This window comes from Trifolium pratense, linkage group LG4 (assembly GCF_020283565.1).
Source record: "Trifolium pratense cultivar HEN17-A07 linkage group LG4, ARS_RC_1.1, whole genome shotgun sequence".
Lineage (NCBI taxonomy): Eukaryota > Viridiplantae > Streptophyta > Magnoliopsida > Fabales > Fabaceae > Trifolium > Trifolium pratense.
In genome coordinates, this window is record NC_060062.1 from 48,358,666 (window position 1) to 48,430,754 (window position 72,089).

The 72,089-nt window shown below is 32.2% G+C and overlaps 5 protein-coding genes, 2 long non-coding RNA genes and 1 pseudogene across 18 annotated transcripts; 1 reads left to right on the forward strand and 7 right to left on the reverse strand.

Annotated features, from left to right (window-relative positions):
* Window positions 1-1,446: 1,446 nt before the first annotated feature.
* LOC123922798 (WD repeat-containing protein DDB_G0292056-like) lies at window positions 1,447-2,451 on the reverse strand. The gene has a single exon (XM_045975486.1). The coding sequence runs from the start codon at window positions 2,449-2,451 to the stop codon at window positions 1,447-1,449; it is 1,005 nt and encodes a 334-aa protein (XP_045831442.1).
* A 1,341-nt stretch (window positions 2,452-3,792) lies between these two features.
* LOC123920808 lies at window positions 3,793-4,259 on the reverse strand. The gene is made up of 3 exons (XR_006813763.1): window positions 4,186-4,259; window positions 4,008-4,098; window positions 3,793-3,888 (listed from the first exon to the last, which is right to left on the reverse strand). It is a non-coding gene; the product is annotated as an uncharacterized LOC123920808 (long non-coding RNA).
* Window positions 4,260-4,292: 33 nt separating this feature from the next.
* LOC123922799 lies at window positions 4,293-5,138 on the reverse strand. Its single transcript, XM_045975487.1, has 4 exons — window positions 5,001-5,138; window positions 4,598-4,871; window positions 4,438-4,496; window positions 4,293-4,307 (listed from the first exon to the last, which is right to left on the reverse strand). The coding sequence occupies exons 1-4, from the start codon at window positions 5,136-5,138 to the stop codon at window positions 4,293-4,295; spliced, it is 486 nt and encodes a 161-aa protein (XP_045831443.1).
* Window positions 5,139-7,090: 1,952 nt separating this feature from the next.
* Window positions 7,091-9,599, reverse strand: LOC123920809 (scarecrow-like protein 15). The gene has a single exon (XM_045973129.1). It carries the CDS (start codon window positions 9,131-9,133, stop codon window positions 7,466-7,468), a length of 1,668 nt encoding a protein of 555 aa, XP_045829085.1. The 5' UTR covers window positions 9,134-9,599; the 3' UTR covers window positions 7,091-7,465.
* Window positions 9,600-26,147: 16,548 nt separating this feature from the next.
* On the reverse strand, window positions 26,148-27,868 carry LOC123920810 (annotated as a pseudogene).
* Window positions 27,869-28,098: 230 nt separating this feature from the next.
* LOC123920811 lies at window positions 28,099-30,807 on the reverse strand. Of its 12 annotated transcripts, none has more exons than XR_006813774.1 (6): window positions 30,542-30,807; window positions 29,945-30,087; window positions 29,688-29,734; window positions 29,177-29,257; window positions 28,909-29,009; window positions 28,099-28,313 (listed from the first exon to the last, which is right to left on the reverse strand). It is a non-coding gene; the product is annotated as an uncharacterized LOC123920811 (long non-coding RNA). The 12 variants fall into 12 exon arrangements; XR_006813773.1 differs by having other exon boundaries at window positions 29,177-29,547; XR_006813767.1 differs by having other exon boundaries at window positions 29,688-29,739.
* Window positions 30,808-38,712: 7,905 nt separating this feature from the next.
* LOC123920812 (zinc finger protein GAI-ASSOCIATED FACTOR 1) lies at window positions 38,713-41,982 on the reverse strand. The gene is made up of 4 exons (XM_045973131.1): window positions 41,466-41,982; window positions 40,959-41,355; window positions 40,653-40,864; window positions 38,713-40,083 (listed from the first exon to the last, which is right to left on the reverse strand). Exons 1-4 carry the CDS (start codon window positions 41,587-41,589, stop codon window positions 39,251-39,253), a joined length of 1,566 nt encoding a protein of 521 aa, XP_045829087.1. The 5' UTR covers window positions 41,590-41,982; the 3' UTR covers window positions 38,713-39,250.
* Window positions 41,983-59,147: 17,165 nt separating this feature from the next.
* On the forward strand, window positions 59,148-62,043 carry LOC123920814 (probable polyol transporter 6). Its single transcript, XM_045973132.1, has 2 exons — window positions 59,148-59,256; window positions 60,595-62,043. The coding sequence occupies exons 1-2, from the start codon at window positions 59,148-59,150 to the stop codon at window positions 61,983-61,985; spliced, it is 1,500 nt and encodes a 499-aa protein (XP_045829088.1). The 3' UTR covers window positions 61,986-62,043.
* The last annotated feature ends 10,046 nt before the right edge of the window (window positions 62,044-72,089 follow it).

A 72,089-nucleotide genomic window follows, 5' to 3' on the forward strand; every position in this document is an offset into this window, starting at 1 on the left:
ATCTCTTGGTATTTCAATTTTTCCCTAAAGTTGACATGAATTATTGATTATAGAAATACATGAAAAAAAATCAAAAGTAAAGTATGTAAATTTATTGATATACCTCATCAGGGCAAATAATCGTTTCAAATCTGGTGTTTCTTTTGAATTCAAATCTGATACAAAAGTTCATCATCATCAGCAAACAAATTATGACCGTAACATATACAAAATGAATTATATCGCAGAAACAGATCTATCACATATTTCATTTTTTGTGAATATATTATAAAAGATAACATTCTCATATTTTTCAAACAAATTTAATTGATTAAAACATTGATGGGTTTGATAAACTGTAAAGCAATTTCCGACGAAAAAAATGGAAAAGGATGAAGTATGTGAAGCATGCATTTGTAGATTGATATGCGTAAAAAACTGAAATTAGTTGATAAAGTTAAGATTTTTACCTTTTTGAAGAAGATTCCATGGAAGATCTTAATGGCTGGGTCAGTTATTGAAGATGGTGTTCGAAGATCCAATGGTAGGAGATGAAGGAACAAAGCGATTTTGGCGTGTAGATAGTTAATGAGCTTTCTGAATCCTGTTTGTCCGTTTCTTCAAAAGGTAATATTTAGAGGAATATAATTGTTTCATATGGATAAAGACAAATTTATATGTTTGGTAAAATAAATGAAAACATTATTTAAGTGATGTTTTATATATTATTTTGGCAAATGCTGTATTGGGTCCACAGTTTGTTAAAAATATTTTAATATAAGGCCCCATTAAGATATCAGTTGGTTGACTAATATAATTTTTTTTGTATATTAAAGCAACTTGTGACCTACCAAATATATAAAAAATAAAAAACAATATAAATCAACAATGTTATTGAAAATAAATTATTAATCCTTACCTCCATGAAGAAGTTTTGGTGGTTGTTCAAGCAACGGCAGCTCAGCCTTACCTCCATGACAACATTGCTGGAATTCAGGTCTTAAAGTATTTTTACTCCTATTCTTTCTTTCTTGATACCACATGTGTGCACCACATTGTTGGCATTCCCAAACAGGATCACCTATATCAAAATATCATACAATAAATAATATATCTATGTAAGGTGACACAATGATTTGAATAATATAGGAAATAATTATTTGTTCAAATCTAAATGTTATGACCTTGATGTTCATCATCAGTTAAGTCTTCTTGGTCATCAGTTTCTTCATCTGCATCAGTAGAACTGTTGTTGTCTGCTTCAGATTCATCGGACGAAGTTTCCATGACATGATCCTCAAACAATGTTGAGTAATGAGATTTAGTTTTGTCACCAACAACATCAATTGCTACATCATTTGTCTGATTTGTAACGGTGGCAGTAAACTTGTTGTATAAGTTAACTCCACGGGTTTCATAACGGGACTTTTTCATAGGTGGTTCCACTATATTGCTAAAATCAGATGGTTATGTAGTTTGTGCATTTGGTGCAAAATCATTGGTTTGACATTGTTGAGAACTTGCAGAAGTTGAAATAGTACTGGAGTTCAAGTGTGAAATTTTGGCTTTTTTGGAGAACAAACTTAAGGTCTCTAATGAATTAGTAGGTAGGTTGTTGACAGCTACATTTTCATTCCCAAATTTTTGTTCTTGTGACTTTCTTTTGCAACCTAATTGAGAATGTAAACTATCTGAACCCTTTATGTTTTCTGTGTCATTAAAGTTTTTCATGAGATTAGTTCCAGTAGATTTAAAAACAAATTGTCTATGAGGTATGTCATTCCCAAAATTTGTAAAGGTTGGTTGGTTTGTATTATTATGTGGCCTCATGATATTTGTAGAGCAATTGCTGACCTTATTTTGTGATCTCTTTGTAATGTCAGCAAAAGGAACATTTGCAGTAGGAGTTGAGGATTTGGAATTTAAGACCTGTGTGTGGAGTGAAGTAGTTGCAATGTTTGAAGATTTTGTGGAGTGAAAGTTCACTGTGTTTGTTGGAGGAGTATAAATGACATCAGGATTTAGATTATCATCAACAGTGTTCCAATAATATGGCTGTCGTTTGCTACCTACTTGAGGAGTTGATTCATTAGCAGCAATTAGTCTAACTATATCATTAAAGTTTTTGTTTATGTTCTTTCCAGTTGATTGAAATATAAATTGCCTATTAGGAGCTGACTTAGGAATATTCAAATTAGGAGCTGACTTAGGAATATTCAAATGACATGCATTGGATGTATTACCAAGGTTATGAAAGTAATTGCGTGTGGTCTGATTGAGTTGGTTCAATTTTGTTGTGCTAATGTCAGAAAAATCAGCAACATCTTTCAATGTAGAATCCATACCAGAAATAGATGAACTGCTGGAAGGATTTGGAATCTTACTGCATTGTTTCTTGTTTGCTATAACTCCTCTTCGTCTTTGTCTTGCAGCTGATGAATTTTGTTGAGTTGAGTTCTTGTTTTTATCCATTACCAATTGGTACAGGTTAGCCTAATTCAAAATTGAGGGAAAAAGTGTTACAAAAAACATTAGTGTAAAATGTCACAACTGAATTGCAATACTCAGAAAATAAGTGTTGCTTACCTTTTTAATCACAGCTGAACATTAGTTTACTCAATTTTGAATGATTATGATGTTTTTGTTTATAAAGAGATTTAAAATGTATGTTATTAAATGAGTATCTTCGTTTTTGTTTGTGTTTGATAAGGAACTAAAAATATGTTTTAGTCTTTGTAAACTAACAGCATGATATAGGAACATATAATGAAATGTTATATCAGTTTGAATTTTGAAAACTTCAAATTTTGAAATGCAATTTTTTTCCATTATGGTGGGAACTTTGAAATTTAAGTTCCATTCAAATTTATTAAGTTGGAGGGAGAGTATGGTGATTGTCGATGGAAAAATTAAGTTAGACCTAACTATGGAAATGTAGGTAACTATTTTGCAGCTGGCAAAAGTTGAACTATGCATTTTTTGCTTGTTTACTTGTATGTTACACTAACAATGTTAGTTCATTAAATGCCCACCTAATTATTTATGCAAATTCAGCATGAATTGTGAAAGAAAAGGTCAAAGTCTATGTTATACAGTCCAGCTGTGATAATTGTGGTAGCATATAGGTGTTTGTCTTCAATCGATGTAAAGACATTGTGGTTAATAACCAATAATTCTTTGATGCAACTGTACTATATGGATATTATTTTAGTAGTATCAGATGTTGGGAAGAACATAAGCTAAAAGAAAAGTCACATTTCAAAGTGGTTGTTAACAACACCATTACTTCAATAGTACGAACAAAAAGTAAGAAAAGATGACATAATAGCTAAGATAAAATCCAATACAGCTGTAATGGTCATTAGCATTACAAAAGCAGAACTAACATTAGTTGATAGTTGGATTAATTAACAATTCTATCAATGTCAACATCAACTATATTACTCTTTGCAATATTCAAGAAGCTGAACTTGAGTACATCCCCAGCTTTGCAATAATTTTCAGAGCAGAATTTGTGCCATGCTTGATACTCAATTTTTTTGACTCCATTTGGACCTGGTGTTTGAATAATTTCAGCCAAATGAGGTTCAGCAACCGACCCTTCAAGCACCAAATAAGAATGAAAAGATGTGATATAGTCACCAAACCACTTGTTTAATATCTGCATAATATGGTTTTAAATAAAGGGAAATGTGTAAGTATTAATCCATAATAAGGAAAGGAAAATAAAAGTAAGCTTAATCACTGAAATGAAAAGACTCAAAGACTCATTTGAACAAATTGTGTATGGAACATTTGAACACTGGTGTGTATGGAACAAATTGTGTTGCTCCACTTGATTGAGATCTCATTTGAGATGGAGTCTCAGCAACAGCATTAATTGTTCCATTTTCAATACCAGCAGCTAAACTGAGAAAATAATTTTGGATACAGTTAGCAGACCTATGTAATGTGATTGCTATAAGACACATGTGATTGCCATAAGACACATAGAAAATAAAAGGTGTTAGAAACTTTTAATTATCTACCATTTTTTGAATTCAATGATCTCTGGAACATCATCATTGATGAAAAGCTTCGTAGTACTCCAGGTGTTTGAAATGTTCAAGGCATATTTGCCTGCAGAATATCTATGTTATTAATATATTTTCTATATATATGCATACATAATTGGATTCACAGTTATATGTATATATTTTATCAAACCTTGAGCTTTAATCTTGGCATATTTCATGAATACAATAATTGGACCATCATTTGCTTTGTTCTGTACATTGAAGAATTTCAACGCATAGTTTTCCCACAAAGTGCAATTAATCAGATTGTTGCTACAAATGTATCCAATATAAATCATGAGTGATTTGAACATCAAAATGTTATAATAGATCAAATATAATTTAAGACAGTTATCAATTGCATAATATACCTTAAGTCTCGAAGAAAAAAGTTTGATTGAACTTTCCTGTTTCCATGAATAGGTTGTTGAAAACCTAGTTCATCTACCATTCCAATGATATCTACAAATAGACAATGACAAATAATGTAAACTTTTAGCATGATACATCAAACAACAAACCAAAAATAATTCACTTTAAGCATAGAAAATGACAGTATTTACCATATAAGTAATCTTCACGAAAATTCCCATTAATAATATCCACAAAAGATTTGAACTTTGTAACAGGGTCAGCAATTTCATGAACATTGACATCATTAACTAATGTACCACCATTGAACCTCAACTTGAATTCATGATGTGATGGCTTGAATTGGTCATCATTCTTTGATACTTGAAAGTTCTGCATAGTGTAAGTGTTTTTGACAATGATAGGAATCTCATTTTCAAATTTCTGTTTCAACTCGTTTGGAACTAAGACAAAGATATCATCTCCCTGAAATTAAATAATATTAATCTCTGTATGTAATGTTTGTTTTTTTTCTTGACATATGAATGTTTTGTAACATTATTTCTGAACATCAACCTCAAACCTAAAAGTTTTAATAATTTATTTGATTTTTACCTTTGCATCTACCACAACCATTTCAAAGTACTCCTTTCCATCTTTGGTAGCACTCCATTTGTCTTTCACTTTGACAGCTACTTTCCATAGATCCTTACGGTCAGTGATGTCTTTGATAAACTCAAAAGCCCTAGCCATTTCCTGAAATATCCAAATATACTTGAAAAGGACAACACATTATTAGCAGTTTTAAAAGTAACATGACTTCAAAATCTGTAAGACACTTGTTCAACATTTCAACCACTCAAAGTGACTTAGAAACAAAACATATGACTTCAAAATATATACGACAACTTCTTCAACTTTTGAAGCATTAAAAGTGAGATACAAACAAAGATTTTGAAACAGAAAAACAAAAATATGAACACATCAAAATAGCAAAACTTTGAAGTATTACGACTTTAAACATTAAAATAAAACATCAATAAAACATAAATTAAAAATTTGAGATACTCAAATGACCAACCGTTAAAGCAAAATCAAAAGAACCAACATTTCAAGCGTTAAACCGAGATTTAAAAAAAACTTTGGAACCATTAAAATCCAACTATGAAAACATAAAAAGATCTAAACTTTGAAGTTAAAAAACAGAGTATTAAGTTGTTGAAGAAATTAATAACCAAAAACGATTTCATGAAAATATCAAAACTTATAACTTTAAACATGAAAATAAAGTGGTGAAAACACAAAAACACGAAATTTATAACTGTTAAACACAGCTCAACACCATGAATGCAAATTTTACTCATAACCTAAACTCAGACTTGTGATCTTACATTTTAAAGTTCGCATAAGAAGATGAAAACATCTTATGAATCGGATGAATGAAATGCAAGGAGATGAAATGAAAGAAGATGAAAACGTTACCTCAAAATCTTGCTTGCTGAGAACAGTTTCTGGGAGAGACAACCAAGACAGAGTTGGTGAGCTTTTGGTGTATAGAGAGAGGGAAAAATGTCAGTTTATTTGAGACAAATGATGTTTTGTTGCAAAAGAGGTTGATTTGACAGGTGTACTTTCATTTCAAATGTAACCGGCTCAATTTGTTTCCAACCATGGCTTATATTAAAAAGTGACTTTGTGTCTCAAATATGTACTTGCGGCTTGGTTATGTATATATGGCTTGGTTCAACACAATTTAGTTCAGTTAGCAGTTTTTTGGACATCAATTGCCCTTCAAATGGACACATGGCAGTTTATTAAGCAGGGGCATTTTAGAATTTACCAGTAATATTCTTATATTGTATTGGATATTCATTCCATTGCATACACCCCAATTTGGAGGGGAAAAAAATTAGAAGATTGGATGGTATGAGATGGAATAGGTTCCATTGTGTTCCATTCCACTCCATTCATTTTTTGCAAATCCAAACAATGTAACTTAGTTAGTTACCACTTCATTCCATCATTTACCACCAAGGTAACAAATTATAAACATCCTTCACTTTGAACCCTGTTTCCGGATAATTAATTCATTAATTAAGTGTTCGCAAGCTTTTGGTGATCACTAAATAATTATAGTTAATTCGTTAATTAAGAAAGGACTGCAAATGCCAACCCACATCATAATTTTGCTTCAAAGGGATTGGGAGAAATCACAACCAAAAAACAAATGGTGGAGAGATTCAACGATTCCACAACTAACTGTACACACTATTGAATCTACAAGAACCAAACTATGCCACACAAGATTTTGCTTCAATGGTAACTTATTATTTAATAACCACCACACAAAGAGTGACACCTTTAATAGCACCACGCCACCACCTTGTTTCAAATAACCTCCTCCTGCGTAAACATCATAGGAGGAACCACATGGGATAAGTACCCTTCAATGGCATATGCCTGAGTTAACACGAGATGGACCAAGGAATGTTCTTATTCAGAAATCAGAAATATACATCCTCATTTCATAATGTCACGTATAAGGTATAACTACCCTTTGCAGTTAGATTTGAGAGCATATTACATACAGGTATCAAAATGACAAACTTATGGATTGGGAAACAAACATGATTAGCCAAATATGGATTAAGAATTAATATTCCAATCTGAATATGACCATATAATAAATTATTTTACGCAAAATGTGAGCTTCATGATACACCATTCCATTCCACATTATTTATTTTCTCATAATAACAAGATTGAACTATGAGCATAAAGACTTACATAGCTCTTTTTCTAACAAATTAGATAGGCACACCCCTCCCCCTAATTTATCTTTATCATCATCTATAGTACAAAATACAAATCAAAATACACAGCAAAAATTAAGAGTCTTTGTTTTTCCCATTTCCCAGGTTTTTTTTTTTTCTTCTTTTAATATCTTTACTTTTACATAATTAAAAAAAAAAACTAAATTAAAGTTAAAATTACATTAATTCTTGCTAATGTGAGCTTCATGATAAAAGTTCACATCTTATAATTTTTTTTCTGTTTTCTTATTTTCTACTATGCTTCTTCTAACAACGCCAAGCTGACGTGGCAACCATGGCCCTCTCATGCCAAAAAAGCACCAACTCAGCCTGTCGTTTCGCCACGTGGAAGCCTCTGATTTGTACCTTCGCTAACAAACACTCTGCCTGAAAATCCGCAAACTGACTCAACTGCACCGGCCTCATTCCCGCGCCGTAAAACGCCTCTCTCCACGGCGTCGTTCTTCTTCCAGCAGCTTCCACCGCCGAAATAATCTTCGGTCGAAGCAGAAGCATCTCGATCCTCCTCGCCCACTCTCCTCCACCTCCGGCCGCCACCGAAGCATCTAACGACTCCAGCATCATCGAATAAAACTCCAAGCTATTCACAACTCCGCGGCGAAATGACGCTGCCGAAGCTGCCTCCGTCCATCCTTCGCCGTCGACAAAAACCACCACACCAGGAGTTATCCTCCGAACATCGGAAAGAAACGCGGCAGTACCGTCGGATCCTAGGCGACAGAAAATCGCCGGTGTTAACAGAATCGCAGTTTTCTCACCTTCAACAAACCTCACAGCTTTAAACGACACCGTTTCAAAAGTCCTTAACGGCACAAAATCAACCTGAACACGAATCCCAAGGTCATGCGCAAACTGATTCAGATTCTCACGAATAAGCCTACTTTCAACGGCGTACTCCTCCGGCACGACGGCGGTGATACGAAGCAACGGCGAACCGTTAACAGCTTTTTCAGCAATCTCTTTCATAAGAGAAGCGTATTGAATTCCAAGTCCAATTTCAAAATCAACAACGTGCATGAATAACGATCCATGAAGTGCTTCAAGTAAAGCTTGATTAGTTGTGAAAATTGAAAACATTGGAATTGGTGAAATTCCAGAAAAGGCCTTGAACGTTCTTATGGTTTGCACAATCTCCACCATGGATGAAAGACGAGGTGGATTAGTCCGGTTTGAACCGGAGAGAAGAGATTGAAGAGCGTCTTTGAAATGAAAAGCCGCTCGGTGTAGCGGCTTACCGGTAGGTGATCTTAACCGTTGATTGAGCCGCTCTAGTATCACTTGAGCAAATTGAAGATTATTGTTATCGAAACAATCCGCGGCACGAATAAGCTCTTCGATGAAATCCCAATTACTGTTGTTATTGTTGTTGTTTGGTTGGTTATTATGATTGAATTCATGAACTAAATGATCCAGATTAATGTTTGTGTTTGGGTAATTATAGGCCAGGTTTTGATTATTAGAGTAAATATCTGAGAGAGAAGTGAAATCTTGAGTTTGATCAAATTGGTCTTGAGAATGGTTAGGGTAAATTTCAGGGGTATTATTGGTATTTTTCAAAAGAGGTATTATGGGAGTTGAAGAGTCGTCTTGTAAACCCAAATCTTTCATGATGGAATCCCACCAATCCAAATTAGGCAAGGAAGCATGATCTTCTTCTTCTTCCACTTCGTTATTATTATTATTATGTTGATGTTGTTCTTGTTGGGTTGGTTTCTTTTCAGGGCTAGGACTACGACAAAGTTCGAGGACAGACCGTGGTTCGTAGCACAAGGTGGCAGTAGTGGTGGTGGTTGTTGTTGTTGTTGTCGGGTTATTGGAAGCCGGAACGAGGATGTTTTGAGTAGTGACTTTTGGTTGTTGCGGTGATGAAGATGTCGATGAAGATGAAGAAACAGCAGGAGGAGGAACTCTCATTGCTGGCTATGGGAGAAAGGTGATGTTATTGTTATGATGATGATTTTGTTGTTGTTGTTGTTGTATTGAATTGAGTTACTATTGTTCTTTGCTTTAGATTGTGAAAGTTGAGAGAGTGAGAGGGGCTTTTTGATAGCCATGATCGTTGCCTTTTTATCTTTGCGTGTGTGCATGAAAAGGCTGTCTTGTGGGTGGGTCGCTTTTAATATCAAAACTTATAGCATGACATGTATAGATAGATAAACATGCATGTGAATGGTGCCATGCATGTTCTATTTTACACCACATTAAATAGTGAAAGTGTTTTCCATTCTTTTTCTTCTTTTGGTTTTCTATTGGTCCCTCCACTAATGGCTATGAATCATGTTTCAAGCTTTGTGGAAAACTATACACATATGGACCCTCTTCCGATCAAGATTCCAAGTTTAGTTCATTCTCTATTAGACACATCTCTTCGTTATAGAAAAAGTTTTGAAGTAAAGTTTTATTGATTAAAAGATAAAATAAAATGGTTTGCATGCATGTTAAAATCTAATTTGGTTGGTTAAATGTGATTTCGATTGCGACTTTCATTTAATTTTTCTTAATTTATAATACCGTATGTATATTAAGCAAAAATTAACATGTTACAATATTTTTTTAATGACAAATAAATATATTAGTGATAATATAGTATAAGGGGTAATCTAATCCATTATAAAAGGTGGTCCAAAGTAATTAAAAAAGAAGAAGATAGTATATGACGAAATCAATAGCCAAACAACCGATACGACGAAAATAAAGGGAGGTTTCACTATCCATTCGTAAAAAATACATGGAAAACTTACACAAAATAATTATATTGCTCAGCTTTCACAACCTTATATGAAAAAAATATCATTACTTTGCACCTTCTAAATCAGCCACAGCAAAAAATGATGACACTTTTTACACCAATCATTTAACTTTTACACTTTAACGTATTGATTATTACTATAAATATGGCCTAAGTAAATTAGTCGACTTCTAGTAAGATTAAAAAAGTATTTTTCTTGTCTCTAATTAATTTATCTCTGTTGATAGGGATATCATATCTAATATATAGAAGTTGAAGTTTAAACCTCAAACACTCAATTTATTCACGTTAAATGTGAAATTCTAACCATTAAACTACCTAACAAAATAAAAAGTAATTTCTTTTTTACTCATTTACCATCTTTGCTGTACTAATTTGAAGCATGACTAAAATCCCATTGAAGAGAGAAGTTTTAATCAACCTTAGTAAAATGGTCTAAAAGTGTATTTGGACAAATATTCTTATGATTTTTTAAGAAATGATTACACAAATAAATATATATATATATATATATATATATATATATATATATATATATATATATATATATATATATATGAGGGTTTTTTTTTTTTAATGGCAGGGGAAAATTAGGATTGAAAACAAGGATTTTACTCCTTGTTAAAATAAATATATCACTCCCTCCATCCCATAAAAATAGTTGTTTTAGGCCATAATTTTTTTTTCACAAACATTGTCGTTTTCTGTTTTCAAGCAGAGTTTACATTTGTTTTGCCAATTTTGCCCTCATATAACTTTTAAATCCTTACTGACGTTGAACTGCATGCTTGTGGCTTAATAAATACTCCCTCTGTCTCGAAATTATAATTAAATTAATTTTATTTTTTAGATACATTTTAATATCAATGTATCTTCTAGACTTAATTAAAGCCAGATACATTGATTAAATACTTACTGACGTTGAACTGCATGCTTGAGGTCGGAGAGAATACTTGTTAGCCACAAGCATGCAGTTCAACGTCAGTAAGTATTTAAAAATTATATGAGGCCAAAATTGGCAAAACAAATTTAAACTCTCCTTGAAAATAGAAAACGACAATCTTTGTGAAAAAAATTTATGGCCTAATAACGACTATTTTTACGGGACGGAGAGAGTATTCTATCTTGAGCCACTTGTGGTAATAATAAACTTTAATTTCCACTTCTCCTTGTATACAAGTAATGGAGTAGCACTCCTTGCATAAGTTATTACTCCCACGTGAACTTTTTCCGATCACACCACAACAAAAGGGGAAATTAGAATGATAATCCTTTGAATAATGAGGAGAAACCAAAATCGAAATGGAAAGTGACCTGGGAAATCTGAGATTAAAGCGGCAGTGGAAAAAATTTGATACTGAAGCAGCCGTGGTGGTTTCGTTTGTGTTTAGGTCAGATATGGTGAAATTGTGCTTCGTCGTCGTCGGGAGAGAAAGGAAGAAGAAAGTACCTTTGGGGTTTGTTGTCGCATAAGAGAGGGAGAGTTTGTGAAAAGAGAAGTAAGTAAGGAACGTTTTTTTAATATATTTTCTTAATTTAATTTTTTTTTAAATCAGGTTAACTGATTTAATTATCATTCTCTTAAAAAATTTCCTTCTAGTGTCCTAGTTTGGGACCTTTTAAATCAAGTGGATGGGTTATGATTTAAAATCTCTGATTTAATAAGTGTTTTTTCCATTAGTGCTATTAGGGAGATACATCTAGTAGAAGTAAAAAACCTAAAATAAAAAAGGAGTTCTACAACAAGAAGTTATGTGGAAGGTTACTTATGTAACACGCGACAATTGACTCTATTATGTTGACCTTATATTCACGGTATATTTGCATGAATGAATGTTTTACGATCGTTAAACTAATAAGGTGGTCCCATAATTTTAATATCTAATTTTCAATAAATGAAAAAAGGAATATATTCGAGAGCATTAATATTTTTTTATAATTCATTTACATACACTCACAATGCAAAGACACTACATGTATCTTTATATCTACCACTTCAATTATTGTTAATAATGCTAGACTTTTTTTTTTCTTCTTTCTTTCGGCTAAATGGAATGGCAACTTTAACAAAAAGTTTGGCTGGCCACCTAAAAAAATAAAGTGTCTTTATGCCAATTTGCTATTCGAAACGTAACACGATCGATGTGTATATACTTTTTTATGCATGTAGCATATGGATCACACTTGTCATAACTACTTAATAATAATGCGTTTGATAATCAACTTTATGTTAATTTATTTATGCAGTCTTTTTTGGAATGTAATCACATATTTTAACGTTAAGGAAAAAGACGTATATGTATGTATGTATATATATATATATATATATATATATATATATATATATATATATATATATATATATATATATATATATATATATATATATATATATATGTATATATATATATATTACTCTAGCCAGAATCCTCGTATACACTCAAGTATTGGATCCAATGCTAGCCCTCGCATAAGATATTCAAGTATTAATGCTATCCAAATCTTATATACTACAAAAAAAACAACAATATCAAAATTTTCAATTACCATGGGATCATTTGAATTCATATATGAATCAAAAGATACTAATACCTAAGGTTTTGACACATGGTTCTCTACTTTAATTTGTAAAAATAAAAATTCAAAAATAAAAATTGTAAATGGATGGACTGGAATTTTTGTTGTTGTTGTTGATAGACGAAATGAGTATCCAACATTTTGTTCATTGTTCATTGTTCCGTGTATTCAACATTTTTTGGTTAAGAGTAGATTTTTTGTTTTTGACAACATGAGTACATCGATCCAACATTTTGTTCTCATGTGACTAGTATAGGACTATTAACTTGTACTAAAAAAAAAGTATAGGAGTATTTACTACCTGACCAAAGTCAACTCTCAAGTATTATAATATCGTTAGTTTTTCAGTGATGATCCCAAACCAAATTCAACTGTTGGTGAAAGTAAAAAAAAATAAAAAAATTTCATGTTCGTTTTTGTTAATCAATGTACCGACGAATGGATTTCTTGATACATGTGGTGAATGTCATCAACACTATCCATGTTTATAGAGGAGATCTCCTCTCTTTCTTCTTGGTTTGTAAGTTCTACTCATGAATATGAGTAACAAAACTCTCTCTTTGTATTGTCGTAAAACAATGTTTATAGAGAGAGGAGAATATGTTGTGACCCGACATGTACAACAAGCTTATTTCCGTCAACCATCTCTCTACGAACTTGTGTTAATTGCTTGTCAAATTCTTCGGTTTTTTCAATGAACTCGTATAATAATATGTAACTGCAACCACAATTGCAATTTAAAATTTTAATGTCAATTTAGCAAAAAAGGGGCATATGTGTCTCCATTCCTCGCCAAGAAAAAAAATACTTCATCCCTCTCAAAATAAATGTCGTAGTTTACCATTGTACACATATTAATATTTTTTGTTATATATATTTAAAAATTATAAAAAATTATTATTTTGAAAAATATTCATTTAGACAAATCGAATGACATCTTATTTGTTAATATTTGTCTTTATAGATTAATAAAAAATATAGATTATATTATATATGGTTAACTGTAACACTTATTTTAAGATAGGGGGAGTAAAATTAAATGGTTGGTGAGAAAAAAAATTAAATTAAATGGTTGGTCAAAGGCACGATTGCTAGTATGATCGATTAATTATTCCATGTCTGATTCTTGTTGGTTTTTAACCTCAAAAATCACATATGTGTTGTTGTGGGCCTGAAATGAGAAATCTATCTTTTACATATTCTTTCAATATTATCCCTGGCCCTAATTAAAGAAAATAATTTCTGTAGACTTTTGTGTCATTTATAAGAAAAAATTTATAATTTTTATGATGTATTTAATATTGTTTAAATATTTTATATATTAATTCTTTTAAAGTATTTGTCTTTTTTAATATTAGTATGTATATATATTTAGTGCCTCGCAATTTTTTATGAGATAAAAATAAAATAAAAACATTAGAAAAGTGACAACAATAAATAACTTCATTACTTTTGATTTTTTTTTTTTTTTGGCTTTCACCACCAGTTGAATCTGGTTCGGGTGTCAGTTTTGGCATCAAGTAGTTTCAGCCCCCCTCCCGATCGCAGTTGCGGGGATCGAACCACGATCTTCTCTACCAAGTTCAGCGTCAATTACCACTGAACCAACTAACGATTGGTATTTATTTATTTAAAAGAATAGTTTTAGGAACTAGAGGAAGTATTTCTCTCAGTTTGTAGGCAAGGTTTTTTTTTTTTAACCAAGTTTGTAGGCAAGGTTAATATAGGTTATTTATGAGATTAGGGTTTCTGCGGCCACAATCCATTTTCAGAATGAGATTTTACTTCTCATTGATGTTGTAGATTCCCAATCTCATTTTTCTACGAAAAAGAAAAGAAGGTTTTATGCATATGAAAAATTTATTTAAATCAACTGTCATTAAAATTAAATAATCTCTTGACCAATAAAAAATTAAATATATCTCTCTATATATATATATATATATATATATATATATATATATGAAATAAAATATATAATTTCCTTTGCGATTCCAGAATGAAGCTAATCATTGGAATGGCGAATTTTTAAAGGTATTGTAAAGGTGATGAATTTTTTCATATGAATAAAGAGGTGTAGGTCTGGAGGACGTATGAGAAAGAAAAAAAAAGTGAAGATAAAGAAAATAGACAAAAAATAATAAAATATGAAGAGTGGTGGGATTAAAAAGGATTATTTCTTTAAGGTAATAATGATGAGAAATGAAAAAGAAAATATAAAAAGAAACATGATTACTTAAGAGTGTAATATTAAATATCAAAATTTATCAATAATAATTTGGTTCAAGTGATTTAGTCAAAAAAGAAAAATTGGTTCAAGTGATAATATAGTCCAAGATTCATTATTAAATATGTTGTTAGATGTTCGATTTATAAGTCCCCGTGAGCATAGTTCAGTTGGCAGAGACTTTGCATGTTATTGCAGGGTAAGAGATCAGGGTTCAAACTCCGGTATTTTCACTTATTCACCTTAAAAAGTGAAACTCTAGCCACTATATATACTACTTGAAAAAAAAATCGATTTCTAACATCTCCTACATATGATTCGATTTGAAGGAGAGAACCAGTATTATTATGTATTCTATATATTCTCCGAAATAAGTTAATCATCGCTAACATATGGAAACTCCGTACAGTAGCAAAAAAAAAAATCAAGATTTATATTGGTATAGGCAAACAATATAGCAAGATTTTCTACTTTTTATTGGAAAAATACAGCAAAATTTACATTATTCTAATTTGTTAATCAAAATGAGTTGGAAAAAGCCACATGCACAAATTGAATTAAATAAATGTATCATATATATATGTCTTGTATAAGTCAATATCAATATACTTAACCATTAAGGATCCATGGAAGGACTGAAAATGACGCGTTAGAGAAAACCATAGGAAAGGGAAACTTGAAGAATACAAAAGATAAGAGATATTGGGAGTGTATGTAATAAGAGAGATTCCTGTTTCTATCATGGCTCAGATAAAGAGCTCTCCATTCACCCCACTCCTAAAGATAAAGGAAAAAAGTGTGTCTAGGAATTGAAGGATGTGATTTTTCATTTGTGGGAATACTAGTGGGGGAGGATCTTCTATCTTCTCTATGGTATAGTGTATAGTGTATAGTGTATAGTGGCACATATACATCCAAATAGAGCTGTTAAAATAGGTGATCGGTTATTCTAAAGAAAATATAGAGAATAAAATTGACGCAAAATTCTACTAAATATATTGATGAATGAATGATCATATGTTAATATATAGTAGGCATGGCAACGAGCGGGGACCGGTTGGACCACCTTCGTCTCCGCCTCCTTTTACCACCCTCGATATTAGATTTTGTCGAAAATAACAATTGACTACCTACCCTTATTTCTAGTGGGAAATGGATTCCCAACTCCACCCGTAGAAACTATCAAAAGAATCTTCTGAAAAAAAATCAATATCTAGATGAATTTCACTAATACGTATACTAATGAAACACATTAAACATAGATGACAATTAAATAATTAATAAAGACGGAATTGCAATAATATAATAATCAATTACATGAATCAAGTAGTTCTAGGGAAGTTCATCTACTCAACCTAACCTAAAGGGACTTAGCTAATTTCTGAATGAATAATTATAAAGGAGGAGAGCTCTATTTATAGCTTTTTGGACTTGAGCTTCAAGGCATATCGTGGTACGTTGGATGCATCGTGTGGCCATTGTGGCACGATGGAAAAGATTTGTTTCAAATAAATTACAGATTTTGTTCTTTTCTTGGGCGCTAAGTTTCCTCCCATCGTGGCCACGATGTAATCCATCGTAGCCACGATGACGTCCATAATTAGATTTTTGCTTCAACACGAAAGTTGTAGCTCTTTGTATTAGCTTTCCAACGCATGGTTACGGGCCTCGATCCGATACTCGTAGCTACAGTTATATTGTTTTTGGTACGATGTGGTATATTGAGAGTATTTCTTTCTTTTTTGCCCTTTTTTATGCATGTTACACTTTTCTTATTTCTTGGTCAAGTAACTTCATAACTTTAGGTATTTGCTTGCATTTATTCTTCAATCACTACTAAAAATTAATCTAAAACACTACTAAAAACATCTTATAACTGACCGTCATCATAGAAGCATATTAGAATATAATTTTTTTAAAAAAATATTTGGGAGAACCGTGGCCTTTATTAGTCCCCTTCTAACTTTATCTCTGCCCATATCCGTCCTCACATCCAAAGGCCAAAGTTATAAACAAAAGTGTTTAGTTTTTTTATATCTTTTCATTTTTTGCTTATGATTCCTTTACAATTTTATGAACGTAATCTCCTTTTTAGGTAATTTGAGGCTAGTTGACGTGAGATGTTATGAGACACAACTTTGTGATCTAAGGGAAAAGTGAGAGAAAGATATGTAGTACTAGTATTTTCTACCACTTCAATGAATGACGTTATCAACTCAAATGGTTCACTTCTAAAACGAATTTTTGTTGTCCAAATCACACTAATATAGATGATAGATTTGATTGGAGATAAGACAGGGTAGGGGGATGACAATAGGAAAGAGCATTTGTTCGAGTACTCGAAAAATTAAGGGTAGTCATCCAAGATATGTAAATGCCATTTTTGTGTTTTAAGAGTGGGCAAAAATATGAATTTGAATTCCATCGAAAGATGATCTTGCTATTTAGGAGTGAGATAAGTTAGGCTATGTTTTCTTTTCAAAAAAGTTAAATTTTGCTTTGTAATTTAGTTTCGTGTTTGTACGTGGCATCGTTTACCTATCATATAATGTGAGAAAATGTTATATAGACACATATCTTTGACAAATATACTTTTTCACTATTTTTAATATTATTTGTATATCTCGATATGCGTGCTTGTGAGGGGTGAAAAAATACATATCAACTTTATATCTTGAATTTATGTTGAAATAGCATGCCTCTACATGTGTGGGTGTACCGTGTATGGCTATGAATTTGGATTTGTTTTTATAATTTTTCTTCACCCATTTGGTTTCGCGTCTAAACGAAGTACGTGTTTAGAATAGTTTCTTGAGGCCCAATATCCTGCCCCTAGGTCTTTTGACGTGAAAATTGTGAAGCCACAAGTAGCTTCTACTTGGACGTGTGTGTACAAAGCTTCCATTGGCTTAATCTGCTTATGGCAGTGTTCTAGATACATCTGCATCTCACTTAAAAAAAAATAATCTGACAAGATTTAGAAAAATTGTTTAACGGTCTATTTACTATTATTTTACAAGCATCTTCATCACTTATAAAATAATAGTAAAGTAGGCCGATAAACAATAAAAAAACTATATTGAAAATAATTTATAATATTGTTAAGTGCAATACATTTACAATGAAAATTGTCTACTATTCATTTCTTAAAAATGTGTTAAAATAATATCATTGTCAATTGTTTCAAAAACATCTCTTTATACAAAAGTTACAAGATAGTCATTTAACCACTGATCACTCATTTTGTTACATAGCTGACTTATAGCTGAAAAAACATGTTCCACGTTTGCAGTTCCTACCGGCAAAACTAAAGCCAACTTCAAAAGCTTATAAATCATATCAAATGTATTGCACTTATTTGTATCCACAAGTATTGTACTTATTGGTCAAGTTGGGTAGAATTTCAGGTTGAGACTCACTTGGATGTTGAGTTCTTGATGGTTGTAGATTAACCGAAAAAATAGCTTTGTCTCTAGAAATCATGGACAAAAATTTATTCATCTTATAAAGAGAACAATCATATATGAAATCATTTCATGAAGATGTAAATAAAAGAAAGGTCATGTTTAAGTCTTGGATCAATTCACGTAAAAAAAAAAGTCTTCAATCAATTCATTATTGAACCTTTTAATACTTGTAACAAAAACTCAAGACATTGGAAGAGGCTAAATTAAGATAGAATGATGAATTTTATTAGTCTATCAAAACATAAAGGCATGTTAAGGAGGTAAAAACAATCAAAGGCAATAATATAGATAGAAAGCAAAAAGTAGGAGCTAAAACAACACAACCAGGAGGGTAAATTAAGAGTAAATTTTGGTTTTTAGAAACCGAAATTTGTTTTCAAGGCAAAAAAAAACTTCGGTTACTTCGGTTTTTACAAACCGAAGTTTTTTCAAGGTCAAAATTAGAAATTCAGGGGGTATAAAAAAAACACGGGGGTCGGGAGGGAAATCATCTTTTGAGAATTTGTATAAAACATGGACCAAATTGGCTAGACCAAAATGAATACAGAAAAATGGTTGATTGGCCTCTGGGTTGTTACTTAGGTAATATAGAACTAAATTGTGTAGAGGAGAACAAAATATATTGATCCTTGGTGATAAAGATCCTGCTTCCAAGATATAGATCTAAACACATTGAGTAACTTAGAACCATCACATGGTTGCATCTATAACCCCTGAATAGCTAGCTACATTGATGCCAAAGTCAACAAAAATATATGCCTTAGTGTTGCAAATAATGATCCACTTAGAGGCTCTAACACCATATCAAAGACTTAACTCTTATAAATGCTAGCTCAAGAGCCTTGCTAGAAATATATTTGCAAATAATGATCCACTTAGCTATAAGATACATTGTTGCGGAAAAAGAAGAAAAAAAAAAAAAGCTAAGATACATTGTATGGCAGAGTAGATTCAACGCACCATCTGAAATTGAGTTAGCACAAATTAATTATTCCTGTTGTAAGCTACATATTTGTAATCTTGAATTGATGTATATATTTTTTTTCAATGGCCTTGAATTGATGTATATAAATTGACATTATGTTGAGTGATCTAATTAATCACCGAAGCATATTCAAAACCATTTCATCCTATATATTTTAGCAAACTACTACCTACGATCTTTTTTATAAGAAATAATTGACTTTTTAGGTTTGTTAAATAATTTATATATCTGATTTATATTATTGATCAAATAATTAGAGGTTTGTTCAAATTCTGTAATGCTATAGTGCTACTATCTGATAATTAATTCCTCAGACAAAACCAGCATTTCACTGTGCAATATTGCACAGGATAAGGACCAATTAATGCGCCACTTTACATGATTTTTCTGAATGTTATTAATGCATCACAATTCTCTCTCTTCACTCCAATAACCACTCTCTTTTCTCTCTCTTTATCACAACTGCATCACTCTTTGTCGTTCTCTTTCGTCCCCGCACACTGTTAGCTTCTTTCTCCAATTTTTTCCAAATCCAAATTTTTGTTCTTGAGTTTCTGCAATTTTTCCAACTCTTTGTTATTTATTCTGCAATTGAACAACACAATATTTTGGTTTTTGTTGCCTCTTTCTTCTAATTCCAGCAACAACAATTCCTTTAATTAAGTTGTAAATTTAGCTAAATTCTAATATGGACCACTTCATCAAGTGGTCCATGGTGGACCAGTCATGAATAACATTATAACGAATACGAATTTTATAAAATCTATCCGTTGGATTGAAAGTTTACATCATATAGATCATCTATAGAAAAATTTAGAAAAATTGAAAATCAATTGATATGTTATTGAGACACATCAAGATTAACGGTTTATTAAATAACGTAAATCTTGATGGGTCTCAATAACATATCAAATAATTTTCAAAAAATTTTAAAAAATTTATGGATGATCTATACGATATAAACTTTCAATCCAATAGTGAATTTCGTAAAATTCATATTCGATAGATCACTTATCCACGGTGGACCACTTGTAAGGTGGTCCAACGTAGCATTAGCCATAAATTTAATATTAAAAATTTACACCACCACCAAACAATCTTCAATTTCAATAAAAAATCTTCAACAATCTTCAATTTGGTGTATCGTCCTCATAAGACTCTCCACCGATGCAATCAAGTTGATCTCAATAGCCATCAACCTGATTTTAATACGGCGGTTGTTGAGGTCGGTTCAATATGGATCTGTTAAGCAAACTGCTTGGTTGGGAGGTCTGTTTAATATTAGTTTTAACAGATCCACTAATTTTAATAGATAACTACCTAAAAGCAGTGTTATGGAGAAATAGAGAAGAGGAAGAATATCGTAAAATACAATGTTTGAACGTGAATATGATTGTCATTAGAAATTGTTTTGGTTTTAATCTTTGTAATGTGTTCTTGTTGGAATTATTGCATCATTTTACCGACAGTCTTTTTCAATTTTGAATGAATTTTTCCACGTAAAATATCCACATCAACTAAACTACAATTACCTATCTATCAAAAAAAAAAAACTACAATTACCTAAGAATTTACCAAATTACATAATCCATTTTTCTTCTTGTCTTCACGTGATATGGGCTCGGCCCAATTACTTACTCACCACACGGGCTTGGCCCAATCACTTACTCGACACACACTTGTTTCTTTTTATTTGTTTCTCCCTGTTTTCTTCTTTTTTATTTTTTTTATAATTTGGTGGGTTCCACTTGGGAGTATGTCTTCTTTTTTTCAAATTAAAAAAATAAAAAAGAAATGTGTGACATACTTTATCCCTTCATAATATATATGAGGATATTTATTCCACAATCAATAATAACAAATTACATAAGTAAATTTGCATGTGATACCCACGAACTTAGATTCTCTGCCGTCAGGGAAATCCTGCAGTCATGCAGTCACACTACTTTGATAATCCAAATTCAAAGCTCACCAAATAAATAAAAGACATAAATAAAATGGCTGATTGAGATTTATCTGCAGTCACTATTTGACGGTGATTGTAGGGAATCCATTTTCGATACCCACAATTAACTTGCGACAAACTTTTATTTTACATGCATATGACTTGTTCTTATTAGTTGATGAGTAAATACTTCAAATTATGAAGGAGTAGTTTAATTTCTCATTATATATGTGTCACATATTTGATGAGTATCGTTTTAATATTGCTCGATCAATTAAATACCTTAATATTTATATCAAAGTTTCATGGGAAACCAGTAAACAACATGTGCTACTCCAAAATTTAATCAAGGCACCCAACACATATATACCTTTATGAACGCATGGTTACATGAGACAACATTTAAACAGCTAAGGCAATAGCTCTAGAGTGTGGGATACTGGCTTCAATTGAAGATGTTGTTGACCCAAATATATAAAGACTCTATTGTGGCAACTGTGACTTAAGGGTGCTTTTGATCTGTTAAAAAATAGGGGACTGGACTGGATAACTTTTGTTATATCCTGTTTGATTTGAAACTGGTTATGAGACTGGACAAATTAGGCAGCAAAGGACAGGACAAAAACAAGTTTTTTTGTCCCTCATCGAACTACATGACAATTTTTTGTCCACAGTACAACTATAAAAAATACAAAAATACTCATTTTATTTTCGAATATAAAAATATTATCGCCATATATCTCTGTGGTACAGTTTTGTCATGTCATGTATTATCTTGTTCTGTCCTGTACTGTTCTGTCCAGTTCTTGCTGTTTTACGAATCAAACGCACCCATCTCACATTGCTTAGAAAAGTGGAGGTTAAACATTTTATAAGTGAGAGTACCCATAAACCTAACACCTTATGGTTTTGGGTTAAAGTGTGGTGTCCAACTCACTTGTAGAGTTGTTCTTGAACTCAATGTGGATGATCCCCCGGACTGCCCCCTTGTGATGACCCAACAGTGGTATAAGAGCCGATGGTTCGACGAAGGGTTAAACTGGATCCTTGTATCGAAAGTCTTCCTGACAAAGGTGGTCAGGCGGCGGGTCCCGTTGAGTAGTGTGGCTAACGGCGGTACAAGTGTAGGATGAAGAAAGCTTCCGCTTAAGGGGGAGCATATCCTAGAATAGATGGACTCACACTTGAGGGGGAGATTGTTGTGGCAAGTGCGAATTAAGTCTCATATTGCTTAGAAAAGTGGAGGTTTGACACTTTATAAGTGAGAGTACCCATAAACCTAACACCTTAAGGTTTTAGGTTAAAGTGTGGTGTCCAACTCACTTGTAGAGTTATTCTTGAACCCAATGTGGATGATTCCCCGGACTGTCCCCTCGTGATGACCCAAAAGAGTCATTATAGGTACATGTTATCTGATGTATATGAAAATGAAAACAATCTTCTAATGATTTTCATACAAATGCATGCAATTGTTAGTTTTTTTTTTACCACATTATCACATGTAGTGTATTTACAAAACAATAATCTTTCCTGGAAATGGTTCCTTTCACGTATAATTTCCACATGTGAGAGACTCATTCAAAATAAGAGAGAAATACATGAAAGGGTAAATATAATGAATTTGAATGGTGAGAGGTTACACTTTAATATCCTCATGTGAAAATCACATTTTGATAATATATTTCCTTCTTTCTCTTATGTGATATATGATGCATAAAAAAGATAAACTTTTTAATGTTTGGAGTTTTTTTTTCTTTCTTAAAGTTTCTTTTCAAATCAATTTTTTATATAAAAAATTAGGGGTGTACATGGATCTCCGGTTGATCCGGTCAAACCCACCGAATCCAACCCAAAAAAGTGAGTTGGGTCGGGCATGTGGGTGGATACGGATTTCAAAAATGAAAAACCCATAAAAAAATGTCGGATTCCGGATAAAACCGGACCCAACCCAAAAAACTCACTTACCCACTAGTGCTATGTTTTTCTAAATATTTTTTACAAAAATACTAAAGATTTTCCAATTTGATCATTAAATATTTTTATATTGAAAATAAGTTATACTATTTTTTAAGAAAATAGAAAGATTGAATAATTTTTATAAACAAATATGATAATTTATCGCACTATTTAAAAAATAAAATGAAAAGCTAGAATAATTTTCATAAACATATATTATAATTCACCGTTTAGCCATTTGATATTAAAAAAAGCAAAAAAAAAATATTTGGGTAGCAAACTATCTAACCCGTAAATTAGTGGGTTTAAATGAAAAATAGGTGATTATTTTTTATAGTGAAAAAATTTACACTATTTTTCAAGAAAATACAATGATTGAGTTATTTTTATTAAAAAATATAATGATTCGACATTTAAATATTTAATATAAAAAAATAGAAAAATAATTTGGGCAACTCACTACCCAACCCAATTCAACCCGGAAATTAGTGGATTTATCCAACCCGGCCCAATGTTAAAATGGGTGGTTATTTTCCTCGACCCAATCCGGAGTATCCTATGTGGTTCGAATTTTAGTTTTAGTCAAATTCAACTCAATCCGGCCCAAATACACCCCTATAAAAAATGATACGATAAGTAACCTTTAACAAATTAAACACTTTAAGAATTCCATTTTTTTATAATTATATATCTTTCTTTATGTTATGTGACATCTCATATGTATATAAAAAAATGTTCTTTATGTTGAAGTAGTGTTTTTTATTATCTTAAAAGTTTCTTTACAAATCAATTTTTTTATAAAATGTGATATAATAAGTAACTTTTAACAAACACTTTAAGAATTTTTTTTATATTTACTTATAAATACATTTTCTTATATTTATAAAAAAGTTATATAAAAAATGAAATAATAAGTAACCTTTAATGGAACATTGGACGGTTGTAAATTTATTTTATAATCCCTTAACTTAATTTTACGTAAAAATTTAGTCCTTTAACTTTTTTATGCCATTTTAGTCATGTTTCAATATGAATTTTAAGCTTTAAATATTTATAGGAATTCGGTACTCGATTTTGTTTATTGGAAAAAACTGTTATATCCATTGTTATAAATATTTCATTTAACTTTTATGAATTTTCAATATAATTTTTTTTTATTGAATTTTAAAATTTGATTAGGATGATTTAGTACTTGATTATGAATTATCTACTAATTAAAATTTTGTTACATATGATATAATTAATAATGGTTCCATGAAGAGTTAAAATTCTATAAATACAATGAGTAGTAATCGTTAAAAATTTCAAGTGCAAAGTAAAAGGACAGATTTGAGAGAAAAAAATAAAAGACTTCATGAATGTTCAAAAGGAAGAAAGAGCGGAAGACTCATTGAAATTGCTGATGGAAGGTGAAAAGGGAGAAATAGTTGAAGACTCGTTTGACAAGATACAACATCAAAATGATAATGAAGAAGAAGTTTCATCAAAAGTACCGATGATTTTTGATTAAAATTAACATGCAGATTATGAATTTAATTTAAACAAATTTTCCCAACATATTAAGCTTCTATTAGTGATTAGAAAGATGTTAATTCTTGCTAAGATTTGTTGAAAATTTTGTTACTTTTTATTTTGGAATTTTTTATTTTGGATTTAAAGTAAAGATCGAACAAGTTTAAATCAACGATTGCAACTTTGAATTAACAATTGTGTCTAGCACTGCATTAATTTATATGAAATACATATTTTGCTTAGCCTTAACCTTGTTTTACATATTTTTCATTTTTTTGAATTAGGTGTGGTTTATTGTGTAAAAAAGCTTTGATGTTTTGACTTCTTTGAATTCAGTTTATTCATGCTAATAGCATAAAAATAAAAAGGATAAATCTGCGAACAAACTCACAACATCCATGTTAATATCATAATACGGCAAATTGCATATGCTTACAAATATAACTATATTGAAGTGTCTGAAATATTCATGCTTCCGGATCTGTAGCATCAATAACACCAAAGTTGACATTGATTTGATCTGCACTAGATCAGAACTACTCCTTCAACCTGAAACAAATGAACATCGCACAAAAACGAAAAAACAAATACACCACACAAAGATGTGACAACAAAATATATCGTACGAAGCCGGAAAATCAAAACAAACAAATATGTGAAAATCACATGTATTTATTATAATGAGAAAGAAAAACAATTTGGAGGGGTGATTTCAAGCCAAAATGGACCTTAAATCACCATCTTCGATAACCTTAAATCAGGCCAATGGGTTGGATACTTATGGTATAAAAAAAATCTAAACATAGTTTAATCATATTAGAAAAGAGATTAAACTTTTTTTGGACCAATAGAATGATCAAACTTTGTATACAAAAAAAAAAAAAAAGATCAAACTTTGGTCGACTATAGAAACAAATTTCTGGTGATTGCTCATTGAAAGTTGCGGCAAGTAAGGTTTTAAATAAAGGTCCGTTACCGCGAAAAAGGCCGCGATAAAAAGGTATTGACGCCTACCGTTATCGTTTTTCACCGTTTTTATATGGTGAAAAAAAATCACACCGAAACGTCGTTACAGCCGCGACGAAACACCGATACAGCCGCAAAGAAACGCAATACGACCACGACAAAATGCTAATAGATAGAGACTTCTATTTTTTCCGATAGAAATGCATAAAAATCACATTTTTAATTCAAATATGAACATAAATTATAAAGTTTTATATCTTTTTAACTCTTTCCAAGTTCAAAACTTTACATTTATCTCATATTTAAGTTGTTATACATATATCATAGTACAAATAATTTTAATAAGATTTGTGCGATATTGTGATTAATTCACACCGCGACGACCGTATTTCATAACGCAACAGCCGAAATCGCAAAATCCTTGACGCGACCGTGACCGCGACCGCTATTTAAAACGTTGACGGCAAGCAATCACCATATTATCTCAAGTCTTGATATTTATTCTTGTGGTAGATAGCTAAGCCGAATCCAACAAAACAAGAAGTCAAGTCAAATCAACTCATATCATATTTCTAGTAGGTCATGCATTTTGTAACTATAAGAGTGAAAGCTAATAAGTACCAAATCAATTTTACAAAACTTGACGCTTAATTCATTAGTTGAACACAACATCCATGAATTGAATGTCATTTCCCATTGCCTCCAAAATCTTGTAAGGAAGACACACTTGAAGGTCTATACTGCCTTCTTCTATTCCAGCAAAGACACTAACAATTCCATTTATTTTATATGAACTACGAACTGCCACAGGCTTTCCCCATCCAAAATCATTACCATAAACATCAAACCAAGGAGAACTGCTAATGAGTAACAAATTAGTATCCGTCGTGCTAGCTTGCCTAACAAAGGTTGGATTTCTTAACCAAGACTCGTATTGATTCTTCAACTTTTCATCAGAATGTGAAGCAATTAACTTGTTCATCTCGCAAGCGCCTTTACAAAGTCCACCTAACTCCAGCAACTCTCCGGCTTTCATTTTAACTATACAACCTATAATTGCGTTTCCAAAATAATCTTCTGGCAATGGTGGAACAAATCTTGGTCTAACTCCTATCATGAATATGTTATGGACTTCTTCTTGAGGGTCAACTTGTTTGCAACGGATCACAGAGCACCAAAGGTGAGTTAAAAGCGCTTGTAGGGAAGATATTTTGATTGTACAAGTCTCTGCGTTGACTTTCAATTTCAGTTGCATGATTTTCTCCTTTGTGAAGTGGAATACCCTCTCTGATAAACTGAGTTTTTCGCCATCAAAGTGATTCTTTTGCGGCTCCATAGTGAAAGGAAATTGTATGGGACGTTGAATATCGTTTGGAAACCAATGCTCGAGGGTTGGGAGTTTGCTTATTTGGTGATGACAACCATTGCGTGAAATTTCAGCCCATGAATTGATGAAATGCCACAGTGACTTTCCATCAACAACAACATGGTTGAATGTGCAACCAATAAAGACACCGTCAACTAGCTCCGTGACTTGAACTCCTAATAATGGTTTTGACGTGCCTTCGTAGTTTCTAACTCCGATGAAAGCAAAAAATGAACCGACAATTGGAGGAACGTAGGTTGGTCCTAGAATGTCAGCAACACATGTATTCTCTGCTATCGCATGGATAAAGAGCACACCTGCATTGCTGCATGTTACGGAACACGAGACCATGTTGTCTCTGTGTTCCGTTATTTTGAGACAGCCAGCAAGAGGTTGGAAAAAGGCAAGGGCAGAGGATAAAGAGTCTCTCAACCGTTGGATTTGGTTTGCCACTGCCTGATGGTGATAAAGAAGACCCTTTTTATTGGTTGAAGCAGGTAGAAACCGAAGATCCCATGGAGTCAAATCTATTTTCACGATCACTTGATTTTGGTGCCTTGATTGTATCCGTGGAGAGGACTCGTACGACAGCACCCATTTATATATTTATCAGAACTGCTATATGGCACGATGAATTGCATCAACCTTACCACCAACATCTTGATCTCAATACCATAGCCACCATTATTTTATCTGTGGGAATACTAGTGGAGGAGGATCTTCTATCTTCTCTATGGTATAGTGTATAGTGTGTGGGGCTGGGGCATGAGCACATGGTTTCCCGTGGTTTGATGGAAAAGCATAGGGAAAAGGACAAAGCTTTAATGGTGAAGGAATCAAGGAAGTGGTTGAGAATTTTTGGACAGAGAGAAGTTGGGAACCAAAGGGTGGAGGTGACTTATTTTTCTGCTTATGATAGCCAGCTGGAGACGTGTCATGCTGTGATGATGGATCCGGATTCTCTCCTTCTCTCTCCTTCTCCAAATTCAACCCGTTAGATCAATCTTGTAGTCAAAATATATTTTGACAATAAAAACTGGAAAACAATCTTTTGACTTCTCCTCATTCCTCACATGCTTTTCAATTATTAATTTCAATATGATCCTAAATTAAAAAATTACACAACAAATTAAAATAAAATGATTGTCATTCATTCAAATATATCAGAATATCATTGATCAGCAAAGAGTTATTGGATCTTTAATGTATATATCTTAATGTGAATCATTCGCAATCAAACTAACATCTTCAAAATGTATATCCTATTACAAAACTTAAACATCTAGATCTCTCTTTATCTTCAAAATCCTGCATTTCTTCATCGATATCATCATTATTCACCATCTGCAAAATAAAATTACTATAATTAAAGGAAATTGCTTAATAGTATGTGAGAGTATGATTCACGAAAATATGTGAATGACGTGGTTTGAAATTGGGAAAAATTTCGGCTAACTCTTTGACCAATTTCTCTTCATATTTCCTTATTTAAAATTATTTAGAAGATGTAACTACGAGACAGTACAATAAAATTGATTCACTCTATTGTTAGATTCTTTATCTAGCTTCACCACTCTCCGCTTTTTGTTTCCTCCCATATGTTTCTTCCATCATGGCTCCATCAAACTAGCTAGTGAGGGTTACCGACCAGGAGGATTACAATATGTAAGCAAAGATCAAATACACGAATACATAAACACCAAGACAATAAGTCGTTTTTTACAAAACGCAATAAGTTTTTTGAATAGTATAGAAATTGGTTTTGCACAGTTTTTGAATAGTATAGAATAATAAGAATTACTAATATGACAATACTAGATAAAATCTATGGACGCTACAGAACATATGCCAATACAAGATTTCATAACCAAACTATCGCTGCATATTTTTAACAAATTCTGTTATTTAAAAAAGTAATCAACATTCAGAGAATTCTAACCTCTGGAACCACAAGCGAATTTGTTGGTTGCTCAATTCCTTTGCGCCTTTACATAAGAGCCATACTTGTTAAGACAACACCCACCATGGGATTATTTTCACCTTCAATAAATACAGAACCACGAGATATTAGGAACAATATGCCATGACCAGTCTCGGTGATAATGTAGTATGAATTTTTTAAATTAAGATCAGGTAACACTATTTGAGCTAAGTCTAGATTTACAAAATTGAGAACCTATTCGAATACAAAGATCAGATCTTCATACCAGTGGGGTGAATGAAGTCCAAACTTGTCAATTGTTTCTGCAGCATTCATTGCAATGGGAAATTTGCATGAACAAGAACAACTGCAATGAAGGCAAATTTATGAGTGCCAAACTTAGTCCCAGCTTCATTGATACTAGCACGTACAATAAAATAATACATTGAATTATTAATCAAATACAATAGAATAGAATAATATAATGAGTCATTAATCAAATTTGAAATATACATAAAGTTTCAACTTCTGCAGTAGAAACTCTTTGTTCACAAGCAGCTTTAAGTTCATCAGATTATTTTACTCTTAACTCTAGACCTTTCCATGTAAAGCATTTTTCAGCTTTCGGCTCGAGTGAAAGCTTTACTTTCAGACTCTCTTAACATAAAAGGATAAACAAAAAAAAAGATGTGAAAAACCAAAACAAAAAAGTAAAACAATGCAGAAGCAGAAAACAAATTAATTAAGGATATTGTAAGTAAGAATTGAGGTACCATATAGACAAGTTAAAGCTTTACCTCAACTATTGTTCCTTACATTCCATAGACTAAGACATGAGCTTTGCCTGATCTTAAAACAGCAGGATCACAAGAAAACTAAAATAAAAAACAATAATGTTGTTGTGCTAAGTTTCTTCCTTAACTTGAAAATTGACAAAAATCTTAACCACATAAACACTACAATATATTCAAGAGGAAGAAAGAAAGAAACATAATATCTTCAAGAGGAAAAAAAAGAAGAAAAAATTAAGTCAAGATTTTATAAACTATTAGACCTTGTCTTTGCCATGATGCTATTAATCAGTCAGGTCTGTGTTGTTAGCGCGCTATAGTGGTGTAGCGTGGCAGCGAGTCCCTTCAACTGTTGAAGACGAATCACAATTGCAGCATGAGATATAAAATCCACAATGAATCCAACCTGTTATTATTCATTGTCAAAACAAACCTTTTATGTATTAATACACATGAAGAAAATAAAAAACAAAGGAGCTTATACTATATAATAGGAGTTAATTGTATATGTATCTATAGCAATCTTCAATGGATCTGAAATTTGAACATAAAAATTAAAGTGAGAACACATTAAAAACACAAGTACCCTTATGAAGTTCAACAAAACTTGATTCTTTAACAAAGATGATCATAGAATCAATCATCTCAAATCAGTATAGGCATCTTAATCAGTACCAATTATGCAGAATTCTCATAGATATTATAGCATGAAACAAAATGATACAAACTCAAATTACCTCTTGCATATTATTTTGCAATTTGCCACATACTCACTAGTTAACAGTTTTTACTGCAAGAGGAGTTAATGATATCAAAAGGCAAAAAACACAGACACAGATGTAATCAACTTGACGACAAACCTGTAAGCACATCAACTGAACGGATTAGGGTTCATGAGTTTAGGGAGAAGAATCAATTTTCTGAGTTTGTGAACACAATCAACACAACGAAACGAATTAGGGTTTAGTTTGTGTTTTCTTTTCGACCGGAATCGATTTTGAGAAGTAGATTCAATTTGGGGATGAACCAATATGAGAACAAGAATCAATTTGGGATTTTATGTTTTCGAGCTGCGTTCTTTTGGGATTTTATATATCCTACCACAACGGTTTACAAAAGAGTTGCCTTTGGGACCAGGATCACCTGCAGTTGAATTAAACTGCAGGATCACACAGCAAACTTGTTCTATTTTTTTTGAACCTCTACAGAACGGTTTTTTTACATCCCAAAATTTAGGCGTTGCGGTAGGCCTAAAATGTTGTAGTGGTCATGCTCATGGAAATCAAGTCACGTACAACTTTCATGTCAATTTTTCTTGATGTCAATTTTCCAGCTTTGTCAAGCATACGTTTGCTAACATTACCATCTTTGTTTTTCTTCAATTTCTTACACCTGCCTATATGAGGTTTCAAAATGATGTTCCAGCTTCTCTACCACCACCTAAGAGTAAAACATATCAATAATTATTAACTAGTCACAAAAACAACTTAAAAACAAGCATGATCACTATCTTCTAATACGCTAAGACAAAGTAAAAGATAGTGAAAACGATTACAAGTATGAATTCAAATCGCAAGCATGGCCTTTAAAAAAATCAAAATAAAATAAGCATGCGGTATATAAATTTACATGGCATCTAAGACTAAACAAGAGAGGAGAAGAATATGACTGAATCCTTATGTGTTGTGTTGTTGTGTGCCGTGAGCAAAAAGAGGAGTGTGTGTGTGTGTTTTTACCGTAAGAGGGGTGTGTTGTTATTTGTTGTTCTTGTTCTAACTTCCAATACGGTTCAATTGCACATTATCCACGTTTGAAGCCCAAATGGCTCTCACGTGAGAAGGTGTGTTAGAACTGCTTAAGCTTTTGGTTTCTCTCATGTCTTAGGTGTGTTAGAACTCCTAAGACATTTTATTCACGGAACAACATTGATCCATACAACAGAAAAATCAACTGAGATTCTTAAAGGGAAAAAATATCTTCTGCTATAGCATTTATTTCCTCTTCAGTCCGTCCTTTCTTTTTGACTCAACTGTTTTAAATATGGAAGAAGTTCTTTTAGTAGATATAGGGAATGTTCAACCTCAACCTTCTCATTTTCATTGGTTTTCATTTTTTTCTTGATATTCTCCTCCTTCTCCGCGTTACTCTTTATACGGCGTTTATAAACATTCAAAGTAGCACAAGAGGAACCTATTGCTGCCATGTCATCACTCTGGTCTTCCATTCTTCCCTCATCTTCATTGTTATCTCCTCCTAGAAACATGAATCACTAATTCAAAGAAAGTTCAATGCAAAAATGCAAACTATATATCCACGGAGTTGAAATTAAATTTCTATTTTATTAATAATGTTTATGAACTCTTATTATCTGATCGAATCATATCATTCCATTATATTTTATTAATGGTGTTAATTGATTAGCAAAGAGTAATAAATAGATTAGACATAAGTATAGCTTTTACAGAACCTATGGTTTTATTATAGTGAGACAAACTTAGCCGGTGTAACATAGTACGGAGTAGAATTTTTATATTTTTATAAAAATAAAAATAAGCTTGTTTGCAAAGTTAGAAACATACCAAGCAGTGATCTACTCAAAATACTACTTTCTTGATTAGGGTCACATTGGGTATCTGCATGAATAGATGACTCGGGTTCTACATGCCTCCCGAGTTGATCAACGATACATGTCTCGGGTTGATCAACAACATGTACTAAGGAATCTACATCCCTAGAGTTAGAAGCCTCAGGTTGATTATCCGTAACATTCTCTACATGTTGATCAACCATACCATCGTCTTCATGCCCCTTCAGATAGTTGATTACCAGCCTCCCTTCATTCCACAGCTGAAGCTCAAAATCAGATAAAAACTTTTGGGTGATCGGTCCCCTATTTTCTTTACTTTTCTCGTATCTAGGTAGTTCCCACATTATCTGATTCACATCTACCACCTCAAGTTCTTCAAATTGCTTGTGGACATAATGAGGTGTATGGTAATGTACAACACTCATGCAACATATTGGGGCCAAAAGCAGCTTGTACATTTTATCTAGGTAGTTTAACATTTTCTATAATTTAATTAAGGAAAAAAAAACTAGTCAACTTATCAATACAACCCAAAGGTTGCCATGGATTAAATGTTTATCAACCTTCCATTTGCAAATAACATTGTATAGGAATGCGAGAAGAGCCGCACCCCATGCATAGTTGTCAACGTCCTCAAGTTTTTCAACAAACTTGACAAAATCTCCCTTTATATTGTGATTGTGATAGGTAGGGATCACAAAGCAAGCAATTAACACCAATAAAGCCGCTTTCACCCTAGTATCAGTTTAAAAGATTTGTATTTCCCGCCAGGTCCTTTAGCCTCTTAATACTGCCAGGCTTATTGTGGACGATGCTGGAGACATGTTTGAACGCCCCCTTGTCTTTGGGATCGTTCATAATTGGTTTGCCCCGAATGGGCAAACCAGTTATGTACAAAATATCTTCCAACGTAACAGCAAGCTTATGCCCGTTGATATCGAAAAGGTTTTTCTTATGATCATAGTAACTTAATAGTTTCTCCAAATGGAACTAGCAAGTCTGATTTTACAACTGGAAGTATGTCAAAGAGACAAATATTTTTTCTATTGACCTCTTCTATGATGTCTTGAAGAGATTTGTTCAGATCAAAAATAGTTGGCAGTTTGTTACATCCTTTCATCGCCATCGCTTTATGGATTGATCTGAAATCACGAAGAACAACATTAAAAAAGGGAGAGAAAGCGTTTGACAGAAGAATTATGAGACAAGTTTTTGTGACGGAAAGACTTAAAGAAGAAAGATTTTGAGATCTTAGTCGTTGATGATATTATAGAATGCAGTCTGTTGCAGTTTGCCGCCGTTTCACATCCTTTCCATCACATTTAAACTTCCTATAGTGATGCTAAACGGTGCTCTCTCACATTTATTACGCATATCAAATGCACAATTTTCAAGAAATTTGATGTCAAAACTTATCCCGGAATCGAATACCCGTGAAAAAGATAAAATAAAATGCACAAGTTTAAGATAAAGTTTCTTTATTACTCTCTTCTTTTAAGATAAAGTTGTTTTCATTCATAATAATAATAAAGTTCTTTTAAGATAAAGTTCTTTTCTTTTTATAGTATTAAACCATTAAAACAATCGATCGATTATGGTTGATAATATCCCAAGCCAACTTACGAATAGTGTAAAATATTCAATAATTGATTCGTTGAACTTGGTTAATGAACTAAATGAGATGAATTTGAGTTAAAAATTAAATTCATTAAATTAATAAGATGATCATAATTATACATAGTACTTCCTCCGTCCTAATATATAAGAGCTACTTTGACTAAATGTACTATTTATTCATCTTGTTTTGACCGTATTTTTCTAATAATATATAAATGTAAACATTAGTATATAAGATCTTGTTTGATTTGTTTTTATGAGTATTTTCAAAATATCAAATTTTAATAATTTTTACAAATAGACAATTAAATATATTAGTGATCAAAGTTGTGCATTGACATACGTGTTGTGGTCAACTAAGTCTTATATTTTGGGACGGAGGGATACAACTCATTTGCCCTCATATATATATATATATATATATATATGAGGAGTGATAAATTACACTGGTGTAATTTAAATTATGTTTTACCTCTCAATAATGCTTTAAAGAATGCAAATTTTACAAAATCTATCATTGGATTAATAGTTAATATCATATAGATCATCTATGTTAAATTTTACAAATATTTAACATTGTTTGATACGTTATTGATTCGGGTCAAGATTAACCGTTTATATGTTTTTATTGAATACCATTAATAACTAGACATGAAAGTTAAAATCACACTCTTGTAGACTATGGATCATCTCCTTACCAACTAAAAGAAAGGAAAGGAAAAAAAAACTTACCAACTAACAAACTTTTGTTTAAAAAAAATAAAAATATTATTAAACCAGGACACCTATTCTTATTCAAAAACTTCAAAGGTTGCTTGCTATGGATTGAAAAGTGAAGATTTGTCGTGAAGCTAATTATTGTTCTGATGTCCTTGCCAACTTGGGTGTGACCATGAGCCAGAAATGCATGTGTATGAGCAATGTCCTGATAGACTGAGCTCTTTATTACTAGTTGATGTTATCGAAATACCTAGCCCTAGAGTCATTTCTCTGTAGTTCTTTTTCTTTTGTGTAATAAAAAAACGGTACACCTAATAAACTATAAACATAAAAAGAAGAAACTAATATTCTAAAAAATTTCAATTATATGCATTGAGAATGTAAAAAGAAATTAAAAGATTGTTTACACAATTAGTCATCATAATGATCGGATCACTACAAACATTTGACTTTAATCATATCCATCTTAAAATTTATACGGCTAATCGGCTTGGCCTATCGACCCAGCCCTAAAAATCTCATCAAGCTCTCATTCTTTCAACTGTTTTATAATTGATTAACAAAAGTAACATTTTTTTTTGTCAAAGTAGCTTAGTGGCTAGAAAATACACCTTAAAGGTGAATAAGTGAGGTGTCCCAGATTCGAACCCGGACTCCTGCACATATAGTACGATGTCCCTACCAACTGAGTTAAACTCACGGGGACCAAAAGTAAAAACTTTTATACCAACAGTATATTAAAATTAATATCTAAATTAAAAAGTCCATAAACTAACATTACATTCATCCAAATAAAATTAAACTCAAATTTTTAAGTAAAAAGCAATGGATTCAAGTCTTATAGATAAAAATCTGTGAAGTCCCGATACTCAAAAAATGGCGAAATGTCGTGTCCGATACACGTATCGAAAAAGTATCGGAAATTAATATTATTTTTGTAAAAAAAATATAACCGATACATGTCGGATACTTCTCCGATACGCGTTTTGGAAAAGTATCGGACAATTAATGTTCTTTGATGATGAAAACGTAGGAAATAAGATTTATACAATTCGTGTTTTCTCTTAAGTATTGAACGTTAGAGTATGATGTTATCAACTATGTCTTTGGGTAGTACGTATTTTTTTTATAAGCAAATTGTTAGTATATTATATTGTTATGTTAGTTTTTCTCCTTGTCATGACCTGAATCCTAGATCTCCAACTCTTAACTCTTAACTCTTAGCTCAACTAGCTTAACCATTTAAGTTACCCATCTCACTCCCCTTTTTGGGTAGTACTTAACTTAACATATGTAATTGTTACTTGTTTGCTCAATTTGAGTAATTTGAATGTTAATTTTTTATCATTATCAATTTTAGTTATGTTTGTATATTATGCAATTATATATAGGCTTAAATGCAATTTTACCCCCCTGTTTTGATTAAATCGAAATTTTACCCCTCTGTTTTAAAACGCGGACTTTTACCCCAGTGTTTTATAATTTTTTGGATTTTGTCCCCCCTAAAATTCTGCTTTCGAGTCACAACTTCAAAGCGTCGCACACAACTCAATTTGGATCAATAATTCACCAAACTGTTACCGAAATGACCGCAATCAAGTTAGTTTTCCACAGAATCAAACTCCACTAAATTTGGAGTTACAGAAAGAGATTAATTATCATTTTAGTGAAGGTATGTCCAAATCAATTATTGTATGAAACGATTACTGGTATTTTTGTCATGTCTCTCACCCTGTAGATCATTTTTCAATAGTATTTACATGTCCAGAAAGCTAAAGAAATTACCCTTGTTGTCATTTAAATTTCGTCAAATTTGGAGTTACGATGTGTTTGGTAAACGATGTTGAATTTGAAGGTCATAAGTAGATTTCACCAAAATTAGTAATTGGACAGACCTTCACTAAAACGGTAATTAATCTCTCTTTGTAACTCCAAATTTAGTGGGGTTTGATTCTGTGGAAATCTAACTCGATTATGGTCATTTCGGTATCCGTTTGGTGAATTATTGATCCAAATTGAGTTGTGTGCGAAGCTTTGAAGTTGTGACTCGAAAGCAGATTTTGTGCAGAATTTTGGGGGACATATCTTCACTAAAACGGTAATTATTCTCTTTTTGTAAATCCAAATTTAGTGGGGTTTGATCTTGTGAAAAGATAACTCGATTACGGTCATTTCAATATCCGTTTAGTGAATTATTGATCCAAATTGAGTTGTGTGCGAAACTTTGAAGTTGTGACTCGAAAGCAGAATTTTAGGGGGGGTAAAATCCAAAAAATTATAAAATGGGGTGTAAAAGTCCGCGTTTTAAAACAGGGGGTAAAATTCCGATTTAATCAAAACAGAGGGGCAAAACTACATTTAAGCCTTATATATATTTAATTTTAAATTTAATTTTTAAATAACGTATCGCGGCCGTATCGTATCGAGAATTTTGAAAATTTTCTCGTATCGCCATATCGGTGTCGTATATCGTGTCACGTATCGGAGCTTCGTAAATAAAAATAATGTGGTTGAAATGATAGACCCCACTAAAAATAGTCTACGAGATTACCATTTACGGCGGGTGCTAGGGTGAGAGAGCATCTAATATCTCTCACCAGTGAGTCATAGCTAAATACCATTAGATTAAGAGAGTCTATAGATCTTATTGTGGTTTATCTGTATGATATTTGTTTCCTTTTGTTTGACCTTGACTTTTTTCTTTTTATAATTTATTTTTTGAAATTTAAAATTACTATTATTGTTTTACAATTTAAAAACGTAAATTAAATTTCCATTAAAAAAAACCCAGAAAAAAATTAATCATCAATCTTCAAAACATAAATTTAATTTTCATCCAAATGAATTTTTTTTTCTCCCAAAATCTCAAATCTAGAAATAACTCATCTCTCTCCAACTTCATCTCCATCTCCTTTTCATTCTCCAATCTCCTTCTCTCTACCAACACCACAAACCCAAATACCAACCTAAAAACAAAGCTGTTGCTCCCAAAACAATAACAACCCCAAAAAATTGCTTCTTCTTTGGCAGGAGCAAAATTACTCAAATAATCTCAAATTAACTTCTTACTTCAAATCTATTTCTTTTTTAGAGCAAAAGAAAAATTTATTTGGGTTTGAATGTTTGAGTTTGGGTTAGGGAAAATGTTTCCATGAAAATTTTCGATGTATTTAATTTGTGAAATTTCATAGTTTGGGTGACTTACCATACCTTCATCTTCATGTTAGTATATTCTCTTGAAGATGAAGATTATGAAAAACATGTTTTTTTTTTTTTTTGAAATATAAGTTTTGTTATTTTAAATAATGGTAAATATTATTTTAGTATATTAGCATGAATAAATTTATTTGCTAAAAAATGTTGAATTTATAAAATTAAAACAATGGAAAAATAATGGCGGTTGAGAAGAACTGAAGAAGAGAACAAGAGCAATGATAATATATAATATATGCATCATGCACCTTTTTCATTGAACGGTTGAGATTCATTATTTAAGTTGTCCACCCATGAGAGATATGAGACAGTCTCTCACGGTAGAACCCGCCACCATTTACTAGTAACATCACTAAAAAGAAGTTAAAAACTGTACTGTCAAAAAAAAAATAAAAACTGATTAAATTAGAATAATTAGAATTCCTACAGATATTTCTAGTCATTATTATTCTATGCCAATATAATTGAGATATGGTGATGCTTTTGCAATACATTCCCATTTATTGGAGAAAAAAGCACCTAAGCTTGTAAAAAAAAAAAACTATTCAATACTTAAAATGTCCCGTAGAATAATAAGATTAAAGTTTTTGTAAGATTAACTCAGTTAGTAGAAACATCACAATCACATTATATATATATCAGGGTCGAAGTTCGAATCTCATATGCAACACTTTTCTAGCAAATACTATTCACTAAACTACATGATGAATTAAAAAAAAAAAAAAAAGAATAATAAGATTAAAAGTCAATAAATATTAAATACTTAAAATGGTTCAAAATTTGACTTAATATCAAAAACGTGTTGGGGTTGGGTAGTTGCTAATGCTACTTGGCTACTAAATAAAGCTACCCAAATTGGGTATACATTGGAAATTTTCTAACTTGAAAAGAATATAGAATAATTACAATTTATAACATTTACGAAGAACATTAATTACTTACTAAAATTCAATCACATAAGTGACAATAATTCCAACTACAACCAAAGAAAACTACTACTACTACTAGCATCCTAATTTATACCTACAGCTACAAACCAAATCATACATGATTTGATCAAAACTGTCCAAGAAACCAAAACAAGATGTGATCTTCAAATGCCACACTGTCTCTAAAACCTATGACAACAACAACCATATGGAACCTATGCACATAACCTTAATTTCTCACAAGCTTGTGTTGTTGTCCAAACCAAGCATGTTGTTGATCTTTCTGCCCTTGTTAAGGTCACATCTTCATTTCCATTAATGTCTAGTCTTTTTTTTCTTTGCAATTTAAGGTGCATAGACAATTCAAAAAGACCCCATTTGCACATTACCTTTTGCATTGATCCATACTTGCATATTAACTTCAGAATGTTCATATTGAATTCATAGACTACAAATGTAACTTTACAACCAAAACATTAGCAGTTGATATTGCAGCCAAATTATCATGAATTCCTTCCAATATCTTTGCCGGAAAACTCTCCGTTGCCGAAGGATGCAGTTGCTGCGGTAACATCCAAACCACCGCTGCCACCGATTGATGTAATAAGTGCTGACAAGCCTCCGCCAGCACTTCCACCAGCAGCCATACCTAATCCTAGAAAATCAAGAGTTGTCTGTTTAGGACCAAACATTGATGGAGTCCCTAACATTAATTCCTTTAGTCCTGAATCACCGTCACAAGGAAGTCTGAGTCCAAGTCCTGCTGGACCTAAACCAGAACCCTCCGGTTCCACTTGTCCGAGACCCCAGTGCAGGCTATCGTGCTGACCTGATGAAGTGGAAGCTGAAGATGACACAATTCCAAGCCCACGAAGCAAAGATGCGTTAGTTGCGGCAGCTCCCATTTGAGCAGCTTTCTGCAGTAATGCAGTGGCAGACATTGCTGGCGGCTGATGTGTAGGCACATATTGACGACACTCCTGCCCTCCTGTTCCGAAAATTGATGATCCAGGATTGGTCGAGAGACAAAGAGATATGGCCTCGGACGACGGAGGAGCTGAGAAATCTGTCGAGCGATCTGGACATCCCATCGACCTAATTAAATCAGTAAACACTGGTGTATGAGATTGCATACTTGCAGAAGCCGAAGCTGTTGATGAAGCAAACAAACTTGCAAACACGCCACTGCTAGTAGCAGCACAACCATTACTTGTCGAGCTAGTGCTGCTACTACTACTACAATTGGCATTCAAAACAGCAGCAGCAGCAGCAGCAGTAGTAGTAGTAACAATAGCTTCTGGCTCCTCTACGATTTGCGGTGGATTTTCCGGCAAATCTGGAAAAATCAAAACATAGAATAAGGAAAAAGCAAAGCAGGAACAACACAACACAGCATCATTATTTTAAATTATAATGATATCAACTAATAGGGAAAAGGAAGAACAAAAGCAACCACTCATAACACATATACAAAGTAAAGTTGGTTCCTTTCTTTTATGTTAAATTAAAGTTCAGAACTAAAGTAAAGAACAAAAACAATAGTTTTTCCACAATCTTCTATCTTTTTTAGCTTTTAGTAAGATCTTTGTAGTTTCTTTTTCAACCAATGCATAATTTTAGATCCAACAATCACACAAAAAACACCTTTTTAAGTGATTAATTTTCATTACTTAATTAGCATCCCCTGAATCTCAGATCACTTGATCCTGTTTCTCACTAAAACAAGTCACAACAAAAAACAATAACAGACAAAAAATACTAAAAACCAAGATCACAGAAACAAACAACACCACCAAAAACAAAAGTTTGAATTTTGTTGTTTAGTTTTAACCACATCAAACAAGACAAATAAAACCAACCCAGAAAAAAAAAAACACTTCTTTTCCTGATTCAATAAATATCTACCTAGCTTTTGATTCTCCAAAGCAGAGGACACACCACTATTTGACTGAGGAGTTGTTATAGCAGCCGGCGTGGGCGCCACCGGCAATGAATCACCTGTCAAAACCTTTGAATCAGATTCTGAATTAGCTTTCCCAACAGCTTGATTCTGAGATTTTGCATTCTCTTCAGCCAAAGCATCACAAAAAGCTCTATGTGTGATAAAACTATCCCTCCTTCAAAATCAAACACACAAAAAATATAAAAAATTAAAATAAAATAAAGAGATTCTAAAACTTAAAATTAAAATCATAAAAAAAGAAAAAGAACCTGGAAAAAACAGTTCCACAATCACATTTATACTCTCTAGAACCACAAACTTTAGAGTGAGCTTTCCAATCAGATTGAACAGCATATTTCTTAGAACATTTATCACATTTCCACTTCTTCTCACCATGTTTTCTACAAAAGTGCTTTTTAATTCCAGTTAAATCACCTAAAGCTCTAGAAGGATCATGATGAACACAAGTTGATTCAGGACAAACATAAACCCTTTTCCTAACTTCTTTACTTGATCTTTGTCTTAGTTTCCATGGTAAATTATGTCCTCTTCTATGAAGTTGAAGATTCTGATCTCTTTGAAAACCTTTGTTACATATTTCACATACAAATCTGTTTGTTGCTAACAAAGTTGTTGGTGATAAAGCTATCACTTCTGCTTCTGGATCTTCACAAATCAAACCCAAAAAAATTAATTAAAAAAAAAATTAAAAAATAATAATATTAATTAATTAATGAAAAAAAAATGTAAAAAATGAATTTTGATGTAATTTGTACCTGGCATTCCTGGGAGATTTCTTTTTTTCTTGGTGGGTTTTGGGGTTTGATTATTGTTGTTATTACCAAATGAAGAGATACTAGCTTCACCTGAAGCTGTTGAAACATTGTCTAAATCAACCATTGGAAATAATTAATAAATAATAATAATATTAATAGCCTAACTCTATGTAGATATGAACTTTGGAAAGTAATAATAATAATCTTAGGACAAAGAGGGAAAAACTTAGATGCATTAAAACAAGGAATGAAGAAGCAACTTTTTTGGTTTTTGATTTTTTGTTGTTTTGTTAGGGTTTTTTCTATCTAAGCTTTTGTTTTGTTTTGTTTTTCTCTTTATCTTTATCTATATCCACCGGTCAACATGCTAAGGTTTTATTCTTCTTTTTTTTTTCTTTTTTTTTTTTTTAATTTTTATTTTTACGTTACCTCGTTACGCTCATTTACACATACACCAACTACCACAAAGTCCAATAATGGTTCTCAATGTAATCTTTGGAATCCAAAAACCCGTTGACAAATAATACCTTTATTCATAAAAACCTCTTTACATTTCACACACACGCTTCTCGCATCTTAATCTTAAGATTAGTAAATCTCATCTTAAATAGTTGAGGTTAAGGGATCATAAAAATTAGGAATCTAAATTAGCTCAGTTGTTAAGGATATCACATTATATATATAAAAGTTAAAGTTCAAATTTCGAACATTTTTCTTATATATACTAGTTTCTCTGGTTTTTAATATAAGATTTTTTTTTTACTTTTTAGATTCATTAAAAATTTAATGTATCTAGTTTATAATATGGACTAGATACGTTTAATTTTCGATGAATCCAAAAAATAAAGTCTCTCTTAATATATTAAGAATCGGAGGAGTATTAAGATGAAATTTTGAACCACTAATTTATTTGACAAAAAAATAATTAGGAGTTGAGTCTCATTTCGTTACTATAACAATGATATGCTTAGATTGAAATTGAATACGATTTTTAACTTTTAAATTCTTTATATTTAAGGTGCGTTTAATTATCAACAATAACTTAATTTTTCTTGAGTTTATAATAGAGTTGATAATCGAATTCAGGATCTCTAATATACCACTTTAAATAGTAAACTAATTTAAATGGTACAAATGTTAACTTAAACATATAGTTAAGGTTTTATTTAGGGTCATGCTAAACAGTGCCCTCGGGGCACTAGTTAAGCATACTAAAAAAAGAAAGAAAGAATAAAATTAATGATGAGAGATAATAACTTTTTACATTTTTAAGGTATTGAATTCACAATTTCCAAGATAAAATTTCCATTTTGATATGCTTAACTAGTGCCCCCGGGGCACTGTTTAGCATTTTCCTTTTATTTATACCTTTTACATATGAAAAGATTCGGTTGGATAGATAAAAGAATCTTGTCAAATAAATTATCAACTGAGATTAATGTATTATCCGGTCTTTAATATAAAAAAAAAAATTTAACTTGATAAATTTATCGAAAATTTAATGTATCCGATCAATAATATAAACTAGATACATTAAATTCTGAATAAATCTAAAAAGTAAAATTTCTCGGCGAGAACTATGTACATAATACAAAACTGAGTGTACTAAACTAATTAGGAGGTGAATTTTAATGGTAAACAGTTAAGTGAGGTTAATTAAGATTGTGAGGATGATTTGTGTAGTGGAATGGGTCGTGGAAGAATAGAAGGGTATTTATGTGTTTCGTGTCCAAATTTGCATCTTCCACTTGTTTGTTTGTCTGTCTAAGCAAATGATACTACAGTGAAGTGAAGGACGAGTGATAAATAATTAGTAATATCCATGTTTGTCGTTTAGTGCGGTGAGTCTTTGTATTGGTTTGAATCCGTATTCAGTAGAAACCGACAAGAACAGACAGACACACACCACACCACCATTTTACACGCTATTGGATTTATAGATATAGCCATATAGGTCTATAGGGGTATTTACTGGTCCGGTTCGGTTCGATTTGGTTCGGTTCAGTTTGTATAACTTGGAGATCTAAGTCAACTAAACCGATATTTTATTTGAAATTGTTCAAATTTAAAGTTCAATTCAATCTAATATGAAATGATTTGGTTGAAATAACAAAGATTATGATTTTAAATTCACAAAGTTAAACCATGCAAAAATGAAGGAAAAATAAAACACTATATCAAACAAAATATATAGTAATAGAAAAATTAAATATATGTAAAAATACTTATTTAGCTAAAAGAAAAATGATTAAGAGAGATGGTTTTGAGCCAAAATTAATATTAAACCCCCTCCTTTATAATCAAACATAATAAAATAAAGTGGTGACAACTAGATTAAAAGATGAGAAGAAAAATTGGAGTTCCATATGATTCTACATTACTCTGTACATCCAAGCTTTTTTTTGTATTAATCCTCTGATTTGTAAGAGAAAAGATTTTCGATAATTCAAAATTCGGCCAAAACGATCATTAAACCACATCCAAGAGCTTACTCTAATATCATCCATAATGAAAGAAGCATTTGGAATTGTTCCCTCAAAAATCACTTTGTTTCTTAGTTTCCATATGTTCCACGTAGTAGCCAACCAAATCAAATGTCTAACACATCCGCCATTCTTTGCTTTTACCATGTCGCCAAACAACTCAAAGTGATTCCATCCTTGTGAACCTGCTGAAATATTCTTTCCAACCCAATAAAAAAATGCTTCCCATACTCCTTTACTAAATGGGCAAAGAAAAAATAGATGAGGGCAATCATCATTATCATTAAAGCAAAAAACGCAAGGTAAATCATGCGGATTATGCAAAATACCTCTATAGTTGAGCGCTGATCTTGTTGGTAATCTTTCTAATAACAGTCGTCAACCGAACATCTTTACCTTGGATGGTACAACATTCCTCCATAATTTATTGATCGCAGACAACACGTCGGGGTTCAAAAACTCATCCCGACAGTGTTCTAATAACTAGTTGTAACAAGATTTAACAGAAAAAAGACCATTTTTACCAGGAATCCAACGCCATTTATCATGAATATTTGAGTTCTTCCAACAACTGCTCTTCACTACTTGATAAAAGCCCATCCCACTGCCCAGACCACATAACAGATTCGTCGTAACCAATCAAACGCTCAACTATCATAACATCCGGTGAAACCTCTTTTGCAAAAAGATTAGGAAATAAATCTCAAAAAGTTTGGTTCCCAGACCATTTAAATTTCCAAAAATCAATGTTACGACCGTTGCCGATAACACTTCCTACATTTAGTTTAAACCAGTCGACTTCCACCCCCCTTCCCCGAACCAATTACATCCTTCCACCATATCGATGGTTTAGTTCCATTTACCGACGTACTGCTACCCAACAAATAAGTTGGCAGATGGCCATACCTGAAGTGTAATAAATCAGCTCATACCGCATCACATTCGGTTAAAAATCTCCATTTCCATTTGCTTAACAATGCCAAATTAAATAGTTCTAAATTCTTTACCCCTAACCCTCATTTCTCCTTGGGTAAACAAATTTGATCCCATTTAGTCCAACAAAGTTTTTTATCCTCCACTCCACCACCCCACAGAAAATTTCTTTGGATCCTCACTAACTGTTTTATGACACAAACAAACGCCTTAAAAAAAGAGAAAAAATAAAGAGGAAGACTAGTAAGTACCGAGTTAATGAGTGTAATCCGGCCGCCATAAGATAATTGACGACTAGTCCATGTGCTTAATCTTTTGGTCAATGCATCCACCACTGGTTTCCAAGTCACTCTCCTTCTAGGATTAGCTCCGACCGGTATTCCCAAAAATTTAAATGGAATAGCTTCAGTTCGACATGATAAAAAAGATGATCCTGCTTCCAACAGCCTAGAATCGACATTTAGACCGTACAACTTACTCTTCACAAAATTAATTTTAAGCCGAAACACCAATTCAAAACTTCTGAGTAAAATTTTAATGGTCCGAATATTGTCCCAAGTGCCTTCCCCTATCAAGATGGTATCATCTGCGAATTGGAGCATCTGAAACTGACAATCACCATGAATCTGATAACCCCTAAACTTTCCTTTCTCGATCGCTTTTCTCATCAACCCTGCTAAACCTTCAGCTACAATTAAGAAAAGAAAAGCAGATAATGGGTCTCATTGTCTTAACCCTCTACCAACCTTGAAATCACCGGTAGAACTACCATTAACTAAAACGGACATAAAACTTTCAAAGATGCAACCTCTCATCCATTTCAGCCATCCATCGGAAAAACCCATTTTAATCATCATGCGTTCCAAAAAATTCCAAATAACAATGTCGTAAGCTCTTTCAAAATCAACCTTGAACAACAAATTAAACAATCATCTTTCCTTTTTTTAGCAAGATCAATAATTTCATTTAAGACCACAACCCCATTCAAAATCTGTCTTTGCGGAAGAAAAGCGGAAAAAATCAACTAACTACTACTGTATTAATTAATAAAGTTATTTTGGTAATTGAAACTTATTTGTGAATTACTATTCTCTCCAACCGGGTGTATTCCAACCTCACACAACATTGAATATTTTGGACAGGCCAAATGCTTCCGACAACTCAACTGATTAAGATATTTAATATTTATGACACAAATTTTGTTTGCAGAAAAAATATATTTTAAATTTAAATATTGTACGTCATTTTATAAAAATTTATTTTGATAAGCCTTCAGGAAATCTTTTTGTATGAAAACAAATTCAAAAGAGTACAAAGTCAAAGAACTTTAATTAATCTATGAAAATGGAAATGCTTTTAAGTATTTTGTATCAATAATGGTTTGCCACGTTCCTTTTTCTTATTATTTGACTGAGCTTATTACTATTATTAATTTTTTATTTATTAGTATATATATATTATTTATCATTTCATAGATTGATCTATTTCCTTTACTTTTGGTTTCAAGTTTCAACCTTCATGTGCTTCGAAGCAGCTTTTTCCCTCAATAATAATAATAATATACTATAGTCTACAAGCTTCCATTGTTTTGACAAATATATATATATATATATATATATATATATATATATATATATATATATATTAGTTTTAGTTTAATTTTTACTATTTGTTTTAATATATATGGCGACGAGGTGAGGAAACTTCCAAGAGCCATGATACTCCTGATCAGATTTCACATTTTCTGGTAAATATGTACGATTTTTAAAATGATAATGACGGTGGAAATGGAATGTGCAAAATAGGTGAGTCAGTGAGTGTGTATTTGTGATTGAATCGATTTTAAAAATAGAATATAATTAATAGTCATAATATTATAATGGGCTTAATGTAAAAAAAGAAAATTAGAATGGGCTAGGCCTATGTATTCCGTTGTATGAACAAAAAGAATTTTTAAGATAGTTTCTCAATCAGCCACCCAAAAACATTAGGGTATTAGAAGCGTGTTTTTTTCGGCATTGTATTTATTTTGACGGATTTCATATTTTTTGGTTTATAATATTGACAATGAAAATTAAATCTAGATGCATACTATTTAAATTTTTCACCACTAGATCAAAAATAGTGGCTTTGACAGATTTCATGTAAGAGAGAGTTTGTACTATTTTTATAAAAAAGAAGAGTGTGTATTCCCTTGACAAATTAAAATAAAATAAGTGAGTATGTATTTGTGATTGGCCATATTTAAAAAAATGATAGTGATAAATATTAGAATGGGCTTGGCCCATGTATTCCCTAATTCATAAGAGAGTGCTGCATGGAAGGGAGAAATGATTATAGGTGAAAAATAGTTGTGCAATTAATAAAAATGGTTCAAGGCTAATTAAATACTATCATAGGAGCCTGATCAAAAAAAAAAAATACTCATAGGAGTTCTCGTGAACTAACTCAGTGTGGAGAGATATCACATATATTATGTAGGAGTCGTGATTCGAATCCCAAACATTTCATTTATTTACGTGAAATTTCTAACCACCAGACTACTAGACAAAAAAAATAAAATACTATCATACATTGACATATAGCATAGTAAATTACATGTTAGAAGTTTAAGATGTGATATTACGGTTATGTTTGGACTAGCTTATTTCGAACTTTTCAAGAAGAACTTTTCTACTTTTGGTGACAATGTCTTATTCAATTTGCTGTCTTTGTTTGGTGATTGCCAATTACTTAGGCCCTATTGAGAGGGTTAATTGATTAAATGTGTTATTAGGTAAATTGAGACTAAAATGAGCATTAAAAATATTATTAAGATGATGATGTGTGATTTAAATTTATAATACGATGTTGTGAGTGATATATGTATAATACTATAATGTGTTACTAGAATTGCATGACTTGAACTCCATGTGAAATACTTGTAATGTTGGATTTATCTCCTTTTATTTATTTATTTATTAATTTGAATAAGGGATAATTACTGCTAAGTGCACATTGTGGTAATTATCCATTAAGCCTAAATTGTGGTCTTTATTCTTTCCCTAAAATATAGTAACCGCCCATAAAGATAGTGTGGCAGTTATGATTGCACTTAAGATATTTTTGTGATGGACAAAAATTATAAATAGAGTGCAACCCTTGTTTTGGTTCCCTAAGCCTCATATCTCTATTCAGTGACTTACACCATCTAAGAGAGATTGTAGAAGGTTTAGAAGAGCCTCAACAACCTCAAGCAAGATCAATCCTCAACAAGAACAAGTTATAGCAATGGCGGGAGGTATTTCGGCTATTTAAATTCAATTTTGTTTCCGCTGTTTAAGGTTGAATTTCGTTTATGAATTAGTAGAAATTCTTACATTTGGTATCAGAGCCCTATTTGCCTCTGCCTTGCAATTTCGTGTTCTGATTATTGCAGTTTTAATCCATTCTAAATTTTTTGATTTCATATGTTTGTAACTGTTTAATTTATACACAGAGAATCTTTAAACCATATAGAAATAATTTCGATTCATGTGATTTAGAGTTAAAAATAGTTATGAAATCAAAAGCTTTAGTAATCTGGGTTTTGCTTGAATTTTTCATAAATTTCGATTTCAGATTAAGAGCGTTTTAGATGCAGAAAAATATTGAATCATACGGAAATATTTTAGATTCATGATTCTGTGTTTAAAACATGAATTTTCGGTGTTATTTTGGCTTGAAATCGATTTTTCCAGTTTCGGGTCGCGTGAATTTTTCAACCGGGTCGTTTTGACCCGTCTGGAGGTTGAAGATGATGATATTTATTTTAATCAATGCTTTCATTATAAATATTATGTAACGCAAATTATTTCAAAACTGATTCACCTGTCTTAGTGGTTGATTTATTGACTTGCTGCTGAGACATCGTGGGTTCGATTCCGCTCTTTGCCTTTTTTGTGAATTTTCAATTTTCTTTATGAACAGCAATGATTAAAATTAAAATCACGAAAAATTTGTCCTAACACCGGTTCGAACCAGGAACCTGTAAGACGCGCCCATTAAGAAGCGGCATTCAGTAACCGCTTGGTCAGGTGTAACGTTTTTGTATTTAATTGCATTGAACTTTATTTATTATGCAGCTACGTGTTGTATCCAATTAAGGCATGATAATTGTGTTTTTTAATCATGTAATTGTAATTAAAATTAATTGGTATATATGCCATGTTGAAGTTATGTAACACCGATTCTAGTCATTCACTTGATTAGTATTATTACATGGTTAATTTATGTAACCTACTAAAGCATATAATATGTAAGTTTTTTAATCATGAAATTATGTGCATTAAAATGAATCGGTTACATTTTATGCAATTGAATATTATGAATTAAATGTCAAAATGATTTATATGATTTTATTTGATTAAGGAGTAGCCACAACATCTTTAATCGAGTGAAATTATATATTAAGAGTTTAAAATCATGTTAGTGACATTGGTTGTAATTGACTATATTGAACGTAGTAAATTTTGTCCCACAGGAATTTTTATTATGTTTATGTATGGTTAATTAGGATAAAATATTAAATTATATTTTCTAATTTACCCACAGGGATTAGAAAAGGGAACATAATTTGATAGTTTTATCATTAAGTTATATGAATCTAATTGAATAAAACTTTAGCCTACAGGTAAGTTTTATGTCACTAGATTCATAGTTTGAAACATGATTTACATTGGTAAAACATGGTATTTGTTTAGTAGTCTCAATTTAATTATAAGCATGTAAATTTAATTTTACAGCTATGCAGCCTATAAATTTCTCTCACTTTAAGTGTGAAATTCCCGAACTAAAGGATGAAAATAATAAGGTGTATAAGGAGAGAGTTCTTCTTCATTCAGGATGAATGAATATTTGATTATGCTATTCGGAAAGACGAACCATCTCCTATTATAGAGACTAGCCTTCAGGAAGATGTCGATCTTTATGAAATATGGGAGCGACCTAATCGTCTCAGAATGATGTTCATAAAGACCAACATTTTTTTTGCTAGCATTCGTGGTTGCGTTGATCAGCATAATAATGTTCAAGCATTGCTTAAGGTCATTGATGAACATTTTAAAAAACATCAAATAAGACATTTGTTATCACCTTAATTATGAAGTTCTCATCAATGAAGCTCATCATTGTGAAAGGAGTGCGTCAGCACATCATGTGAATGAGGGATATAGCAGCACAACTAAAGACTCTTGAGATTAACATTTCAGAATCTTTCCTTGTGCGTTATATTTTTAGCACTCTTCCATCCTCAAATCAGCCGTTCACAATTCCATGTAACACACATGCGTGTTCAAGAAGAAAGAAAGATTGATGATGGAAATGGATAAAGATGTTATAATGACAAATATGGAAAAGAGCAAGACCCTGAAAGGTAAATGAATTTCATTTGTCTGCTTTGAGTCTAATATGATTGATGTTATTTATAACACATGGTGGATTGATTTTGGTTCTACAATCCATGATTATCGAATACCTTACAATGTATAATCAGCTTAAGAAAAACGCTTCCAAGTGAGCAAGGCATCTATTTAGGAAGTCAAGATGCGTTCACATATAGAGGCTGTTGAAACATGCAATTTAATTTTTTCAGTAGTGGCTTTGTTTTAAATTTGAAAAATACTTTTATTTATATTCCAAGTTTTTCTAGAAATTTAATTTCTATTTCAAGGCTTGAACCATTGGGATATTCCATTATTTTTTATAAAACGTCTTTCAGTTTGTTTAATAAATCTAAATTTCTTGGAAATGATGTATTATCCAATGGTCTCTTTTCTCAATTAATTTTCAAATTGATGCCACTAATAATGTTATGCATGTTCAAGTTGAAACTAAATGATGTGTTATAAATAAGGAATCCTCTATTCTGTGGCACCGGAGATTAAGACATATCTCCATTCAGAAAATTAAAAGACTAGTGAATTTAGTACTTTAAATTTCACTAATTTTTTTTAGACTTGTGTAAACTGCATTCAGAGAAAGCAGACTAACACACATAAGAAAGTGCTAAGAGGAAAACTAAAATATTAGAAATCATACATTCAGATATATGTTGTACGTCCAGACATGGACATACAAGGTCCGAAATATTTCATCTCCTTCATTGATGATTACTCACGATATATGTATGTCTACTTTCTTCATAATAATTATGAAGCATTGGAAGCCTATAAAGTTTTAAGGCTGAAGTAGAAAATAATGCGAAAAGCAAATTAAGATCGTGAGAGATTATAGAGGTGAAAAATATTATTATAGATATACTGATAATGGACATAGTTAGGAGTATGCGTAGCAACTTCAGACTTTCAACGTCATTGTGGAGCGAAACTCTTAAAACGGTAGTGTATATATTGAACCGTCTTCCAACTAAGGTTGTCCCAAAGACACCTTTTGAGTTATTTAAAGGTTGGATACCGAGTTTGTGTCATATACGCATTTGGGAATGCCCGTCTGAAGTAAGAGTTTACAACTCACAAGAAAAGAAACTAGACCCTATGATTATAGGTGGGTATTTCATTAGATATGCCGAAAAATCTAAAAGGGTATTAAGTTATATTGTCCATCTCATAGCACTAAAATTGTGGAATCAAGAAATGCAAAGTTTCTTGAAGATGACTTGATTAGTGGGAGCAATCAATTCCAGGACATTTGTTCTGATAAAAGTAATATTGATGTTGAACCCTTCCACTTCAAGTGATCAATTGATTGTCATTTGTATTGCCCCTCAAGCTCAAATGGGTATTAGACAGCCAGTTATTAAAGTTACACAAGCGGCTTATAATAATCTAGTAAATGAAGATGTTCAAGAATTTTTTGAAATTATTGAACAAAATGTTGAACCAACATTATGAAAGATTACTAGAGAAATAAAGTCAACTATAGCTAGTGATTATGTGGTATATTTACAAATGTCGGACTATAATATTGGTGCTAAAAATGATTCTGAAACGTTCTCACTTGGATGTGAAAACTGCATTCTGAATGGAAATCTAGAAGAAAAGGTTTACATGAAATAACCCGAAGGAATTTCTTCTGGTGGTGATGAGCTTTTGGTATGCAAGCTTAAGAAATCCATATATGGACTCAAACAAGCTTCCCTTCGGTGGTATTTGAAATTTTCATGGTGTCATCTCTTCATTTGGATTTGTAGAGAACATTATGGATCAATGTATATACCAGAAGGTCAGTGGGAGTATAAATTATTTCCTTATTTTGTTCGTGGATGATATTTTACTTGCTACTAATGATAAAAGTTGCTATATAAGGTGAAACAAATTCTCTCTAAGAGTTGTGATATATAGATATGAGTGACACTTCTTATGTCATTGGGCATTGAGATTCATAGAGATAGAGTTCGTAGAATTCTAGATTTGTCATAATAGGCTCATATCAATAAAGTCTTAGAGATGTTTTAGATGAAATGTTGTTCACCACGTATAGCATCCATTGTGAAGGGTGATAGGTTCTATTTGGACCTATGCTGAATAACGATTTGAGAGGGAACAAATGCTTAATATTTATTCTATATGCTTCCATCGGTGGAAGCCTAATGTATGCTCAGGTTCGCACACGGTCTGACATTGCATTTGCAATTGGAATATTAAATAAATATTAGAGAATCCAGATATGGAACACTGGAAAGCTGCAAATAAAGTAATTAGGTCCTTTCAAGGAACTAAAGACTACATGCTTATGTATATACGAACTAAAATTTTAGAGGTCAAAGGTTACTCTACTTAAGAGTTTGCAGGCTGCGTTGACTTAAGAAAATAAACATCCGATTACATTTTCATGTTAGTCGGTGGAGTTGTTTCTTGAAAAGACGCAAAACAGACCTTGACCGTCACTTCCACAATGGAAGCTGAGTTCGTATTTTGTTTGAGACTACATCACATGGTGTATGAATGAAGAGTTTCAATTGTGGGTTGAAAATTGTAGATTCAATCTTTGACCGCCAAAGATCTATTGTGACAATTCAGTTGCGGTTTTATGGCTAAGAATACCAAAAGTGAAAGTCGAATTAAGTATATCGACATTAAGTACTTGGGCGTAGAAGTCGAATTAAATATATCGACATTAAGTATTTAACCGTAAGAGAGCACATTGAGGATCAAATAATTGTTATTGATCAATCATATTAGTACTGAATTGATGATTGTCGATCCTTTGACTAAAGGCATGCCATCGTAAAAATTTAAGGATCATGTAGAAAGAACGGGACTTGGTTCCTGTATCTGATTTTCGTTATAATAACGATTTTTGTTTTATGAAACTCTATATATGATATATTCTCATGTTTTAAGTTCTAAAGTGTACGTACACATTTGATTTTGAGAAATATCGCTTAAGTTTGGAACCTGAATAAACATAAATGTTGTGAGTTTATTCATTAAGTTATATTTGGTTAGAGACTCGTTACATTGTGATACATAGAAGATAATACTCGATATTATAGAGGACCTATCGCTATGATCCATGTGTCTTGTTTCTTATTATTGTAAGTGAAAGAATATGTCGACCAAGTGGGAGAATGTTGGATTTATCTCCTTTTATTTATTTATTTATTAATTTGAATAAGGGATAATTACTGCTAAGTGCACATTGTGGTAATTATCCATTAAGCCTAAATTGTGGTCTTTATTCTTTCCCTAAAATATAGTAACCGCCCATAAAGATAGTGTGGCAGTTATGATTGCACTTAAGATATTTTTGTGATGGACAAAAATTATAAATAGAGTGCAACCCTTGTTTTGGTTCCCTAAGCCTCATATCTCTATTCAGTGACTTACACCATCTAAGAGAGATTGTAGAAGGTTTAGAAGAGCCTCAACAACCTCAAGCAAGATCAATCCTCAACAAGAACAAGTTATAGCAATGGCGGGAGGTATTTCGGCTATTTAAATTCAATTTTGTTTCCGCTGTTTAAGGTTGAATTTCGTTTATGAATTAGTAGAAATTCTTACAGTATCCATATAATTTTGAATTGTGCTACTCTTGGTGACGAGTTTAGTGTGCATCGATCTAAGACACGAAGAACATTCACAAACACACATACACACTAACGCTCCAGAATTGGAGATGATCAAATGAGATTGTTGGCGTTGAGCAACAACCCATCAAAGTTGAAGTTGAGATACATGTAAGCACTCTAACGCTCTAGTTATAGTATGAGAGTAAATAAATAGTGGGCACTAGCTCGTTAGCATTAACTCTCTCGATCCCCTCGGGTTACTGTATGTGGGGAATCTCTCAATATAATTAACATGTGATATAAAAAAAAACATGTGATCTCCAAAAACTGTTGGTAGATTGATATGCGGTACAGTGTCTCACACTAGTTGTGTTTGAGAATACGTTGGAATAACTTTTGTTGTATTGTGTTGTGGTGATAAAGAAAGTCTAGAGTCAAGATCAGAAATTCTTCTCATTCTAAACTTAAAATAAATGTCAATGGTTAATAATTATTATTATTTTTTTATAAGCAATGGGTTAATAAATTATGGTCATCATGTTATTAAGTTGCTATCAAGTCATGAGATTGCCATAACAAAAAATGTTAATTAACTAGTTAATTAAGTCAACTTGCTAACATATAGTAGATAAATCCAATTATTTTCACAACTAAAAGTAAAATAATATATAATTACATATGCAGTTGACTTATTAATATCATAAGACAAATTCAATTTTTCACAACTAAAATAAAAGTGTGGAATTGCTATGTGAGACTGAGAGTTGTTTGTTACAGAAAATATGGTAAAATAAATATTCGGTGGTTATAGACTATACTATAGTGATACAATATTTGAAAGGAAGGAAGGACCATTATTAATGGCTCTAGAAACAGATAAGGTCTCTTTCATTGAGTTTTGGTACAGTGGTAGAGTAGCCCACATCACAGATATATATAATTGCAGCTGCAGCCTGTGACCTCATAAATCATAATAGTATGGTCAACTGAGACAGACAGGTTCATTTACATATAGTTTGCTCACAATCACATGCCATAGCCATATACTACCGTATTACATAATTAAAAGTTCAATTCCAAATATTACATAAAAGTTCAAATCTAAATCAATAATCATATTTTCACAATAATTTTTATACTATTTTTTGTCTTGTTGTCACATGAAAAGAGAGGGTATCAATTCATTTAAAACTATAAGTGTTTTGTTAACATGTGCATATAAGGCACATGATAAAGTATCTTAATATAGAAATTTAACATTTAATGATACAAAATATTTAATACTTAAAAAGTTAAAATACACAAATTCTAAAGCATAATTTCTATTTTTATTTCCTTAACATGTGTCATATATGCATATGTTAACGTTCTCCATACTTGGACAATGATATTAGGATGACCGCACCCGGATAAATAATAGAGTATATTAGGGTGTGTTAATTGAAAAAGTTGAAAAAAATATTAAAGTTACACATTGGTTGGATTACACACATCGGATAATTTTCAACATTTATAGAGCCAAGTCTTTTTTGATAAACACAACCAATCTTGACGCATTTTAGAGTTTCTCTTCTTATTCTTCTACTCGATGCATTTTCGAGCCATTTCTTCACTTTCTTTGCTATTCCTTTGAAAATTGTCCCTTTAAAACTTTTGTTGCTTTAATATACAATACCATTGTTCCTATGATATTTAGAGTGGTCATGTTAATATCATTGTCCCTTGATTTTAGAGTAGTCTTGGTACCATATAGTCCTTTCGGCAGGGCCGGCCCAACATATTATGTGGCCTAAAGCGAATATTAAAATGAGGCCTTTAGTTTTTTTTTTTTTTTAAAAATAATAATTTTACAAAGGCACAGATTATCTATAATTATTTAAATAATAATAATAATAACAATAATAATAATAATAATATAACTAAATTATGAACTAAAAAAAAGCCATTGCACTTTATTTTATGTCTATTTTATTGCATACGTTTAACTCTAATTTAATGTTTGTTTTTTAGTTCAAAATATCTATATTGATTTTTTTAATTTAAGATTCAATATTCATATTGTATAATATTAAATTTAAGTTAAAAAAACAACTTTATTTTTAAGAGCACGTTTTTTTTTTAAAAAAATTACATCAGGCCACAATTAGTTCAAAATTAAACAAACTATACTAATAGAGTATAATAGTAAAGCATTATTTTTCATAATAAAGAAAAGTTATGGGCCTTTTCTGTCAAATAAAAAAGGTGATGGCCTTCCAAAACAGTTAGAAAGGAGAAAATAAAAAAAAATTCAACAAAAAATGCTGCTTGCATGATTTGAGCATGAGACCTCCTTTCAAAACTGCAAACGCGCGCCAACCGAGCTACATTTCTTCTATGATATTTTCGGACATGAGGCCTATATATAATAAAACAAAAATTATTTGGAGGCCTAATAGACTTTAAAAAATTCGGTTTTTTGAGAGGCCTAAAGCCCTAACTTGGGCTGCTTGTAGCTTGGGCCGGCCCTGCCTTTCGGTTTGCGAGTGGCCATAGTATCATAGTCCCTTCGACTTGTAAGTGGTCTTAGTGCCATATTTGTAGTTGTTGGATTTTTTTTCTTACGGTTTTTGTATTTGTTGAATGGATTTTGCCATATTTGAGAGTCCAAAACAACTTTAGATATTTTGACTAGGCTGTTGTTTTGTTGCAGAAACTTCATGGTTGATAATTTTCTTGCACAATTTTGAATATTTATAAAAATTGGTTGGTATTCATGAATGTAACTAGGTTTTTGAATTATAGTAAATATGCATAGGTTTAAAAACATAGCTCATGTGAACTTTATAATCTTGTTCACACTCATGACTGCGAGTCTACGACAGCAAGAACATCATCGAAGCCTTCCATAATCTAGGATTTGCTCACACATCAGGAAAGATAATGACATATTTATATAGCTTTCATATTTTTATTCATATTCGTAATTGTATTCAACAAAATCATTAGTGAAATGGTGTAATATAATTTCACTCCTTTAAAAGAAAACAAAATTCAAATATTTTTCTATAAATTATCACTTCCCGGTCTCAAGTATATAGTGAATGATAATGCTTTTTTGAAGCCACGTTGATTTGTTTGGAGCCACATTTAGTGGCGATAATGCCATACTTTATTGCTTGAGCATGAGTCATCACTATCTACTATCCACTCGTCTTCTTCATGCACTTTAGCTAGTAGTAGTAGCTAGTAGCTACAACGATGGTTACATACTGCATAATCTTCAAATTTCCAAAATATGGTTTAAGAGAAATGATGACCTTGGAGGAAAAAGATGAAATTGGTTCTTTTTCGAGTGTTACCTATTTTTCTTGGAGGAAACTTATTTTTCTTTTTATAAAGTGCTACTTAACATTGTGAAATGAGTCATAGTATGTTTATCGACCATTCAAATATAGTTAGCTCTAGATTTTTTTTATTTGGTTTTTTTGGTTAATTATCATGATATTGATACAAAATATTCATTGTCGTTTAATTAACGGTCACTAATCTCTACTAGAGATACGTGAAATATACAAGATAAATTTTCTTCTCACAACTAATTAATTTATTTTCATACACATGAGTTATTGATCAAACCACCGTAAATGAGACCCCTTGTCACTTGGACTTGGTTTAGCTCTAAATTCTTCACTATGGGTCTGTTTGGTAAAAATAAGCTATAAGCTAGCTGATAAGCTAGCTGATAGCTGAAAAACTAGCTTATAGCTGATAGCTGAAAAACTAGCTAATTGAAATTAAAGTGTTTGGTAAAATTAGCTTTTGAAGTGGTTAATAAATATAAAATGACATAATTGATAGTGGATAGTTTATTTTTTAGAGTGGGTAATTATTAAATTAAAGGGTAAAAATGGAATAAAGTGTAAAAAGCTATAAGCTATAAGCTCAAACGCTACTTGAAATAGCATCTGGAAAAAAGCTATAAGCTAGTAAAAAAAGCTTGTTACCAAACACCTCTAATTTTTTGAAACAAGCTTATAAGCTCATAGAATAAGCTATAAGCTAGCTTATTTGTGTTACCAAACACACCCTATATTATCGTAGTTCACCACAATAGCTAAAATTTTGTTATATGGACATAAAAGTGATACTTTATGTAAATAATGGTAAAAAGCATAAATTAATTTCTTATTTAAAAAACTAAGATTTAAAAAGAAAAACCTAGTCTAAAAAAAAAAAAAACTTAATCTTTTCTGTATGAAAAGTTTCTGATCTCTTTACAAAATAAAAAATTTATGAGATGAAATGTACTTTTTTCTTTTGAATGACAAATAATTATATATAGAGAAAAGAAAAAAAGAAAGAAAAGATAGACCTAAGGTGTAACTTATTTTCACCATTACTTACTATAGAAACACTTGAAGGAACCAACAATAAATTGGTCGAATTGGTAAGAGTTTTGGTCCCCTTAAATATATGGTCAGGGGTTTGAGTTCTGACTCATGCGTATAGAGAAAATTCGGTTGACAGGGGAGAACCTATCTTGTGTGTCCCATAGGTTCCCCGACGAAGATTATTCATCGCTAACGACGGTGAAAACTTCGTACTAATATCATCGTAACCCAAAAAAGAAACACCCTAAAGGAGATGACAACAATGCAACTAATTAGTAATTACAGTAAATATAAAGACATCTCAATTATGTTAGCACCCATTTACCCACAAACAAGCTAACTCTCAAATAAAATAAAAATTAATACATAGTCATTTAAAACTCACACATATAAGCAGAGGATCAGTAGGAGTTAAACTCCTATCACAACATTCAATCTAACAATTTCAACATTTTTATATCAAATAAGCTACTATATGTGGACATAACAAACTAACTTTCATTCCTATCTAGATTACAATAATCATACGAACATCATGGTCCAAAATATTTGATAATTATATATAAGATAAGATAGGTCATTTATTTATCTATACACCTTTTCCCTAACCTTATTGGTTTTGAATCTTAATTTAGGTAACCATATACAGCTTCATTTAACCAATTTAAGCCTAACTTTATCTTCTCTTAACCAATTTAATCTTATCTTGCTCTACCTATATTAGACCTCTACATATTACTCCTATATAAACACATTTTGGAACAAAGAAGCAAATTGAAGAGATATCGTTAAGGGGATTGAAAATTTGTAGCTAGAGAGAAAGAAAAACCCCTTAGAGATCACGTTAAGGGGTTTGGAAATTTGTAGCTAGAAATAAAGAAAAACCCCTTAACGATATCTCATCATGATAATGGAACAAGGTTACCAAGAAAATATTGAAACGACCAAGTTGAATAAATATGCTTTTGCTTGTGCCATTATCGCTTCAATGGTATCCATTGTGTCTGGTTATGGTAAATATTATTATTTCTCTCTTACTTTTAATTTTATTTAATTTCACTATTATTTATGAGTCAAAAATAAAAATCCTTATTATTTCATATGTATTCCCCAAAAAGACTTCTTTCTAATGTTCATTGTTTTGTTATCTTTACAACAAGCTACAACATTCATGACATAAATCTAGGATGAAAAATTCAGTAGGAAAAAAACCCTAGCAAAGAAAAAAAAAACAAATGGAAGAGAAAAAAAATTGTTCTCAAGATAATGTAATACTAATAATAATAATGAAAAGGTGATTACAAGGTTGAGGTACCTTGGATTGTCAGAAACAGCGCCAACGACAAGAAACCTTATTCTGAAAAGAATGGTTAAGGCTCATGCTTTATAGTATGAGAGAAAAAATGATTAGGTTAGCTCAAGATAGAGAGAGAAAGAGGGAGAACAATTTAGTTTGGCGCTGCAAGTTGTTCGTTCGATTTTGCACCACCATTGAGATTAGGATTCTTCTCTAAACATGAGTGCTTTTTTATTTTATGATAACAAAATTAGGTTTTGTAAATTAAAGTTATTATCCTTATTAATATAAGGATCGAGTATTCCTTGTACTCCTTATTAATACAATTTTAGTTATAAAAGTACTTATTATTATTCTACGGTTATTTTTGTGTTGTTTATTAGATAGTTAAAGACAAAATTATATATCTTTAGGCCATAGTTAAAATGCATGGCTATTAAATCTTACTAGCATGCATATAAATCTTACTAACATTTGTCTTCATGAATTTAGCTCAGTTGGTAGGGACATCGCACTATATATGTAGGAACCCGAATTTAAACCCGGGACACTCCACTTATTCACCTTTAAGGCGAATTTTCTAGCCACTAGGCTACTTGACAAAAAAAAAATCTTACTAACATTTAACCCAAAAAAAAAATCTTACTAACAAGCACAACGATTATTTTGCATAGACAAAAACATCAACACATCTTATCTGCGACTCAAGTGTCATTAAAAAATGTTGTCTATTTTCGTTTTCATCGATAATTTTTTAGCAACACATCACAAGCTTATATGTGGTGATCTAAAGTAAAAAATATTGTAGTGATACTTGTACAAGTCATCAAGATATGAAGTCTAGAAAAAGTTAAAGAAAAAACAACAAATCTACTTGTTATTAGTTCTTTTATATTTTTTTCATAATTAATTCATGATTTTATTTTAAAATCAAGGTTTTGTCTTGTTGGTTTTTGTTTTCCCTTAAGTATATTCTAGTAACATAGTGTAAATAAAATACACACATAGTAAATATTTTTAACTGAAACTATTGTACATACATGATTAATTTTAGATACGGGTGTTATGAGTGGAGCAATGATGTTCATACAAGATGACTTGGGAATAAGTGACACACAACAAGAGATTCTAGCAGGAATCTTAAATCTATGTGCATTGGTAGGATCCTTAACAGCAGGAAGAACCTCCGACTACATTGGTCGTCGCTATACAATCTTGTTAGCCTCAATACTTTTCATCATTGGTGCAGTTCTAATGGGGTATGGTCCAAATTATACAATTTTAATGGTTGGAAGGTGTGTATGCGGTGTCGGTGTTGGTTTTGCTCTCATGATAGGACCAGTTTATTCAGCAGAAATTTCTTCTGCATCATCAAGAGGTTTTTTAAGCTCTTTACCTGAGGTTTGTATTGGCATTGGAATCTTTTTGGGTTATATTTCAAACTATTTTTTGGGAAAATATTTGAGTTTGAAACTTGGATGGAGAATAATGCTTGGTATTGCAGCTTTACCTTCACTTGTATTAGCTTTTGTTATTTTAACAATGCCAGAGTCACCAAGGTGGTTGGTTATGCAAGGTCAATTAGGGAAAGCAAAAAAAGTTCTAATGCAAGTTTCAAATACAACCGAAGAAGCAGAACACCGTTTCAAGGATATAAAAGTTGCAGTTGGTTTAGACGAAAATTGCAATGACGATATTGTCAAATTATCTGAAATGCCTCACCAAGGTGAAGCTGCTTGGAAAGAGTTGATTTTAAGACCAACACCTTCCGTACGTTGGATGTTATTTGCTGCAATTGGAATTCATTTTTTTGAACATGCAACTGGAATCGAAGCTGTTATGTTATATAGTCATAAAATTTTTAAAAAAGCCGGTGTTACAAGTAAGGATAAGCTTTTGCTTGCAACAATGGGTGTGGGATTAGTAAAGATTGTTTTTCTTTTATTTGCTTTATTTTTGCTCGATAAAGTTGGTAGAAGACGATTATTGCAAGTTAGCACCGGAGGAATGATCGTTGGACTTACCTTATTAGGCTTTAGCTTGACAGTGGTGGATCATTCCAGTGGAGAGGTTTTATGGGCCTTGACACTTAGTATTGTGGCAACATATTTCTATGTTGCTTTCTTTAATCTTGGCCTTGCGCCTGTTACTTGGGTTTATAGTTCAGAGATATTTCCAATGAAGTTGAGAGCACAAGGTCATAGTATTGGAGTTGCTGTGAATAGGACAATGAATGCTGCTGTTTCTATGTCTTTTATTTCTATATACAAAGCAATCACAATCGGCGGGAGTTTTTTTATGTTTGCCGGTATATCTGTAATAGCTTTGATTTTTTTCTATTTTTTCGTTCCTGAAACAAAAGGTAAAGCCTTGGAGGAGATGGAGATGCTTTTCACCAGAAAATCAAGTGATAAAACTGCTCTAACACAAACTGGGACAATGTAAATGTACCAAGTCATCTTGTATATTGTTCACCTTATTTAATTATAAAAAATATTTCTTATTTTTTGTTTGTTAAACATTAGAAATTGGTGAACAAATTGTTTTTATCAAGGAAGGGTTGTTTTCTAGAATGACACTAACAAAGTAGAAATCATCGAGACATGTGATAACTCTTGTTATATATATTCACCAATTGCACTTAGATTTCTAAATGTATAATCTATAAGTGAAACTTAATTATTGATGTGGAGGAACGAATAATTTATCAAGACTTATTAGATGTAGTTGTCTAAACTCAATCTGGAATTAAATTGATAAGCAATAAGGAATTCCAACTGAATTGCATCCTTCAAATTGCCGGCTGGATGCCACTATATTAAAGTCATAACTAAGCAATTGTTTCAAACTCTCCAAAAAAAAAACAATGTTTTTTTTAATAAATAGAAAGAAGAAAAAAAAAAACAACACAATGCTTGGTAAGCCTTTGAATTCAAAATAAGAGAGTACTTTGATGGAAGTGGAAGAGAGTTCTTTGTATTTGATGAAATTCACCTATAAGATTGTATTTTGTATTTGAAAATCTATGGACTATATTTTGTCAAGTCTTGTTTGAATTGAAACATGTGTTTGAAAATCATTGTCTTTTTCTTTTATGTATGGTAATAATTGATTACACGAGTGTAATGTGCGATTGAAAAAATTATAGCAGGAATCTATCGGATAAAAAATAATAGCAAGAAAAACATTGGGATAAAAAAGCACCGTAAATAGGGATGACAATTTGACTCATACCCAGAGGGTACCCGCAAAAATTACCCACAACGGGTAGGGTAAAAACCCGCATTTTGGGTACGGGTATGGGTAATTACCCGCAAAAATGAACGGGTATGGGTGCGGGTACGGGTACCTTAGTACCCACCCCGCCCCATACCCGCATAATATATATTTATTTATTTTATTTATATTATTATATTATAATATATGTAAATCAATTTAAAACAATACAACTCTACTAAACTATTACATATTTTTAATAAAAATATTTATTTATAACATAATATAAAAATAATGTAAATATTTAACATAAATATGAACTTTAACATAAGGTTAATAATAATTTTGTTTATAATTTTCATTAGTCAATATTAAAATCTTTGAATTTTTTTTAACTCTATTAAAATTATATGATATTTTATAATTGATCAATTTATTTTTAGTAAAAATGCGGGTAACGGGTACGGGTATGGGTACCTAGGTACCCATAGGGTATGGGGACGGGGGCAAAAGTTGTTACTCATGCGGGTATGGGGAAAAGTACGGGTATTTTTTCAATCTGCGAGTATGGGGATGGGTACTATAGTACCCTACCCATACCCTACCAATTGTCATCCCTAACCGTAAACCAATTAAAGTGGGTAATAACAAACTTAGGTACCGTTTGGCCCAACTTATTTTCAACTTTTTATTTCATAAAAGGAGAAGTCGGGCCAAACTGATATTTTTAAAAGTACTTGATAAACAAAAGTTACTTATTTTTACGTGTAAAATATACAAATAATGAGCTTCTGGTAAAGTTAATATAATTAACTTTTTTCTAAACAAAACTAGCTTTTCGGCTAAATGCACCTTCGAATCCCGCTAAATGCATATCCTATATATTTATATATTTAAATGATATTTGCATCGCCCCTCATTTAATGTGCAATACAGTATTATTTTTACCATTTTTTTTAAGTCATGTTTATTATTGTTATTATGATTACTATTATTTTGGAAAATGCATTATTAATTTTTACCTTTACAATAAAAGTGCATACTGCTATCAATAAAAATAAGCCTAAAAATAATAAAATAAAATGTAGCACCATGCACAATAGTATTTTTCTTCTTCTTTGAACTATGAAATTATTCATTTCGATAAATATGACGGATAAAATTACCCCGATAATGTTCTGGCTATTTTAACAAATATAAATTTTATAAAATATTTAATAAATTTAAAATTTATATCATTTAGATTATTTATATAAAATTTTACACAAAATTAGAATAATTTTATATGTTATCAATAGTTCAATACCCACTAAAATTAAAAACTTATGCATTTTTATTGAACATTTTTAATTTTTATGAATATCATTAACATTTCAAATTGTTTTAGATTCGTGTAAAAAGTTACATAAATGATTCATAATATATACTTTTAATCAAACGGTAGATTTTATAAAATAGTATTAGTTAAAATATTATATATAGACTCGGAAATTGAAGATAAAATATTGCACACAAAACGTTGATATTTGCTTATTATATTTCTAAATTATTTTATTTGTTTATTATATGAAAACAAAAAAAATTGGGCTAAAAAAATTTAAATTAGAATTCATTTTAAGTTTTTTAAAAACGAAATCGCCAAACAACTTTAACTTTTTTTCTAAAGTACTTAATTTGAACTTTGTTTTAAAGTAACTTTGTTTAGTACATTTCATTCATAATTGTAGCTTCAATATAAAAGTGGGCTACTCGATCAGCTTCTCTCCTCACATAAGTGACGTTACAATTATCTTTCAACAAAAGTAATTAAGTTACTACATAACTTAAGAATATTGCCAAATTCAATGTTATATTGGCTCTTGTTATTAAGGCAATGCACAACATGCAAGCAATTTCCTCTAAGCACAACTGGAGATATAAATTTTTTAAATGTTGTTGGGCTCAAATGAATGACAAATTCTTATTAAAAATTTTAACGTTGTATGTCCAATTAAAAATCAAACTCTTGATTAAACTAATAAAAATCTCGCATTATCTCATCTAAACACTTATCGACATTATCCTTTATCACGAAAAGATGACCAAATGCCACTAAAAAACAACCGTACATTTAAACCGAAAACCTACTAAAGAAACATCCAGGATGACAACATTTAAACTTAATTAGTTAATTTCCTTTTTAATCTTCAATGTGATAATTTTTTTTGTGAACACTTCGGTACACCGCTGAGGTGGTTAACAAGTGGCAAGTATTTAAAGAAAATTTTGTTTCTTTATTAAATTTTCTATATTAAACACTACTACTTTTTTTTTTTTACAAATTAAACACTACTTTTAAATATTTGCAAATGTATCTTTGACTATTTTTTTTCCTAAAAAAAAAATATCTTCAATCATGTTCCACAATATATCAAACCTACATCAAATCTTTCAACTTATAATTTTAACATTTGTTTTAACAAAATTCAAATATTTTAGGGTAAATGATCATTTACCCCCCTGCAAAATAAGGAAATTTTCGTTTATCTCATGCCTAGATTTTTTTTCTGCTTACCCCCTGCAAAAAATAGATTTCCTCATTTTGCCCTCTGGGTGTACAGCAGGACAAGTGACTGTGCAAATTTGCTGACGTAGCTTGTACACATGGAAAAAATTATTTATATTAATTTTTAAATTCCACGTCAGATAATATTTTTTCAAAAAAAAATTAAATTTTTTTTTCCTACAAAATTTAAAAACAATTTTTTTTTCCTCAAAATAAAAAAAAAAACGTATTTTATAGTTTTTTGAAAATCTTTTTCTATTTTATTTTTAATTCAAAGAGAATAACAAAAAATAAAGATTATATTTTTTTAATTCAAAAACATTTGAAAATAAATATTTAAAATTTTTATTTCGGAAATAAACTTTATTTCGGAGTGAATCTTTATTGTGGGAGCAAAATAAGAAAATTCATTTTTTTTTATTTTGGGAGGAATTTTTTTTGTTGGAAATTTTTTTAAATTCATTTGTGTGAAAAAAAAATTAAAAATTTTGTAGGACATTTTTTAAAAATTTTGGGGAAAAAAAATGAAATTTTTTTTATTTTGTAGGTAAAAAATTATTTTTTATTTTTTTTAAAAATATTATCTGACGTGAAATTTAAAAAATAAATATAAATGATTTTTTCCACATGTACAAGCCACGTCAACATGTTTGCACATTCACTTGTCTTGCTGTACACCCAGGGGGCGAAGCGAGGGAATCTATTTTTTGCATGGGGTAAACAGAAAAAAAAAATGTGCAAGGGGTAAACGAAAATTTGCTTATTTTGCAGGAGGTAAATGATCATTTATCCAATATTTTAATATTATTATAATATCCTATAAAATAATATAACAACATATGATGTATTCTTCCGTAAAAAAAAACACATGATATATTCTTAAAAAAAAACAATGCGTATGATTTTAACAACTTTTTTATTATTAATATTGGATGCAACTATGGTTTTGATATTTCAACGTTATTCCGTCAAAAAAATAAAATCGAGATTATTACCTTTCATTTTTTTAATATTATTAATTTATAAATTTTTAATATTTATTTACAGTTTAACCATTAATATATATAATTATTAAAATACATTTATGTTTTTGTAGATAAAAACTTATAATTTTTAATATGTGCATATATTTTATTGTAATATTGTTAATTTTTAGTGATTCATAATATTGTATAATATTAAATAAGGTTTCTTAAGTCATAGGTAATCCAACTAGCTGAGATTTAACTGTTTAATTGTCAAAATTTAAATTTTTAAGTGTTTCTCATTCCAATTTGGTCAAGTTGAACAACTAAATTGAAATGTTTGATCTTCTTATAGTCCCTTTCAATATTGTTGGTTGTGACTTAACAATTCTTTCATAATAACTAGGTTTCTTGAGTAATTGTTAGTCCAACAATATGATATTTAATCGTTAGATTGTGGAAGTTCAACTTCTTAAATGTTTATCATTTTAAGTAGGTCAAGTTGAGATAAATTAGTTGAGACTTAACATTCATTTCACTAAATGGACTAACGATACTTATGAATTTAAATTTTTACAATCAAACATTTCTATTTCACCTGGTTAGACTAACTGTGATTAAGAAACCTGGTTCAATTGAAAATATCCAACTACTTTTACCGACTATGGGCCCGTTTGGATGGACTTATTTTTTAACTTATGAAAAACAGCTTATTAAAATAAATAAAGTTTTATGTATTATTATAATCTTTTCAAGGTAGTTTATGAGATGTGTCAAAAAAAATGTAGTTTATGAGAAAACAACTTACAAAGATACAATTTTTGTCCGTGAAAACGTATGAATTAACACAAAAATTTATGTATTTGCATTAGTTATTTTCATAAGCTCTAAAATAAGTCAAATCCAAATGGGCCCATGCATAACTAATTAAAATTCCATTTTCGATTTCATAAGAATATTATTACTTGCAAAATTTTAGTCCTTGTTGATTTAAAAAAAATTATTTAATTTTCCTCAAACTTTAAATTTTTTGAAGGCATGTCTAGAATAATATAAAAAATTCCTTCACAAAACTTTATAACTTTTTAAAATGAGATGAATTAAATACGAATTTTCTAAACTCGAAATATCAAGATAAAAGCAACAAATATTTTGACCTAAAAATCTTTTTCTTTTCACCACATATATTTGGCTCCCTAGACCTCCTAAGCCCTAATTTTGTTCGGGGTCAATTCTGGTATCAAGTGATTTCAATTCCCTCCCGATCGCAGTTGCAGGATGTTGAAGTACAAAAGTAAGTATGTTTTTATCGTCTCCACAGGGACTGATGCGATATCGATGCCGTTCAACAATTTAAATAATTTCAAGTAAAGGATTTCAAAGATGGTTGATTACGAAAGTTGCGAAAACATGAAAGTAGTAAAGATGATTAATTTGACAGAGAGATTAAATTGCTGGGATTAGATTTCAATCACTCATTCATACACATTCCCCTAATCAGTTACACATGTTCTAGTCATCTATCAATATTATCACGTATCGCTCGTCGAACGTTTCCGTGTCCAGATAACGCCGAGATATCTATTGCATCTATTAACCTCTGATGTCTCAAATCGTCAATCAATACAGTAGCATTAAGATTCGCTACTCTGAGTGAATATTAAACCTAAATCTATGTCTAGAATTTAGAGTTCAATAGATATTATCTTAGTTCTTAGATTCAAAAGGTATATGTCTATGAATAATGCTAGCAACACACTCTTTAGCAAACACACTCCAACACACTATCTTTTATTGGTTGAAATTCACATGGGTCCCATAAAAAAATGTGGACCCATATAACTTTTATGGGACCCATATAAATTTTAACCAATAGAAGAGACTATGTTAGAGTGTGTTTGTTAAAGAGTGTGTTGCTAGCACTCCTCATATGTCTATAACAATTCAAATCAAAGATTAAAACAACGAAAACAAAGATAACATCAATATTGAGAGACAACTAAAACCATATATAAAACCATGATCAATAGAAACACATACTAATAAAGTAATTTACACTTAATTCCAACAAAAGTGTCTTTAACTACTCATTACCATGATAGCTTTACACAAATGAGAAGAAAAGAGATGAAATAACAACACCGGTTGATTTCTCGAAGAGTTGGTGTGCATCCAACTCGTTTCTTCCGTGCTCTCCTCTCTGTTTTGCGTTCAGCCCTCCTGTTTCTTTTAGTGTTGGGCGTGTGTGTGTTCTGTATGGAATGAATTGAATGATTTTCACAATGGGTGATGCAATGCTTATATAGGCTTGAAAAGTAACTATGGATGGTAAGCCACTTGTAGAAGGAAGGCGGTTTGATGATGATCGTGTTGACCAGAATGATGCGACTTCGCCGGCGTTTGCGGTGGTTGAGAGCGTTTGAGACCCCGGTTGGAGCGGAGGGGGGTTGTGTACCTGCAGGCACTCCGACGCTCAAGTCAGTATGTGTGTAAGGTTTTCTTAGCTAGATAATGCGTACCTTGCAAATGAAGTGGAGATGCATATATATAGCCCACAGCGCTGGGCTAAGACCCTTGATGGCATTAATGGCCATCAAGTGGCTGCCGGAAAACGGCTAAGGAGCCATGATGTGCAGTTAATGCTCATCATTCCGGTGTTTAGACGTTACAGAAGCCATGGAGAAGTAGCCGTTGGTATCCCGAGCACTTATGGTGTGCCCGGTGGGTAAGGGTCAGCTCGACTACACAAGTCCGTTGGCTTGTGTACCGAGCTTCTAAGCTCGGCCCAGAACAGGAGCCCCCCAAGTTGTTATGCTCTTGGCTGAGGATAATAACTTTGGAGTCACACCATCTGATGCTATGAGGGAAAACGATACTTCAGGAACGTTTGCTCGACCTTTTTATGGGAAATTTGAGTGATAGTTCCTATGATCCGCTTGGTTAATAGTCAAGGCCTTTCAGGTGAATTCATGCTATTTTCCAAGACAGTCAACTCCGAAGCTTGTGTACGTCAGACTGGTCAATTTTGGGAATTGCAGTCGCCCATTCACTTGTTGTGGGCCTTTTAACAAAGGTATTGGGCTTTCTTGAAAAGAGGCAGGTTTTTCTTATAAATACCTTACTGCCTTTTCTAACCCTCACTCGTGTTTTCAGGCAAGCAAGATGGAACGGCAGAATACCAAAGAAGTTGTTGATAAGAAGAGTTCTCGCAAGGGCAAGGGAACCATGCCTCCCAGGTCTCAACCCCCTCGCCGGTCTGCTCGTTTGAGGCGTCCCACAAAGGGCAAGTTTGAGGTGATCGTACTTTCTTCCGATTCTTCTGACTTGGACGAGACTGATGAAGATTATGCTGAGTTTCTGAAGGTGTATAAGCCTGAGGACTCATACCCTCAAGTTTCAGCCTCTAGCGGCGAGGAAGGCTCTCAGAGGACGGTGGAATCCAAGCCTGTAGTCGTAGTGGAGGTTGATTCGGATAACGAGCAGTAGATGCTCGTTCTCTTTTCACCTTTGTTTCCTGATTTGTATTTTGGCTTTCCGCCCTTTATAATAATAATAATAAAAGTTTTACTTGTTCCTAGTCTTTTTCTTTCGAAATTCACAATTGTCGAACTGTACATTTTATCACGAGCTTGCACTTAGTTTCGAAGTCCACAATTTATCGAACTGCACGTTTTACCGCGAGCAAGTGTCTCACTTCGGGCGTTTACCAATTCCGTAGGTATCGCAAGATATTCCTTTGGTTTTGCCAAAAATCTCGGATAGATGGTGCCCGATATTTCGGTAAGCGTGTTTGGACGTTATCCTCCGAGATTATAGCGTGTTGGTTTTCGCGAGATTTGCGTGCAGGTGGAAGTGACTTGAAGGGACGAGTCGTTTCGTTTCTTTGCGCCACGTGTGTGAGCTATTCAAATAGCACTTGAGTGGCTATTTGAAATGTTTTGAATTTCGAGGCTTTACCTGGGCCGTTGGATTTTCGCGCCTTTTCGTTTCTTTATGGGATCGTTTCCGTACCGTTGGATTGTTTGCCATCGCACCCGTTGGATCGAAGCAACGTTCAGGATGTGGTGTGGCGCGATTTGGCGTATGCAGTTGCGTTTGCCTATATATATGGGAAGGAGATGTTTTACGAAACTTTACAGTTTCTTCCCAAACTTCCCTTGCTCCTTTGCTCTCTCCGTCTTCCCACTTTATACTTCGCAAGTTTTCACGCGGCTCTCAGCGTGTTCTTCCCTTCACCTTCTTTATTGAAGCTTTGTTCTTTCCACCGATTAAGTAAGTCTTTTCAAACTTCTCTATCTCTGATTTGAACGATTGTTTGGATTTTTAGCTTTTGCTGCCTAGCTTTTTGCTTTGGTATAGTGGTTAGGAGAGTTGTTTTAGAGTGGTTAGTGCCCCTAAAATAGGTATTTTAGCGATCTAAATCGTTGAGACTAGTGTGGTTAGTCTTAGTTCCAGGTTTGGTGGGCGTATATTTAGGAAGCTTTAGGCTGTCAGTGTACCCTTTCCTGGGTTTTCCTGCGCCCGTATTTAGGGTTTTCGAATAGATTTCCCCCTTTGTTATTGTTTCGCGTTCTTGGCGTCTGGACGACCACGCACTCGCTATTATCCACGCCCTTTCACTTGATTTGGCGGTGGAAGGGTGGATTTGATGTTGCGAATGTCGAATTCACATTTCCTTCCTCTGCTTTCAGGTATCCGATGGAGGGCGACCAACCCAGGCCAGACGAGGGCTTACCACGTTTGTCCGTAGATATTTCGTGGGTAGCGAATGAGGTTCGAGAGACGCCCTCTATTTTCTCAGGGTGTACCGGCGGCCACAAGGAGATGTTTTACGAGGTCGAGGATCCCAGTGTTTCCAATTGGGAGATTAGGGTGCCCCCTCTTGGAAGGAGGATTTGCTCTAATTGGGGTTGGGGAACGATCCCGGTATACCAAATAATTTTCGAGCATATGGGGTATCGGCTTCCCTTTAACGACCTCGAAGTTGCCGTGTTCCGGTACTTGAGGGTGACCCCATCGCAGCTTCACCCGAACTCGATGGCTTTTCTGCGGGCTTTTCAAGTAACGTGCAAATTTCTGAACATTGCCCCCACTTTGAAACTGTTTTTCCATGCTTTCTTCCTCCAACGCTCGTGTCCCAAGGGCGAAAAAGCCAAAGGGAAGGCATTCAGAAGTGGCGAGGTGACGGAGGGTGGTAAGTTCGGATGGGTGTCCTTTCGACAGAGGAAGAGCTTTTTCCGGATGTATGAGGATTCGATCCGAGGTTTTAAGGAGAGATATTATGCCGTTCGTCCCCTTAGCGTGGAGGGATGGAAGCGCGTTTGCTATCGAGGGCCTAAGAAAGATGCAAACGGGGAGATAATCAGGGACCCGAGCGGTTCAGCGGTGGAGGTGGATTATGGGAGTTTTCCCTTCTATTGGAATAAGAGTCACTATGACCTTCTTCCCCGGGATTTGTCCATTAAGAAATCCGACCTGAGCCTAGAGGAGGTGGCGGACTATAAGAGGTTGGAGGATTATGTAGGCTCTTTTCCGCAGGTTTCCTTGGAGGATAGCAACGGTAATCTTATCCGGGACGAGGCAGGCCGCCCGAAAAAAATTCCGAAATTAATCGATACCAAGAGGCTGCTGGCCTGTAAAACTGATGGGGATGTGGCCGCTTTTTTCCGTATGCTCGTTTGTTATGCCCTTATTTTGTTTTAGTTTTCCATCTGGTTTACTTTACTGATTTTTCTCCTCTCTTGTTTGTGCAGTTGAGATGTCGAGCGCTCAGGCAAAACTTCGCCAGGCAAAAACTGCCAAGAAAAAGATTATGCAGGCTGC

What these genes read in the sequence shown, in the direction of transcription:
- LOC123922798 (XM_045975486.1), bottom strand. Translation starts at nt 2,451, where the DNA reads ATGGATAAAAACAAGAACTCAACTCAACAAAATTCATCAGCTGCAAGA.
- LOC123922799 (XM_045975487.1), bottom strand. Translation starts at nt 5,138, where the DNA reads ATGGCTAGGGCTTTTGAGTTTATCAAAGACATCACTGACCGTAAGGAT. An exon ending in TGGTTGTGGTAGATGCAAAG is followed by an intron (nt 4,872 to 5,000) that starts GTAAAAATCAAA and finishes ATTTAATTTCAG; the next exon opens with GGAGATGATATCTTTGTCTT. An exon ending in TCGTGAAGATTACTTATATG is followed by an intron (nt 4,497 to 4,597) that starts GTAAATACTGTC and finishes GTCTATTTGTAG; the next exon opens with ATATCATTGGAATGGTAGAT.
- LOC123920809 (XM_045973129.1), bottom strand. Translation starts at nt 9,133, where the DNA reads ATGAGAGTTCCTCCTCCTGCTGTTTCTTCATCTTCATCGACATCTTCA.
- LOC123920812 (XM_045973131.1), bottom strand. Translation starts at nt 41,589, where the DNA reads ATGGTTGATTTAGACAATGTTTCAACAGCTTCAGGTGAAGCTAGTATC. An exon ending in AAATCTCCCAGGAATGCCAG is followed by an intron (nt 41,356 to 41,465) that starts GTACAAATTACA and finishes TGATTTGTGAAG; the next exon opens with ATCCAGAAGCAGAAGTGATA. An exon ending in TGTGGAACTGTTTTTTCCAG is followed by an intron (nt 40,865 to 40,958) that starts GTTCTTTTTCTT and finishes TTGATTTTGAAG; the next exon opens with GAGGGATAGTTTTATCACAC.
- LOC123920814 (XM_045973132.1), top strand. Translation starts at nt 59,148, where the DNA reads ATGATAATGGAACAAGGTTACCAAGAAAATATTGAAACGACCAAGTTG. An exon ending in ATCCATTGTGTCTGGTTATG is followed by an intron (nt 59,257 to 60,594) that starts GTAAATATTATT and finishes GATTAATTTTAG; the next exon opens with ATACGGGTGTTATGAGTGGA.